The sequence below is a fragment of the Oncorhynchus kisutch genome, linkage group LG21 (genome assembly GCF_002021735.2).
Source record: "Oncorhynchus kisutch isolate 150728-3 linkage group LG21, Okis_V2, whole genome shotgun sequence".
Taxonomy (NCBI): Eukaryota; Metazoa; Chordata; class Actinopteri; order Salmoniformes; family Salmonidae; genus Oncorhynchus; species Oncorhynchus kisutch.
The window spans coordinates 7113932-7177673 of NC_034194.2; the positions used below are offsets into that span (position 1 = coordinate 7113932).

General features: G+C 41.6%; 1 protein-coding gene across 3 annotated transcripts; it reads left to right on the forward strand.

The window, feature by feature from the left end:
* The first annotated feature begins 17818 nt into the window (after positions 1–17818).
* On the forward strand, positions 17819–38448 carry prkacba (protein kinase, cAMP-dependent, catalytic, beta a). Of its 3 annotated transcripts, XM_020455225.2 has the most exons (11): positions 17819–18180; positions 29649–29657; positions 30281–30342; positions 32701–32829; positions 34067–34165; positions 35934–36016; positions 36195–36321; positions 36528–36623; positions 36765–36887; positions 37201–37365; positions 37700–38448. In XM_020455225.2, exons 1-11 carry the CDS (start codon positions 18135–18137, stop codon positions 37823–37825), a joined length of 1065 nt encoding a protein of 354 aa, XP_020310814.1. In that variant the 5' UTR covers positions 17819–18134; the 3' UTR covers positions 37826–38448. The 3 variants fall into 3 exon arrangements, with proteins under 3 accessions (XP_020310814.1, XP_020310815.1, XP_020310813.1); XM_020455226.2 differs by lacking the exon at positions 29649–29657; XM_020455224.2 differs by lacking the exons at positions 17819–18180; positions 29649–29657 and adding an exon at positions 27708–28019.
* Positions 38449–63742: the final 25294 nt, after the last annotated feature.

Sequence of the window (63742 nt, forward strand, 5' to 3'; positions counted from 1 at the left end):
GGTTCTGTTACGCCCTGGTCGAAGTATTTTGTGTTTATCTTCATTTATTTGGTCAGGCCAGGGTGTGGCATGGGTTTTTGTATGTGGTGTGTATGTATTGGGATTGTAGCTTAGTGGGGTGTTCTAGTTAAGTCTATGGCTGTCTGAAGTGGTTCTCATTCAGAGGCAGGTGTTTATCGTTGTCTCTGATTGGGAACCAATCTTTGAGTGTGTCGTGGGTGATTGTCCTTAGTGTCCTTGTTCCTGTCTCTGTGTTAGTTTACACAAATATAGGCTGTTTCGGGTTTCGTTACGTTCTTTGTTTTGTAGTGTTTATAATTGATTCGTGTTTTACGTCTGTTGATTAAACATGGATCGCAATCTACACGCTGCATTTTGGTCCGACTCTCCTTCACCACAAGAGAACCGTTACACGTTACAGCGCCTTATACTGTAGAGAAGGAGAAAAACCAGGGAAAGAGGTTAACACATACATATGACTGACAGGGTGAGTCTGGTGCTGACTTACCTGGGGTGATCGAGTAGTGCTCCGCCTGCCCTCCCGACTCCCAGACGAGATCCTCCAGCACCGGTTGGCCGTGTGTCCTCGCCAACCACAACTGGTGCAGGAGGACACTCCTCCTCCGGTCCCCCTCGAAGCCGCCCCCTAACTCCATAGGGATAGGGGCAGGAGGGCTGGGAGGTGGAAACGACAGGACCTGTTCCGAACGCCCGCAGGCAGCCAGCAGGTTGTCGAGACGGATGGCCATGTCGATGAGCTCATCCAGCGTGAGGGTGGTGTCCCAACACGCTAGCTCCCTGGGGACGTCCTCCCTGAGGCTGCATCGGAAATGGTCTATCAAGGCCCTGTCGTTCCACCAAACTCCTGCAGCCAAGGTCCTGAACTCCAGGGCAAAGTCCTGCACGCTCTTCGTCTCCTGACGCAGGTGGAACAGCCATTCAACCCGCCGCACGACCCTCTGGTGGGTGGTCAAATAGCTAGTGTCTGAAAGAATGATATGGATTTAATACTGTATATTTCAAATGATTGAGCATGTCCTCAATACTCAAATAAACATCTCACGATATCTAATGAGTCAATATCCGGCCATACCATGTGTGATATCCTGAGGGAATCCAAAATTGATTTGTGCTTGAAAGATAAATATGGATTTCATATTTGTTAAATTACTGACCATGTGCTGAAAACTCAGAAATGCATCAGAAATTGTCCTTATATTCAGCATATCAAAAGCATATCAAGATCCGAATATGGACCTCAGCCAAGACAACCTTCATATCTTGAATGTGCTGAGAAAACACAGATATGCGATTTATGCAGTGAGTATTTGTCAACATGAAGAGATTTAAAACAAATTGATGTCACATATCTCTGGATATTGAATAACTCCATATCCGGCCATAGTGTGTGTGATATGTGGAGTAATCCCAATATCATATATGTCTAAAAGACACCTCTGCATTCAGAATTTGTGTGGTCGTGCAATTCCACAAATATGGTGCATAGCCACAAAACTACACATTTGGATTGGAAATGGTCTGAATTCTCCAGAATATCAAAAGCGTTTAATGTAAAGATATCCCTTAATATGGACCTTTTTCGCCCAGTGTGTCATAAGTGCAAAATATTTGGTCATGTGGCAAATATATGCAGACGGGAATAGTATCAAAAGCCAGTGGAGGTTATGCGTACAGTGGCAAGAGAAAGTATGTGAACCCTTTGGAAATACCTGGATTTCTGCATAAATTGGTCATGAAATTTGGTCTGAACTTCATCTAGGTCACAACAATAGACATAGTCTGCTTAAACTAATAACACACAAACAATTATACGTTTTCATGTCTTAATTGAACACACCGTGTAAACATTCACAATGCAGGGTGGGAAAAGTATGTTAACCCTTGGATTTAACTCTTTGACCCTCTTTTGGCAGCAATAACCTCAACCAAACGTTTTCTGTAGTTACGGATCAGACCTGCACAATGGTCAGGAGGGATTTTGGACCATTCCTCTTTGCAAAACTGGTTTAGCTCAGCAATATTCTTGGGATGTCTGGTGTGAACCGCTCTTGAGGTCATGCCACAGCGTCTCAATCAGGTTGAGGTCAGAAGGCACATTTTCTTCTGTTTATGCCATTCTGTTGTTGATTTACTTCTGTGTTTTGGGTCGTTGTCCTGTTGCATCACCCAGCTTCTGTTGAGCTTCAATTTGTGGACAGATAGCTTAACATTCTCCTGCAAAATGTCTTGATACATTTTGGAATTCATTTTTCCATCGATGATAGGAAGATATCCAGGTCCTGAGGAAGCAAAGCAGCCCCAAACCATGATGCTCCCTCCACCATACTTTATAGTGTGGATGAGGTTGTCATGTTGGTGTGCTGTGCCTTTTTTTTCTTCACACATAGTCTTGTGTGTTCCTTCCAAACAACTCAACTGTAGTTTCATCTGGCCACAGAATATTTTGCCAGTAGCGCTGTGGAACATCCAGGTGCACTTGCAAACTTCAGACATGCAGCAATGTTTGTTATTTTGGACAGCAGTGGCTTCTTTCATGGTGTCCTCCCATGAACACCATTCTGTTTAGTGTTTTACGTATCGTAGACTCGTCAACAGAGATGTTAGCATGTTCCAGAGATTTCTGTAAGTCTTTAGCTGACACTCTAGGATTCTTTTTGACTTCATTGAGCATTCTGCACTGTGCTCTTGCAGTCATCTTTGCAGGATGGCCACTCCTATGGAGAATAGCAACAAGGTTGAACTTTCTGAATGTATAGACAATTTGTCTTACCATGGACTGATGAACATCAAGGCTTTTAGAGATACTTTTGTTAACCTTTCCAGCTTTATGCAAGTCAACCATTCTTAATCTTCGGACTTCTGAGATCTCTTTTGTTCGAGGCTTGGTTCACATCAGGCAATGCTTCTTGTGAATAGCAAACTTACATTTTGTGAGGGTTTTTTATAGGGCAAGGCAGCTCTAACCAACATCTCCAATCTCATCTCATTGATTGGGCTACAGGTTAGCTGACTCCTAACTCCAATTAGCTTTTGGAGAAGTCATTAGCCTAGGGGTTCACATAATTTTTCCAACCTACACTGTGAATGTTTAAATTATGTTTTCAATATAGACAAGAAAAACACAATGCTTTGTGTGCTATTAGTTGAAGCACACTATGTTTGTCAATGATTGTGACTTGAAGATGAGATCAAATTTGATGACCAATTTATGCAGAAATCCAGGTAATTCCAATTCTTTCCACTGTATGTTGCAATTGTGGTGGCAAATATGCACCCAAAATCCCGGATTGCCCTGTTGGTGAAGGATACAGAGGTGGCAAGAGTAATGGCTGGCCAGCAAGTCTCCTATCCGAAGGCGGTGAGAAGCGTCAAAGGACTGAGCTGCGTTGAAGATGCAATGGTAGTAGAGCCTGCACCAGTTTATGTTTCTCGGCAACCAATGGATCCTGATATAATGCATGTTAAAAAGGTGGACTCGTGGACTCGTTTATTGCAATTGTGGGAGTTCAGTTATCAGCCGGAGGATGACGACACAACAGCACCCTCCTCAGGGGAAAGGTACTCAGTGTAAAACCAATTAGTACACAGCTGGGACCACTAATTGCTTTGTCTCTTCCTCTATACAGGTGTGTCAGGAGAGGAGCTGGGGGAGGATTGGGAGTAGAGGACCTGTGAGGATGTCAGTTTTTTCCTACCTCTGAGAAAGCGTCTGTGACCGGGCACCTTGTCTCTCTGTTAACCTAGACAGGCTTTAGGCAGAGAGAAGTGTTCCTCCTGTTACCCTTATGGGTAGATGATTGTCTAAGACAGGAGTAGCCTTTGTTGTTTTGCTTTCCATTTCTGGCCATGGCCTTTAGGTCAATGGCTTAGTTTAGGTTTATTAGTTTTGTTACGCTGGTCTTTCAGCATTGGCTGTTCCCTGTACTGGAGTTACTTGTCGGGTGAAAGAAGATCCGTTTAGTAAACGATACAAAAGAAAAGGAACCACAACCACTGCCTCTGGTCTGTTCATGTTAGGGTGCTTTGGACAAGCTGATCCATTCACACAATGGTCATAAAATGCACAGCACAAACAGAAGAAATCTGAGAATGTTGCTATTATTGTAAGTGCAGTGCCACATTTTTTGGGACTCAATGATTTTTACAGCTGAGGCCTTGCAAGGAACCCTGTCGAAGAATGTTCCGTCCTCACAGGTACCTGCGCCTGTAGGGATGTGATTTGAATTGGACTGTGACTGAAGGATTCCTATTTTTGTATTTTGTATGTTGTTTTCCCCCCTTTTCCTGCAATAAATGTTTTTCTAGCTTTACCCTGTAAAGTAGGTGTCGGCAATACACCTTGTCGGTTGCAATCTTCCATAAAACCTCAAAGAAGAAGCCGGGTAGAAGTTTTTGAGTGGACGTGACATGGTGTAATATTCAAGATACAATGACCATTTTAACAGTTTGCTGTTACTGTGGATAAAGGAGCGGAAAGAGCATGGAGATGTGGAAATGGACAGAGTGGAAGAAGGAAAGGAGCTGAGTGTAGAGGGAAGCGGTGTGGTGAGGAAGATTCGTTTTTTTGATTTTTGTACTTGAAACCATACTCCGGTAGTTCAGAAATTTAACCTGACAAGTGTGACGATGAATTACCTGCGGTGGCAGGTGCAGTGAAGGTTGCCGTGTTTGGGCCTCACCCCAATGATGACAAGGATGATTCTAACCCAGTGGGAGTGAGAATTTTTTGGAGAGAATGGATCCTTGCCTTCTGGCTGATCCATATGTGGTGTCTGGATTGGTGTAGAAGCGGTTGGGGGCTGTTGAATCGGTGAAAGTAACTCAAAGTGGACTCAATACATTTTTGTTGTTTTTCATCTAGAGGGAGCAGGTGCTCCGCACCGCACACCTTGGGGGGGACCTGTGGCTTGCTTTGCTCTCCAGAGCAGGGCGCCATTGAAAGCAGTGATGACTGGCGTGGCGTTAAGTGTTGAGGAGGACTGAAATGGAAGATTCCCAGTGTCTGACGCCCGCCATTTGGTGTGATGGAGACCTGGTGGAGAGAGTTGGTGAAACAGAGAAGACACTCACTATCCTGTTGAGTTTTGATGCAGAGTCTTTACCCAACAGATTTAAGTCAGTTATCCCATGAGAGCTTTTGTCCCAAACCCATTACGGTGTTTAAGGTGTCAAACTTATGGCCATGTTGCAACAGTGTGTAGGAGGGAGATTCCTAGATGTGAGAAATGTGCATGAGGGCAAGAGACAAAGGAATGTGTAGTATTGGTGCGAAAACTGTAGGGGTACCCATGGTGTTGGAGATCAGGAGCATCTGGTGAGAGAAAGGCAGGTTGAAGTTGCCAGGATCAAAGTAGTACAGAAGGTGTTGTATGCTGAGGCAGTGAAGAGAGTAGTAGAGGAAGATGGGTCCAGGGTGAGGGATCCTAAGAGGCTCCCTGTGAGTAGGCTGCGTAAAGTTGGCTTCTTAGCGTTCATGGTTATCAACTCTACTGCAGAAATGGAATGTAAATAACAGAAAAAAAGGTGCTGTGGTGGCAGCTGCAGAGAAGTACTTGGGTGTAGGAGATGTAATTGCAGAAGAGTTACAAGGTGTGTTGAACGACAGTGTCCCATCCTCGTAGGCTGCTGGCCTAAAGTAGGATCAGATAGGGTCAAGTAGTGGAATAGTGGTGAGGTTTTAATTGGTGTAGGGTTAATTGGTAGAGCAAATTTTCTTTCCTTTTCCCCATCCTTCCCTTTTGTGTTAAAAAGTATAATGAGTTCACACGCCAGAACAGTATGTGGAAACACCGGGCTTGATAAATAGATGAATAGGGACCGGCCTCACACTTCAGTACAGTAGGTGGTGGTGTATGCACCTTTCATTTTGTTGCCATCCACCTGTACGAAAGTAAAGCGAAAGAAGAGCCTTTGAAAGCCTTTGTGCTAAACCCATCTAATACCTGACTCCAACGATCAACAGATCTAGTGCTCCAACATAATCAGAAGGTAAAGTGTGGTTAGTGCAGAAGTTAGCAGAGTATATAAACAAGTGAAAACTTAGCCTGGCTTCATTCACTATCTTAATTTAAAAATAATAATAATAATTAAAAAAAAAACATTTTATTAAACAGTGACATACAAAAGACAAGAGACAGAGGGATTACATAAAGAATAAATTACAAAGAGGACAAATAAAATAAAAAAAAATCCACATATCAAATCAAAAACAGCCATGGGGTGGCAGGTAGCCTAGTGGTTAGAGCATTGGGCCAGTAACCAAAAGGTTGCTAGATCAAATCCCTGAGCTGACAAGGTAAAAATCTGTCCATCTGCTCCTGAACAAGGCAGTTAACCCACTCTTCCTAGGCTGTCGTTGTAAATAAGAATTTGTTCATAATTCACTTGCCTAGTTAAATAAAGTGAAGAGACATTTAATTATAATTTTTCAAATCAGTTAAAAATATTAAAATTGTATTTTTCTTTATACATTTATTTGTGAATGAACATGTTCAATTGTAGAACCAATAATATGTCAAACTTAGATATTTCAATGGTTGTTTGCATCTTATTGCCAAGATATATCTTTACATCAGTCCAGAACACATCACTATGTAAACAATTTCAAAATAAGTGTTAGATCCAGTTTAGTTCAGATGCGATGCAGAAGGAAAAAACATGCTTGCTCTGAAGACATCGACATATATATCGTCCGCTAATACAGGACTAGTAAAGTCCCAGTGAACAACTTTTGTGAAGAAAAATGTACTAAGTGTATTTGTATTTCAGTGTTTACCAGCATTTGTAATTTGAGCCTGATAATTATCTGTACAAAACAGTTAATCTGAATAATAAAACATCTAGGTTTAAATACTTGCTTGATATGTTTTCCAGTTTATTGAAATACTTTGCAAATGCAACTTATTTCTATGTGAAAACTGAAATGGTCTATTCATTCCTTACACATTTTAGTAGATGCTCTTATCCAGAGCAACTTGCATTACTGTGTGCATACATTTTCAAACTTCTTTGTATTGGTCCCCCATGGGAATCAAACCCACAACCCTAGTGTTGTAAGCGCCATTCTCTACCAAATGAGCGACATCGTCACATCACAAACCACTTGATGTCTCAATGTACTCAATTACTGAATTGTCATTGTTTTTCTCCATGGTGATGGAAAGTCTAGAGGTACAAACCTAGATGACCATCCTATGTACAATACAGTCATTTACATTAAGTGGTTTGTAAGGATGGTGAATTAATACTGCACAAAAAGTGGTTGTTTTCCATCTTATTTGACCAAGAAAAATATTTAATTTGATGTGGATGTTTTGGGTCTTTGCCCATAACTTTGCACCTTTTGATGTAAATGTTTGAGGACAGGGTTTTGTTCTTTCTGGATTCCATTAGAATGATGATCGCAGAGAAAGGGACAGAGCAACAACTCTTACAATTCCAACTATTGAACCCAGCAAGATACTGTTCTTAATTATACAACTACCTTTTTTGCCAAAGCTGAGATGCTGAATTTTTTTTGTAACGATCTATAACGGTCTGCAAATACAGGACTGATAAAGGCCCAATCCACTACTTTTGTGCAAAACATCTTTTTTTTACGTTTGTATTTTTCAGGGGTTGCAGCAACACTCTCAGCACCCCTACTTACGTGGCTATGCCTGTTGGTGATAACATCTCTTTTTTATCTTATGTAGCTTGTTTTTCCATATGAAGTGGTACAATAGCCTAAGGTAGGGCAAGTGTATTTGGGAATGTCAATAGATGAAAGCCCCTCAGACTTAAAAGCACCATCCATTGAATCCCTCCGTAACCATGAGGAGAATTCATTTTTGATAGAATCAGTTACAGGATTACAAATACAATGGTGCTGTTTTACGGGCTCCTAACCAACTGTGCTATTTTGTGTGTTTTTCACATTGTAACTTATTTTGTACATAATGTTGCTGCTACAGTCTCTTATGACCGAAAAAAGCTTCTGGATATCAGTACAGCGATTACTCACCTCGAACTGGACAAATATTTTTTTCTTTAATGAGTCCAATGAGATGGATATACTGCTTCTCCGAGATCAAATCCCTGTTATTTGCGTGAAGAAAATTGGGCAGAGATTGGGTGCCTTTTAGAATTTGTCGGTGATTGGGTAACCCACCTCTACCATTTGCTCTATTGGCCAACCTGCAATCACTGGAAAATCAACTGGATGATCTCCGTTCGAGACTATTCTACCAACGGGACATTAATAACTGTAATATCACATGTTTCACTGAGTCGTGGCTGAACGACGTCACAGATAATATATATTTGGCTGGGTTTTCCATGCATCGGCAGGACAGAACAGCTACGTCTGGTAAGACGAGGAGTGGGGGTGTGGGTCTATTTGTCAATAACAGCTGGTGCACGATGTCTAATATTAAGGAAGTCTTGAGGTATTGCTCGCCTGTGGTAGAGTACCTCATGATAAACTGTACCAAGAGAGTTTTCATCTATAGCCATCTATTTACAAAGCAAACTGATGCTGGCACTAAGACCGCACTAATAGAGCTGTATAAAACCATAAGGAAACAAGAAAATGCTAATGCAGAAGCAGCGCTCCTAGTGGCCGGGGACATTAATGCAGGCAAACTTAAATCGGTTTTACCTAATTTCTACCAGCACTCTAGACCACCTTCACTCCACACACAGAGACTCATACAAAGCCCTCGTTCGCCCTCCATTTGGCAAATCTGACCATAATTCTATCCTCCTGAATCCTGCTTAAAAGCAAAACTAAAGCAGGAAGTACCAGGGACTTGCTCAATACGGAAGTGGTCAGATGACGTGAATGATACGCTACAGGACTGTTTTGCTAACACAAACTGGAATATGTTCCGGGATTCATCCAATGGCATTTAAACTTTATTTAACTAGGCAAGTCAGTTAAGAACAAATTATTATTTTCAATGATGGCCTACCGGGGAATAGTGGGTTAACTTCATTGTTCAGGGGCAGAACGGCAGATTTTTCTCTTGTCAGTTTAGGGATTCAATCCAGCAACCTTTCGGTTACTGGCCCAACGCTCTAACCACTAGGCTACCTGCTGCAGCATTGAGGAGTATACCACCTCAGTCACCGGCTTCATCAATAAGTGCACCGACGATATCGTCCCCACAGTGACCATACGTACATATCCCAACCAGAAGCCATGGAATACAGGCAACATCTGCACCGAGCTAAAGCCTAGAGCTGGAACGCTAATCCGGACGCTTATAAGGAATCCCGCTATGGCCTCAGACGAACCATCAAACAGGCAAAGCATCAATACAGGATTAAGATTGAATCCTACTACACCGGCTCTGACACTCGTTGGATGTTGCAGAGCTTACAAACTATTTCGGACCACAAAAGGCAAACCCAGCCGCAAGCTGCCCAGTGACACGAGCCTACCATACAAGTCAAATGCCTTTTATGCTCACTTTGAGGCAAGCAACACTGAAGCATGCATGAGAGCACCAGCTGTTCTGTACGACTGTGTGATCACACTCTCCGTAGCCGATATGAGCAAGACCTTTGAACAGGTTAGCATTCACAAGGGCGCGGGGCCAGACGGACTACCAGGACATGTACTCAGACCAACTGGCAAGTGTCTTCACTGACATTTTCAACCTCTCCCTGACCAAGTCTGCAATACCTACATGTTTCATGTAAACCATGCAAGAGCCACACCCGATGCTTTGGGGCTGTGCTTTGCCTCTTGAGTGTTCTGACTACTGAGAAATGGTTTACGATTTTTATCGTCACTAGAACTCACTACTGTCAATGTGGGTTGAAGAAGCTAGCTAGCTAACCAAGAACAACTGGAATGCCACACCCAGCTTTCAGGTGCCTTTAGCAGCACTGCAGTCAAGTAAATATACTCACAAATGGCTTCCTGATGTCTACAATAGGTGGACAAGAGGGCATTGAACCGATCATTGCTCTATTGACTACTATTACATACAAAACTAAAGACTATAGCTATTATTACCATCATGACACAAGGTGAGACCCAGATGCAGATGGTTGTAGTCACACAATGTTTATTAATCCAAAGGGGTAGGCAAGAGAATGGTCGTGGACAGGAAAAAGGTAAAAACGAGATCAGAGCCCAGGAGGTACAGAGTGGCAGACAGATTTGTGATGATTCTCATGCATGTTTCAGTGTTATTTGCCTCGAAGCAAGCATAGAAGTAGTTTAGCTCATCTGGTAGGCTCGTGTCACTAGGCAGCTCTTGGGTGTGCTTCACTTTGTAGTCTGTAATGGTTTGCAAGCCCTGCCACATCCGATGAGCGTCAGATGTCAGAGTCCCACTCCCCTGAAAAGCGGCAGCTCTAGCCTTTAGCTCAGTGCGGATAATGCCTGTGGGGGGGGTGTCATCGATGCAGGTCAAATCAAATCAAATCAAATGTTATTTGTCACATACACATGGTTAGCAGATGTTAATGCGAGTGTAGCGAAATGCTTGTGCTTCTAGTTCCGACAATGCAGTAATAACCAACAAGTAATCTAGCTAACAATTCCAAAACTACTACCTTATAGACACAAGTGTAAGGGGATAAAGAATATGTACATAAAGATATATGAATGAGTGATGGTACAGAGCGGCATAGACAAGATACAGTAGATGGTATTGAGTGCAGTATATACATATGAGATGAGTATGTAAACAAAGTGGCATAGTTAAAGTGGCTAGTGATACATGTAAAACATAAAGATGCAGTAGATGATATAGAGTACAGTATATACGTATACATATGAGAGGAATAATGTAGGGTATGTAAACATTATATTAGGTAGCATTGTTTAAAGTGGCTAGTGATATATTTTACATCATTTCCCATCAATTCCCATTATTAAAGTGGCTGGAGTTTAGTCAGTGTGTTGGTAGCAGCCACTCAATGTTAGTGGTGGCTGTTTAACAGTCTGATGGCCTTGAGATAGAAGCCGTTTTTCAGTCTCTCGGTCCCAGCTTTGATGAGAGACGCAAACTCGGTCTCAACCTTTAAGTCTTTACTGAAGACTCATCTCTTCAGTGGGTCATATGATTGAGTGTAGTCTGGCCCAGGAGTGGGAAGGTGAACGGAAAGGCTCTGGAGAAACGAACCGCCCTTGCTGTCTCTGCCTGGCCGGTTCCCCTCTTTCCACTGGGATTCTCTGCCTCTAACCCTATTACAAGGGTTGAGTCACTGGCTTACTGGGGCCCTCTCATGCCGTCCCTGGAAGGGGTGCGTCACCTGAGTGGGTTGATTCACTGATGTGGTCATCCTGTCTGGGTTGGCGCCCCCCCTTGGGTTGTGCCATGGCGGAGATCTTTGTGGGCTATACTCGGCCCTGTCTCAGGATGGTAAGTTGGTGGTTGAAGATATCCCTCTAGTGGTGTGGGGGCTGTGCTTTGGCAAAGTAGGTGGGGTTATATCCTTCCTGTTTGGCCCTGTCCGGGGGTGTCCTCGGATGGGTCCACAGTGTCTCCTGACCCCTCCTGTCTCAGCCTCCAGTATTTATGCTGCAGTAGTTTATGTGTCAGGGGGCTAGGGTCAGTTTGTTATATCTGGAGTACTTCTCCTGCCCTGTTCGGTGTCCTATGTGAATCTAAGTGTGCGTTCTCTAATTCTCTCCTTCTCTCTCTCGGAGGACCTGAGCCCTAGGACCATGACCCAGGATTACCTGACATGATGACTCCTTGCTGTCCCCAGTCCACCTGGCCGTGCTGCTGCTCCAGTTTCAACTGTCTGCCTTCTTATTATTCGAAAATGCTGATCATTTATGAACATTTGAACATCTTGGCCATGTTCTGTTTTAATCTCCACCCGGCACAGCCAGAAGAGGACTGGCCACCCCACATAGCCTGGTTCCTCTCTAGGTCTCTTCCTAGGTTTTGGCCTTTCTAGGGAGTTTTTCCTAGCCACCGTGCTTCTACACCTGTATTGCTTGCTGTTTGGGGTTTTAGGCTGGGTTTCTGCACAGCACTTTGAGATATCAGCTGATGTACGAAGGGCTATATAAATACATTTGATTTGATTTGATACACCTGTACTGACCTCGCCTTGTGGATGATAGCGGGGTGAACAGGCAGTGGCTCGGGTGGTTGTTGTCCTTGATGATCTTTATGGCCTTCCTGTGACATCGGGTGGTGTAGGTGTCCTGGAGGGCAGGTAGTTTGCCCCCGGTGATGCGTTGTGCAGACCTCACTACCCTCTGGAGAGCCTTACGGTTGTGGGCGGAGCAGTTGCCGTACCAGGTGGTGATACAGCCCGACAGGATGCTCTCAATTGTGCATCTGTAGATGTTTGTGAGTGCTTTTGGTGACAAGCCTAATTTCTTCAGCCTCCTGAGGTTGAAGAGGCGCTGCTGTGCCTTCTTCACGATGCTGTCTGTGTGGGTGGACCAATTCAGTTTGTCTGTGATGTGTACGCCGAGGAACTTAAAACCTACTACCCTCTCCACTACTGTTCCATCGATGTGGATAGGGGGGTGTTCCCTCTGCTGTTTCCCGAAGTCCATAATCATCTCCTTAGTTTTGTTGATGTTGAGTGTGAGGTTATTTTCCTGACACCACACTCCGAGGGCCCTCACTTCCTCCCTGTAGGCCGTCTCGTCGTTGTTGGTAATCAAGCCTACCACTGTTGTGTCGTCCGCAAACTTGATGATTGAGTTGGAGGCGTGCGTGGCCACGCAGTCGTGGGTGAACAGGGAGTACAGGAGAGGGCTCAGAACGCACCCTTGTGGGGCCCCAGTGTTGAGGATCAGCGGGGTGGAGATGTTGTTGTCTACCCTCACCACCTGGGGATGGCCCGTCAGGAAGTCCAGTACCCAGTTGCACAGGGCGGGGTCGAGACCCAGGGTCTCGAGCTTGATGACGAGCTTGGAGGGCACTATGGTGTTAAATGCCGAGCTGTAGTCGATGAACAGCATTCTCACATAGGTATTCCTCTTGTCCAGATGGGTTAGGGCAGTGTGCAGTGTGGTTGAGATTGCATCGTCTGTGGACCTATTTGGGCGGTAAGCAAATTGGAGTGGGTCTAGGGTGTCAGGTAGGGTGGAGGTGATATGGTCCTTGACTAGTCTCTCAAAGCACTTCATGATGACGGAAGTGAGTGCTACGGGGCGGTAGTCGTTTAGCTCAGTTACCTTAGCTTTCTTGGGAACAGGAACAATGGTGGCCCTCTTGAAGCATGTGGGAACAACAGACTGGGATAGGGATTGATTGAATATGTCCGTAAACACACCAGCCAGCTGGTCTGCGCATGCTCTGAGGGCACGGCTGGGGATGCCGTCTGGGCCTGCAGCCCAGAGTTTTAAGTTCCTCGGCGTACACATCACAGACAAACTGATTTGGTCCACCCACACAGACAGCATCGTGAAGAAGGCGCAGCAGCGCCTCTTCAACCTCAGGAGGCTGAAGAAATTGGGCTTGTCACCAAAAGCACTCACAAACTTCTACAGATGCACAATCGAGAGCATCCTGATGGGCTGTATCACCGCCTGGTACGGCAACTGCTCCGCCCACAACCGTAAGGCTCTCCAGAGGGTAGTGAGGTCTGCACAACGCATCACCGGGGGCAAACTACCTGCCCTCCAGGACACCTACACCACCCGATGTCACAGGAAGGCCATAAAGATCATCAAGGACAGCAACCACCTGAGCCACTGCCTGTTCACCCCGCTATCATCCAGAAGGCGAGTTCAGTACAGGTGCATCAAAGCTGGGACTGAGAGACTGAAAAACAGCTTCTATCTCAAGGCCATCAGACTGTTAAACAGCCACCACTAACATTGAGTGGCTGCTGCCAACACACTGACTCAACTCCAGCCACTTTAATAATGGGAATTGATGGGAATTTATGTAAAATATATCCCTAACCACTTTAAACAATGCTACCTAATATAATGTTTACATACCCTACATTATTCATCTCATATGTATACGTATATACTGTACTCTATATCATCTACTGCATCCTTATGTAATACATGTATCACTAGCCACTTTAAATATGCCACTTTGTTTACATACTCATCTCATATGTATATACTGCACTCAATACCATCTACTGTATCTTGCCTATGCCGCTCTGTACCATCACTCATTCATATATCTTTATGTACATATTCTTTATCCCCTTACACTTGTGTCTATAAGGTAGTAGTTTTGGAATTGTTAGCTAGATTACTTGTTGGTTATTACTGCATTGTCGGAACTAGAAGCACAAGCATTTCGCTACACTCACACTAACATCTGCTAACCATGTGTATGTGACAAATAAAATGTGATTTGATTTGATTTGAATTCATCATTCCAGCGTGGTGATCGTCACCTCCACATTGAAATTTGTCCCTTTAAATGTTAGGACAGTAGTCTTAACATTTCTGGAACTAAACGTTAAATATGTTAAGTTGTAGTTGAAATTAGCCCTTTTACACATATGGACACCAGTCCTCACGTCATCGGGAACTGAGTTTGACTTCCGTCAATGAGCTTTTGTACTGGGGTAGAGAAGGGCGTGTTTCATAGTTCTCAACCAATGTCTGTTCACTTGGGCGTGGCCACTGAGTGGGCCTATGTTTTACTATGAAACAATTATCTTATTTAGGAGGCTAAAATTACATTACATTTTAATTACAAATAGTTTTAAATTTAAACATTTAAATTAGAACAATTCCATGTGAATCTGATAACTAGAATGTGTAGACTTTCCAAGATACAATTTATGTCATCCTATCATCAGATATAATGTCCCAGACAACAACTGATCTGACATCACATTCTTGAAGTACCAACGGACACTTTTAACTGGTTGAGAAAGGGAAATATTGTTCCATTCCCCTAACATTTGATGGTACCATACTTTCTCGGTGGTAACACAGGTAAGGGGATAAGGGGGAAAGGTATTCATGGGGGGGCCATAAACCTCACCCAACAGGGTAACGTCTTGAGAGTATTAACATAATATTCTGATTTTGCTTTTTTATCTAGTTTTATGCATAGATTTCTCAACAGCCTAAAAGACTGCCAGTCTGGGCCCATTGTGTATGACTTCAGATAGCTCTGGACTGAACCAAGGGCAAGACCAATTTTTAATTCACAGTTTTTTAAAGGGAGCATGTTTATCTACAATACAATTGAAAACATTTGTGAAATGGTTCAGAGCCAACTCTGGGTCAGGTATAGTTGCAATACAATCAAAGTCACATTAATAAAGGTCACAAAAAAGGCCTGTTCATTGACATTTTTTTAATTCCTCTTGTTGATTAAAACAAGGTTTGGATTGAGACGTCTGTTTTTCCCTGACACATACAATAGGACAGTGGTCACTAATATCCAAAGCAAATACCCCACTCCCAGCATATTTCTATGGAGTATTTGTAAATATGAGGTCAATCAAAGTCGATTTCGTAGGGTCCTTTAAGTTTGGACGAGTGGGCTTTGTGATCAGCTGGGTCAAATTTAGATTAGTACAAAAATCATTTAAACAGTCAGCATCCTGCGTTCCCTATGCAAGATTAAAATCTCAAGTGATAAAAATGGCAATTAAATCAATGAGTTTGTTTAGTACACACTTCTTGGCGGAGGGTGGATGACAGATTCCTATAACTGTTATTTTTGAGTTTGAACCCAACTGAAGACTTAAAGCCAACAATTAAAATGGTTTAGGATTGGAGGTAGCCTTTAACAGAGACACAGGAAGAATATTCCTTGTGTAAATAGCAACACCACCACCTTTGCCTTTCCTATCCACCCTAAACACATTGTAACCATCCATAGAAACATCATCGCCCAGGGTTTTATCATTTAACCATGTCTCAAAATCAATAAAAATATCAGTGTCTGCCTGAGAGAACCAGATCTTGACATGATCTATTTTAGGTAACAAACTACAAATATTAAGATGTAAAAATGTCAAACTATTTCCGCATTTAAAATCATACTGAGTTTCAATACAAGTCAGATTACTTTGAGATTTCAGCACAGCATGAGACTCAAAGATTGGATTATACCTATTAGGGAAATAAAACAAAGTAGGAATAACAATTACATTTATCCAGTTAGCACCATTTGGCATGTCACCACTTTCAGATACAACATGTGGAACTCTCATAGAAACCAAAGAGGAGATGGTAAAAACTGACTTACATGTAATGCTAATATTGTCATCGCATCAATTTAGTTGACCAACAACCTATCCAATGTTTGATGACAACAGCCGGGAGCCATTTTCACCCAGGTGAATTCAGTCTTCCACAAAGTAGCCAGGCCTATTCCAGAAGGAGTCAAAATTGTCGACGTAGGACATGCCCAAGTCCTTGGTCAGACGCATTAACCACTGGTGAAGAGACCAAAGTGAGTGATATAGGGGAACCGGTTAATAATTACATTGGTAGAAGCTTTTATAGTTTACAGATTTTTACAGATGGCTCCAAGGACCCAGATAGTGGTCATACAGGAGCAGGCATTTACATTACACAAGTTGATGTGGAGTTATGCTGAAGACTAACAGATGAACTGTCAGTATACTCTGTTGAACTGTTGGCGATAGTAGTAGCTGCCCTCCAGGACATTTAACCTATCAGAATTGTAGTATGCTCAGATTCTGTATTGAATAGTTTGTCATCTGCTGCCTGTGACTGGAACGAATTGCAAAAATCGCTGAAGTTGGAGACTTTTATCTCCCTTACCAACTTTAAACATCTGCTATCTGAGCAGCTAACCAATCGCTGCAGCTGTACATAGTCCATCGGTAAATTGCCAACCCAATTTACCTACCTCATCCCCATACTGTTTTTATTTATTTACTTTTCTGCTCTTTTGCACACCAGTATCTCTACCTGCACATGACCATCTGATCATTTATCACTCCAGTGTTAATCTGCTAGATTGTAATTATTTGCCTACCTCCTCATTCCTTTTGCACACAATGTATATATACTTTTTTTTCTTTTTTCTACTGTGTTATTGACTTGTTTATTGTTTACTCCATGTGTAACTCTGTGTTGTTGTCTGTTCACACTGCTATGCTTTATCTTGGCCAGGTCTCAGTTGTAAATGAGAACTTGTTCTCAACTAGCCTACCTGGTTAAATAAAGGTGAAATAAAAAATAAAAAATAAATACATTTAATAGAAGTGAGCCATTATTGTTATTATGGAGAATCGAGAGACAAGGTGTAGTGAATTCGGGAGTGGGCCAAATGACCTTTAAAAAGATATACAATTTATATTCATGCTCCACTGTGTAGAAGTGAAATCAAATGTAAGATTAGAGCCATTATAATAGATGTATGGCAACAGAGGTAGGAATCAGAGCCCAAGGGCGGCATTTTTATGCCTTCCAAAGAAAGGTTGGTGGACTAAGATTCAAGGGTCAGATTAGGAAGGAAGTGGTAGTGTTTGCTCGGAAATTGTACATTGAATTTATTATACCCTTATATCTGGTTGGCAAGCATGCAAATGGTTTGTGTATGGTTGATGAAACAATAAAGCATGTGTTGATGTATTGTTGTAAGTACCGGTATGAGGAAGAGAGTGAAAGATAGATGTGTAGGGATTTGGTGGATGAGGAAGGGTTTGAAGTTCTTTTTTATTTTCTTTGTAGTACAGGATTAGATAGTAGGGTTTAGTTTATCTTAATGTTTCTTTATTAATTTAGTCTAAACTGTGATTGACTACACACTCCAGTACAGTAGGTGGCGGAATTCACATCTAACGTTTGTTTTCGGACCGCCATAATATTATAGAAGAAGAGTAAGTTTTTCGTAATTTCCGGTGTTAGCAAAAATATTGTTGTTGTTTTTTTTTTGCGCTGGTGGAACCACAGGCTGAGGTGAAAAGCCTGACTATGTCTTTATGTCAGTGACATAGAGGTGTTACACTAATAGGCATCTAACGATAAAGTAAACGGCAAGAAAGGTCAAAGGGGGTCGGCAGAGTCCCATTCGGTAGTGCAACTAACGGAATACATGTTAGTTAGCCATCCAGCTACAGTAACGTTGGCTAATAAGCAGAACATTAAGTATCTGTCAGAAGACTAATAGCTTGTTAGCTACGGACCCATCAACACCACCATCGTTTCAAATATATCGCCGTGTCTTCATTTTAGTACGATGGGAAACGCCGCTACAGCTAAGAAAGGCAACGAACAAGAGAGCGGTAAGTGATTATTGCTATCTTCCCTGAAAAGCTAGCTAACTAATGATGTTCGTTATTTCAAGAGCCAAGTTGATAAAGGATTGCAGGCTAACGTTAGGGGACGAACTGGCTTAGCTAACTAACGTAACAAACGTTAGTAACAGTGCGCTAACGTTAACGAGCTAACTAGCTAGCTACACTGACAGTTGGGTAGACGATGCGGTCTACCACTACCAGTGGTGCAACAGGGTGGGGGAGGGAGGGTATACTAATTCATTTGTGTTTGAGTAACGTTAGCTAGCTAAACATTTTGGAAAGTGTCAGACAGTAAATACCAATGTACATGTTTTATGTTGATATTCCCGAAGACACTGGCTGTCCAGTTACTGTAGTTAGCTAGCCAGCTACCTAATTTAGCAGCTACGTAAGTAAAATAGTTAACGTTACTATAACGTGGTAACTTGAACCGTTCGCTAACGTTTTTTATTTCAGAAAACCGCTGACATTAAAGTGGAACTGGCAGCGTTTTAACTACTTTGCAGGCAGATATGAAACAGACAATCGTCAGTTAATAATTTCAGTAAAAAATATAACTTTCCCAGTTTATAATACAAAACCAACTTTGAAATTTTAAAAATGTAAAACTCAACATTCCATGATGTAAGTTACTGCTACACTAAGGCATGAGTCTAGTGGCAGAATAAATGGATGCAATTCAATGCATGATTCATATTCACCTATACATTTTCAGGTTGTTAAAGTTTCAATGACTCATTAGCATGGACAAAGGTAACTAAGGCAAGGAATGTCAATTAATCAAACTAGAAAGGGAAGGGCAATGATCCCAAGTCAGTCATAACTAATATGCTAGTATGTTTTTATGTAGCAAGCTAAAAACAGAGCCTAATGTTAGCTAGCTATCTAGCTGGCTGCTAGCGGGGCGTAATGTCATTGGAGGAGTGGATGACTGACTGACTGACTTTTTTCCCCCTTGTATCGTTTTTCAGTAGCTACACAGCTAGAGATGCACGTAATCATGTTGTTAACTAGCAAGAAATGTGAATAACTTTGCTCGCTAGCTATACTGGACGACTGTTGTCCAGTTAGCATATCGCTCGTGTTCGCAAAGTCACTCTGGCAAGCTATGTACTCCGATTTCACAGCACTCTTGTCTGAAGGTGCCAGAGCGCAGAATAAGAGAGCCTACCTTGCCATGGTTGTTTGATCTATAGGACTGTAAAGTTCCCAAATATAAGAGGACTCCCAGGGCGTTGACGCATGTGACCGAATGCCTCAAATTCGGTCTTATGTAGCAACACTAGAAATTGTTATAAAAGTAGAGACTCGGAGCTAGAAAATGGTTTATCATACATTGCATGCTTTGAAAGTTGATTAACTTTTAACCCCACTTTTGAGAAAATGGCCCTTGAATGTTTTGGTACACCAACTGGAGAGCTCTTCTTTGTCTACACTAGTGGTTCCCAAACTTGTTATAGTCCCGTGCCACTTCAAACATTCACCCTCCAGTTGCTTACCCCCTCTAGCACCAGGGTCAGCGCACTCTCAAATTTAGTTTTGTGCCGTCATTGTAAGCCTGCCACACACACACTATACAATATATTTATTTAACATAAGAATGAGTGAGTTTTTATCACAACCCGGCTCTTGGGAAGTGACAAAGAGCTCTTGTAGGACCAGGGCACAAATAATAAGAATCAATAATGTTGCTCTTTATTTAGCCATCGTACATATAAAACTTTATTTGTTCATAAAAAAATTGTGAATAACTCACCACAGGTTAATAAGAAGGGTATGCTTGAAAGAATGCACATAACTCTGCTATGTTGTATTGGAGAGTCTCGGCCTTAAATAATTTCCCACACAGTCTGTGCCTGTATTTAGTTTTCATGCTAGTGAGGGCTGAGAATCCACTCTCACATAGGTATGTGGTTGCAAAGGGCATCAGTGTCTTAATAGCGCGATTTGCCAAGGCAAGAAACTCTGAACGCAGCCCTATTCTGATTAAATTCAATTTTCACAGAACCGCCTGTTGCAATTTCGATGAGGCTCTTTTGTTCAGATATCGTTAAGTGGACTGAATCCAGTTGTTTGTGTCGTCTATTTCGGGAAATTACCTGCGTAATTGCGCACCCAGCTCACTCAGGTGCTTCGCTATATCACATTTGACATTGTCCATAAGCGGTCATTTACACCAAGAAAATCATACAATGATGGAAAGACCTGTGTGTTGTCCTTGTTAATGCAGACAGAAAAGAGCTCCAACTTCTTAATCATAGCCTCAATTTTTTTCCTGCATATTTAATATAGATGTGACCCTGTAATCCTTCAAGATTCAAATTATTCAGGCGAAAAAAAACATCACCCAGATAGGTCAGTCATGTGAGAAACTTGTAATGACGCAAGCGGTCAGACAAGTGAAAATTATGGTCAGTAAAGAAAGCTTGTCTCTCAATTAAAAAAAACATGTCAATACTTTGCCCCTTGATAACCAGCGCACTTCTGTGTGTTGTAAATGCATTACATGGTCACTGCCCACATCATTGCATAGTGCAGAAAATACCTGAGAGTTCAGGGGCCTTGCTTTAAGTTAACTATTTTCACTGTAGTGTCCAAAACATATTTCAAGCTGTCAGGCACTCCCTTGGCAGCAAAGAGCCTCTCTGTGGATGCTGTAGTTGTACCCAAGTGGCATCGGGAGCAACTGCTTGCACGCGCATTACCACTCCACTATGTTTCCCTGTCATGGCTTTTGCATCATCAGTACATATACCAACGTGAGCAGCAGCTACATACAGACCTTTAGTGGAATTCCTGCGAGAGAGTAACGGGTAATGTGATTGGATTTGTTTCACTCGGCTACCTGTATTTGTCATTCTGTTATTTCGCTGAACACTAGATGGTGTAACTTTTATTTTTGGCAGTGAAACTACATTGCAAAATATAAATGGACTGTTAGAAAATGTGAAGGGAAAAAATGTAAAAAATAACTTTTGTATTTAAAAAAAAGAAAAAAGTAAAACATTTTTATTTGGCGTACCCCCAACGGCATTGGTCTAAACTCATACAGCATTGTTTACCCTCTCTTAAGCCTTACCCCCACCCATTTCTTTAAGGATTCACATTGTGAGGCGATGTGGTAAACAGGCTATAACAGGCTATATAAACAGGCTATATCATTTGTCACAGGATACAGAATGTGTAAACGGTAGAGATAGTACTTGCATAGTAGCAATATCAAAAACAAAAAGTGTCCAGATGATACAAATATTTTATAATTATTAGATGACACTTACCCGACACACTTGTCTAAATTGATGGGTCATGTGAAGGAAATGCAATTACCAAACCCCAGCCACATCGAGCTAAGTGGATGGGACACTATTGTCTAGACATGTACACATCTTAATGAAATACAATAGATGGCTGTAATCACTCCCAGAAACACCTGGCTAATTTGGTGGGTGATGTAATAATCTGGCCGAAGTGGGGTCTTGTTTAGACATGTAGATAGGTAGCTTGTTAAACAATGAACAGGCATAATCTCAACTCTTACTGCTACCAATACCAACATTGTCATAGCTGTAGTATGAATCTGCAGGTAGAAACTACGTTCAATGTTAGCTAGCTAAGATTAGGCTGTAACTAGCAATGCAAATAGATTTCTGATTTGAATAATATTACTACGCAGATCATACACGTAACGTAAGCTAGTGAGCCAGCAAGCTAACGTTCGCTTGCTAACTAGCAGTATGCGTTAACTTGCAATATCACGGCAGACTGGAACCATTTAACTCCGTTTTGTTTGTAGCTACATCTTGTTTGGCCAGCGTTTTGCAGAAAGTAGCCCATCACTTTTTCCAACTGATATATCGATAGCGCCTGCTAAATTCAGGGCATCAATGTTGTTAAGAAAAGTAGCAAAACTTTTGTAGTTCTCGATGTCTAACGTTATATCTTTAAAAAATGGCACGGTAGAAAGGAGTAGCAACACATACTGATCAGCTCACATAACAGACAGAAGCACACTACATGGCAGACCAATCCAAACTCATCTCCCGGCATGTCCAGCTCATCCATTTTCTCAGCCAATCATGGCTAGTGGAACAGGTTCCGGTCTTTTTCCGTGACTAAACTAAGGAGGCTCGTAATTAAACAAATGTATTCGTGTTTATGGATTGAGTACAAGTTTAAAGCACATGAAAGTTCACATGTTTCAGAAGACATGTTTACATTCAAATGCCTCCAGTGAAATGCGTCATATGCCTTGTTTCCTGAAACAAGTCACGTATTAGCATTAATCCATTCAGGTGTATTTTGTGGCTTTCGCAAATGCGTTCTCATGATCTGAAGTTGCGCTGTTGCAACTGCCTGTAAATACACAGTCCAGTTCAAAATGAATGATGACATGCCTGTGGCAATGGCTTGTTTGCAAAAATAACTACTACAGCTCTGATTGGCTATGGTGCACCGGTCTGCGTAGACTCCGGTCCTGGACGTGGCGGATGTTTAATTTACTGCATTGTCTATTAATTGTCCAAATCAATCATATCACCTCCACCTTACCTGCCACCCTAGACCCACTTCAATTTGCTTACTGCCCCAATACATCCACAGACAATGCAATCGCCTGCACACTGCCCTGTCCATCTGGACTAGAGGCATACCTATGTAAGAATGCTGTTCATTGATGATAGCTCAGCATTTAACACCATAGTACCTTCAAAGCTCATCAAGCTTGAGCCCCTGGGTCTGAACCCCACCCTGTGAAACTGGGTCCTGGACTTCCTGAGGGGTCGCCCCCAGGTGGTGAGGGTAGGAAACACCTCTTCGCTGATCCTCAACACTGGGGCCCCGCAAGGGTGTGTGCTCATCCCCCTACTATACTCCCTGTTCAACCATGACTGCATGGCCAACCACGCCTCCAACTCAATCATCAAGTTTGCAGATGACATAACAGTAGTAGGCTTGATTACCAACAACAATGAGACAAGGAGGTGAGGAGGAGGTGAGGCCTCTGGGAGTGTGGTGCCAGGAAAACAACCTCTCGTGCAACGTCAACAAAACTAAGGAGATGATCGTGGACTTCAGGAAACAGCAGTGGGACCGCAGTGGAGAAGGTGGAAAGCTTCTGTGTATACCAAGTTCCTTGGTGTACACATCACTGACAAACTGAAATGGTCCACCCACAAAGACAGTGTGGTGAAGAAGGAACCACAGCGCCTCTTCAATCTCAGGAGGCTGAAGAAATTTGGCTTAACACCTAAAACGCTCACAAACTTTTACAGATGCACAATTGAGAGCATCCTGTAAGGCTGTATCACAGACTGTTATGGCAACTGCACTGCCCACAAAGGTTCGTCAAAGCTGGGTCTAAGAGACTGAAAAACAGCTCCTATCTCAAGGTCATCAGACTGCTAAACAGCCATCATTAGCACATCAGAGGTGGCTGCATATAGACATCGATTAGGAATCACTGGCCACTTTTAGAAATGGATCACTAGCCACTTTAATAACGTTTCCGTATCTAGCATTACTCATCTGATATGTATAAACTGCACTCCACACTATTTTACTGTATCTTAGTCACTTTAATTGTGTGTACATTTTGCATCACCCATATCATATGTATATACTGTACTCTATACTATGCCACAGTATCTTAGTCCAATGCTGCTCTGACAGATGTATATAGTCTTAATCCATTCCTTATTTAGATGTACTTGTATTTTGGGTAAATGTTGTGAAACTGTTAGATATTACTGCACTGTCGGAGCTAGGAGCACAAGCATTTCGCTACACCCGCAATAACACCTGCTAAACACGTGTATTTGACCAATAAAATTGTGATTGTGCTTTTTTCGCAAATGCGCTTTTGTTAAATCTTCCCGTGTTTGGTGAAGTTGGCTGTCTTTGTTAGGAAGAAATAGTCTTCACACAGTTCGCAACGAGCCAGGCGGCCCAAACTGTCCTGACTCTGTTGCACAGAACTCAAGAGAAGTGACACAATTTCCCTAGTTAAAGAAATTAATGTTAGCAGGCAATATTAAGTAAATATGCAGGTTTAAAAATATATACTTGTGTATTTATTTTAAGAAAGGCATTGATGTTTATGGTTAGGTAATCATTGGTACTACAGTGCTTTTTTCGCTAATGCGCTTGTTAAATCACTGGTTTGGCGAAGTAGGCTATGATTCAATGATAAATTAACAGGCACCGCATCGATTATATGCAACGCAGGACTAGCTCGATAAACTAGTAATATCATCAACCATGTGTAGTTAACTAGTGGTGTATGTTAAGATTGTTTTCTATACGATATGTTTAATGCTAGCCAGCACCTTACCATGGCTCCTTGCTGCACTCGCATAACAGGTTGTCAGCCTGCCACGCAGTCTCCTCGTGGAGTGCAATGTAATCGGCCATGATCTGTGTCCAAAAATGCAGATTTACCGATTATTATGAAATTTGAAATCGTCCCTAATTAATCGGTCGATCTTTGCACAAACCTGCACAAAATCTGTGGAATTTGTTCAGTTTGTCTCGTGTTGAATCTTGTTATGTTCATACAAATATTTACACTTGTTAAGTTTGCTAAATATTAACGCAGTTGACAGTGAGCGGATATTTCTTTTTTTTGCTGAGTTTATTTAGAAACCCATTTATCGCATTTTCAACTCTAGGTCTACTGGTGGTTTTGTCACAAAAAATGTTGAGTAGATATGTCAAATATTTCCACTCTGGCACATGCATTCTAGCCAACAGCTCGCAGATACAGTGTGGGTATAGCCTCCTACATGAGATTTATTATGGACAAAAGAGCAAGATTATTTAGGTTTGTCAAACGGCAGCCAAGCACCAATCGTGTCACCAGAGTAAGTTCATCCCCGGGCGCTTTCACCACCTTGTGAAGTTCATAATATTGTTTTTTCATTTGTAGCCTAATAAACGTCATGCTTTCCCATGATGGCGTGACTTTAAAAAAAATCCAATATGTACTTTACTCTCATAAAAAGGTTAGATGGAAACCTGGTTAATGTCAATCCATTTTGAGGATGCTGGAATTTATTTTTTGGATTAATGTGCACATGCCTACAAGATACTTTTGAAGTATCCTAATCTGAATAAAACATTGACTTGTGTTCATGCCACATATAACAGGTAATACATTTAAAAAAGTTTTTAATTATACACATTTTGGCAATTTTGAAGCATTATGGTGTAGGTGCGCAAGGAATAGCCACTGATTGGAGAGGAGGCAGAGCATGTGTTAAGCTTTCCTGAATAACTGGACCTGCCGGGAGCATATGTGGCCACATTTATTATAGGACGACTTGTGAGAATGATGATCTGAAAGAGACGGCACATCTCAATATCAGAAGTAAAAATATAAAAAGTAATGCATTTGAAGTTAGCCTGAACATGATAAAGTTGGTTTGGTGTCTCTAGCTTGAAACGGTTCAAGAGTTACTGTTGGTGTTACAATTCTTAACTTTTTACAACTATTATTATATGTTAGGATAGCCTGAAAGGTTTTAAGTTGGTTTTGTAACTTAACTGACCAAGGAGCAGGGCTATTTTAAATAACTACCACTATATTACTGTGGTTCTACTTCAAACCATGTTCATTTATGCAAATGTAAAATTAAGTATAAGTGGTATCAAATCTGAATGCATTTTAAGTTGGGTCAGTCTGAACATCTCAACATTAGTTTAGCGTTGACAGCTTTATTGTGACTCGTTTCAGGAAACTAGGCATATGTTGCACGTCACTACTTCACAGGTGAGCCATTTGAACTTTTTTGGGCAGAAATGCCTTCTGGAACATATGAACTTACAAACTTGTATTCCATATGTAAATACGAATGCAATTGTTAAATTACGAGCCTAGTTGGTTGAGCCTTGGAAAACAACAGCAACCGTCCCGCTAGCCATGATTGGCTGAGATAATGAGTGGGCTGGACATGCCGAGAGATGAGTTCGGATTAGTCTGCCATGTTGCACGCTTCTGTCTATAATATGAGTTGGTCATGTGTAGGTAATCCTTTCTAATGCTTCTTTTACATTTTTTTATATATCACGTAGTATAACTGAATAAGTGTTGCTCTCCACTTTCTGGAAGACAGAGTTTTGAAATCAGTGGAATTAGTAGAGTATGATAGCTAAGGAGAGGGATACAATTCTGGCATTTGATTGCAACTATTCAGACTGAGTCGAAAAGAGAACCCAGAATGCTCTGGATTACATCTTCAAACTAAGGGCAACCATGGCATCCGTGACAGAGGGGGAGATTTGTCAGAAAATGTACCTCAATGAAGGGGTTGGATATGCCACTGTACTCCATTACCCATCTATCGTGCCGGGTCCACAGTGTCTTAACGTACCCATGATTGCAGGTCAGTGTGAACAAGCATAACAGTAGGGTTTGAATCTGCCCAAAAGCGTAGGAACTGCTCTGTTTTCTGTAAGTGCCGGTCACTGGTCAAGTAGCCTGTAAGACAAATTTTCAGCCGGAAACTTTTTCCACAGTCAAACTGTGTTCCTTCCTAGTGCAGCCTGAGTGCCATAGATAAAAACTGGGCACAGCTTCGTTACTGTCATGGCTTCACTATTACTTTACTGAAAACCATGTGTCTCTAGCCCAAATGGTTAAAAAGGTATGAATGTGCCCACATGGCGGTACGCGCAAATGTTCCAAAATGTAATTTGTGGGAAAGTGCCATTCTAAAATGCACATGCCATTGGTTTCATGGACGAAGATGGAAATATCTGTTAGAAATGTAGAAAGAGGGGAGATCTAAAGATGCAAAAAGCTATCATTGCTTGGTTATATGACTAGGATATTGCCTTTGACTGCATGACAATAAAATAAATTGATTTTGAAAACCAAGTTCCACACAAAAGCGTTATGACTGGGGGACAGTGCCAAAAGTGTGGAAAGCTGTCATCAAGGGAAAGGCTGGCTACTTTTGAAGAATCTCAAATATAAAATATATTTAGATTTTTAACACTTTTGGTTACTACATGATTTCATGTGTTTTATTTCTTAGTTTTGATGTCTTCACTATTATTCCACAATGTACAAGATAAACACTGGAATGATTCGGTATGCCCAAACTTTTGACTGGTACTGTATATATATTTTTTTACAGGTACCAGATGTATTATTTGTCCATTCTACATTGTAATCTAATAAAAATAAGGTTATCAAGTTGTAGTGATGGGCATGCAACAGACTATAAAACTCTGGAGAACCTTTATGCATTACCACTAGAGAGCAATATCACCTTTGTTAGAATAGCCTATATCATAGACCTAGATGTATTGTTTACATAATATTAAACGTTCTTGAACACAGTGCATTGTTTTGCGATGCAATGTTTGTGTACTTTTTTTAAACTCATTTTTAAAAAGCACGAGTGCTGTTAATGTCTAGTATGAAAGTGAAAATAGTTTAGACAGTGGTCTAGAGTTCTGAAGCGGCTTTCTTTTACAAGAACTGAAGTACACTTGAACAGGAAGCCCATACCATGTTAGTGTGTGGTTAGTCAAACATCGCAGTTTGCAATTCATCACAAACAGGAAGTGTATATCACTCTGTATGGCCTCCAGTTGAAAAACGGTTTGGCTACCTTTTAGCTGTAAGTTTGATCTAGTCGTTGGGAAGGGAAAAACGGCATTTAAATTCTAAATGGCCCAGGGAAAGGATCATTCCTTCCTAAAGCTGGACGACCTTGCCAGCCGATTCTTCAACAGGTATCGCAAAGGCAACCAAGAGCAAAAAGCCCAGGAGAGTGAGGGGCCTCATGTCTCAGAGTTCACCATCATTTGGGATAAGTTGAGTAAGTTACTGTGTGCTCTTCATGCTGTAGCTATCGAAATAGGCAGGTGTGACCAAGTGGGTCTAATTATTAGACGAGCTCAAACTTTTATTTGATAATTGCTGATGTCAACGTTGGCAAAACCCTAACCAGTAAATATTACGTTTCTAGTGAATACACCCCTGGTATCTTTATGGCTACATGGACACAGTAACACTTGACTTTTTGGTGCTTTTTCTAAATGAGTCTATACGCTTTAACTGAGCCTTGTGTTTCCTTCAAACTTGTCAGGGCTGATAATTAAACCAGAGTGAGACCAGACTGGTGCTTTAGGCTAAACTAAAGGGACACAGGGTCTGAAAAACCAAGAGATGAATCTTAAAACACACTAAAGTTTTAACAGAAGCAAATGGTATGAAACCAGGAGTGACCTACTGAAACTTGTTTTCATTGTTTTTTTTTCTTGTCATATGACAACCATGGAACTTGCTTGATTCCTCAATGTTACTAACTTTAGAAGCTTTCGGTTGATCTTCATCATGGATCTCAAATTGCATGGAGAGTTAGGCTAGTTCTTACACTGAGTCAGTCCTATAAAACACTACCTAGTGCTACGTGCCCTGGAATCCAGTGCCCAAAGTCATGAAGTTATTAGATAATGTATTGAATTCACCAGGAAGAAAACACCAGTAACTAGGTCTATGCAGCTATTTGTTCTTCTTAAAACCTCCTTTGTAACTTCGAAGATGCATCGTACACAAACTGCACTGTCATCAACAGCGTGTAATGTATATTGTAAATGCGCAGCAACATTGTTGCAGTCAGTCTCTGTTGCCTCGTCTGAATGAGATCTCTCTGTCCTGTCATTTTCTTTGTGCCACTTCTTGGCTGGGGAGGGTGGATGGTTTGTATTCTATTCTGATTTTTATTTGATTTTTTATTGCTTTTTCTCTTTCTAATGATCTGTCCTTAACAGTCCTATGTTACGTTCAATGTCAGTTAGAGGGGTCAGTGAGCTTTCGAACAGCTAGTGAGAGACGTAGTCTCCCTTACCAGTTAGGCCTACTATCATGTCAGATATGAGAGGCCCATGGAAATAGATGCCCCTATTATCGTGTAGTTACAGCAGTGAGCTACAACTCCTGCTACAGATAGACAGGAAGTTCTTCAGCGACCAATGACATGGCTTAGGCTGCATGCAGAAACCCTGTCAGCTCAACAGCTAGCTCAGTCTTAACGTTTTGACTTTTAGAGACATAATTGAGATTAGGCATATCTGTTATGTAGACATAGTTGGGCTCAAATCCAGTCAAGTTAGGGAATGAACTGAAGTTACATTCATGTATTGAGAGTTGATTTTGTGAAGATTGTGGACTTTCAATTCATGAATTAAATCCATGTTTATTTATTAAACTGAGATTCCCCCCAACTCGAGTGGTTTCAGGCTAATCCATTTGAGTTAGGCTATTTGAAATTGCACAGTCTTATGTTGTCTTCTCCAATGTACTTTTGTTGTTACATCTAACCCACTTAAGTATCTAGCATCTAGCTAATGTTCTTGTTTTTACATAAACATTTCTTCCCTCTTTCTCCTCTTCATCATTTCCATCCATGTGGGTGAATGTTCCTGAAAAACCCTTGGTGAACTAGAGACTTTTGGTATGCGCATTCTCTTCCATAAGCTGTCCTAAGTCACAGAGAGAGCAGACTGCCAATAGCCTAGATATCATTCAACAAATAGACTAGGACTACAACCTGGCTGCTGCTAAAACAGTAGAAAATGTGTGGCTTTTCTTCAATTAGTAACATCATGACTAACTCATGGATTTAGCCAATTACTTTGTCATTCCTCGGTGACTATGGACTGCTCATGTCTGCTGTGGTTTCCGCAAAGCACTTTCTATGCCTGCACTGTAGTTAGTTTGCTGTGGCTTTTAAAACTTTTGCTGAATTTTAATACATTTCCCCCCCCCCCTTGAATAGTGTTAACCCTCTGAAAGGAATGCACTGTTGTTACTCTTTGAATTGGCTATCTATAAAGCCTGTGAGTGCTCTTTGCATCTCTTCATTGTAAATTCCTAGCTAATAAAGATGTTTTAAGTACAGTACCTCTACCTGATACTTTACTTTGGCCTGACCTTACTAACGGTTTATGTAGTTAGTGTGATCCCCTGAACATGTTGACTGTTAGATAGCCAGCAACTCTGATCTAAGTAGAAATGCAATAGGTCTATAGACCTGTGTTTATTCTGTGCTAATTGTCTTCTTTCTTCACCTTTCAGTGAAAGAGTTCTTAGCCAAAGCCAAAGAAGATTTTTTACGAAAATGGGAGTGCCCACCACAGGTAAGAGATCAATAACAAAATACTTCTTTCCCATAGGTAACAAAATACTACACTGAACAAAAATATAAAACGCAATATGCAACAACTTCAAAGATTTTATGGAGTTACAGTTCATATAAGGAAGTCAGTCAATTTAAATAAATACATTAGGCCCTAGTCTGTGAATTTTTACATGACTGGGAATACAGATGTTCAGATGCCTTTAAAAAAAATAAAAAATAATTAGGGGCGTTATCATAAAACCAGTCAGTATCCGGTGTGACCTCCATTTGCATCATGCAGCGCGACACATCTCCTTCGCATAGAGTTGATATGGCTGTTGATTGTGGCCTGTGAAATGTTGTCCCACTCCGCTTCAATGGCTGTGTGAAGTTGCTGGATATTGGCAGGAACTGGAACACGTCGATCCAGAGCATCCCATAAGTTCTCAATGGGTAACATGTCTGGTGAGTATGCAGGCCATGGAAGAACTGGGACATTTTCAGCTTCCAGAAATTGTGTACAGATCAATATATCCACATAATTTCCCTCCCTCATGATTCCATCTATTTTGTGAAGTGCACCAGTCCCCCACAAAGCACCCCCACAACATGATGCTGCATCCCCCGTGCTTCCCGGTTGGGATGGTGTTCTTTGGCTTGTAAACCTCTCCCTTTTTCCTCCAAGCATAATGATGGTCATTATGGCCAAACAGTTCTATTTTTGTTTAATCAGAACAGAGAACATTTCTCCAAAAAGTATGATCTTTGTCAACATGTGCAGTTGCAAACCGTAGTCTGGCTTTTCTATGGCGGTTTTGAGCAGTGGCTTCTTCCTTGCTGAGCTGCCTTTCGTGTTATGTCAATATAGGACTCGTTTTACTGTGGATGTAGATACTTTTGTACCTGTTTCCTCCAGCATCTTCACAAGGTCCTTTTGCTGCTGTTCTGGGATTGATTTGCGCTTTTCGCACCAAAGTACATTCATCTCTAGGAGACAGAACGCGTCTTCTTCCTGAGCGGTATGACGACTGCGTGGTCCCATGGTGTTTATACTTGCGTATTATTGTTTGTACAGATGAATGTGGTACCTTCAGGTGTTTGGAAATTGCTCCCAAGGATGAACCAGACTTGTGGAGGTCTACAATTATTTTTCTGAGGTCTTGGCTGATTTCTTTTGATTTTCCCATGATATCAAGCAAAGATACACTGAGTTTGAAGGTATGCCTTGAAATACGTCCACAGCTACACCTCCAATTGACTCAAATTATGTCAATTAGCCTATCAGAAGCTTCTAAAGCCATGACATCATTTTCTGGAATTTTCCAAGCTAAGACACAGTCAACTTAGTGTATGTAAACGTCTGACCCACTGGATTTGTGATACAGTGAATTATAAGTGAAATAATCTTGTCTGTTAATAATTGTTGGAAAAATTACTTGTCGTGCACAAAGTAGATGTCCTAACCGACTTGCCAAAACTATAGTTTGTTAACAAGAAATTTGTGGAGTGGTTGAAAAACACATTTTAATGACTCCAACCTAAGTGTATATAAACTTCCGACTTCAACTGTATCTCTGGCAACTGTACAATGCAATGCACCCTGGACTAAAGAGGCAGACAAATAGGAAAAATGTGCTAGACCCTCCATTAAAAGACACATTTCTCAAGGTAGGAATATCGTAAAAATATGTTAAATGGCTCATTCGAGAGAAGAGATCCTCCAGAGTTATGACATCGGCCAGCATTCAAATCTGACATGTACGATAGACGTTTTCACAATCTAAAAGTCGTATTCTTAACTTACAATGCTGTGAGAGCGACTTACTTACGGTGCTACGTAATACCGGCTGTATTTCTGCCTGCTCGAACACCAATAACTCACAAACATAAAATGACCCAGAGAATCGACATTCAAAATGGCTGAACCTTAACTTTACTGGGGTTTAAAAATTCAAAAATCTCTGGCCCTTGTACTCAGCAGCACCACCTTGTTAAAAAAATCCTTGGAAGAACACTGAACATCACTTCCTAGAGTAGCTCAAACTGTGCATGCAATGTTCCAAAAACTCTTTCATGACACATGATGGCAACACGCTAAAAAGACACTTCCTGATCTTCAAATGTGCCACTGAGATGTCACAAAGTAAACGATGGGGTGACCACATCGATGGTTCCGTCTATTCTTTCTACAGTCTATGAGCAGCCTACAATGTGCCTTTTTAATTAAAGGCATATTACCCGTTCTTTGAGGAGATCGCATAGACAGTAAACGCTGCACAATTACCTTCATTAAAGTGTGCTGCCCTGTATTGAATTTCAACTTTAATGTCGGCTCACTGTTTGCTGTCACATTTTAAGGATGTGTTTTCCTCCTCAGAGCACAACTGGACTGGATGACTTTGACAGGCTGAAGACTCTGGGCACAGGCTCGTTCGGTAGAGTGATGTTGGTGAAACATAAAGGAACAGAACAGTTCTACGCCATGAAGATCCTGGACAAACAGAAAGTGGGTACCATGCATTAACATGCACTGGGTTGTGTTCATTAGGTTAGATAACGGAAAAAGAAAATGAGCGTTCCTTATTGGGTAAGTCCAGGTAGTCCTTCCCTGTTTCAGTTTGCTTTCTTCCGTTTAGTGCCTAATGAACATGACCCTGTTTTGTTTGTTGAACAATACCTAGGCCGGTTAAATCACCTAGCACACTAAAGTTGGCTGGTGTCAGAGAAAGCCTGGCTTTATCTAGCATGGGTTTACACTAGTTCAAAAGGAAATGGAAATACATCTTCTCAGGTGCTGTGAGGCTTGGTTAACCACAAAATACATCTTGTATTTTTTTGCCTGACATTTTTAAAGTGAAACTTAATGAGACACAGTATGATAGATCCTGTACCTTGTTATAGCACTGGTATATTTTTTTGGTTAACTTGATCTTACATCAAGGCACATGATGGTCAGAACTAAACGGTTTTCACTGTTTCAGTTCAAATTAATGTGTTTGTACCTTTTTAATGTGTTTGCTAGGCCCAGTGAGAGCAGGGGGAAAAAAGTTGAAAATCTGAATAAAAAATGTAAACCAGTCATTGAGGCAACAATATTTTGTTAGCTACAAAGTAACTGTTTTGCCTCTCCCTTTTTTCAGCTGCCTGCTTTGGGTCTGTTAACTTGAAGGATATTTTATGACATGTCAGTCCCATGCAGGTTTCAAACGGTGACTGTAGTATGGGTGTTCCCTTGATATTGTCACTTACATTATTATTTTGCTGTGTATCAAATGAATTTATGTGGAAAGGCAAACACTTTGTTCTCTTTATTCTCGTGTGTAGATTTATAAGCATCACACGTTCCCACTACTAGCATTCTGATAACAAATATGCTACATAGGTCCAGTTTATTTATTTTAGTTGACTGAGAACACATTCTCATTTACAGCAACGACCTGGGGAATAGTTACAGGGGAGAGGAGGGGGATGAATGAGCCAATTGTAAGTTGCACGTTCAATGCATGTAAAACAAAATAAAAAAAATTGACTAAAGTACTACAAACGTTGCCTATTGCCCAGGCACTCATTCCTTGATCTCCAAAGTTAGCCACCACCATAAATTCTTCTTTGGGATGTGGTCACATGTTCTTCATTAGTGGTACGCTCACATGCATTAGTTTTATCAGATGACTGGTGACTTTTCTCTGTACTATTGTGCTCCTCTCCTCATCGTTATGCCTCCTCTCTCATTGTTCTCACAGGTGGTGAAGCTGAAGCAGATAGAACACACGCTAAACGAAAAGAGAATACTGCAGGCGGTGTCCTTCCCCTTTCTCGTGAGACTAGAGTATTCCTTCAAGGTATGTCAGCAGCAGTAGGATGTCCTAAAATGTGCACCATACAATTGGTGAAAAAGATGAGCAGTGTTATCCTGGTACCCCAGTCATTTTCTGTGATTTTGCTACACAATGTTACTGTAAATATGGAGTCTCAAAGAAAACCTGCAGATACCCGGCCCTCCGTGGAATGATTTGGACTCGTGCTGTAGATTGTTCTAAAACCGTTATTTGGTTGACAGTAATAGCCTATGCATTATGTTGGTTCCTGTATTTTTTTGGGGTACTTTTTACCCCTTTTTCTCCCAAATTTCATGACATCCAATTCGTAGTTAGTCTTGTCCCATCGCTGCAACTCCTGTATGGGATAGGCGAAGGTCGAGAGCCATTCTTCCTCTGAAACATGACCCTGCCAAGCCGCACTGCTTCTTAACACACTGCTCGCTTAACCCGGATGCCAGCCGCACCAATGTGTCGGAGGAAACGCTGTACAACTGGCGACCAAGACAGCTCGCAGGCGCCTGGCCCTGCCACATGGAGTCGCTAGAGCACAATGTGACAAGGAAATCCTGGCCGGCCAAATCCTCTCCTAACCCGGACGATGCTGGGCCGATTGCTCCGCCTCATGGGTCTCCCAGTCTCCCTGTGACACAGAGTATGTTGATTCCTGCTGTAAAAGTATCTGCTTGTCCCTGTTTTCCTGTCGGCTGCTGTGTTAGCGAGCCTCTCTAACTCCCCACTGTGCGCCTGGAGGAGGGAGAGATGCATTCTGAGAAACACAAGCATATGACCGTTGTTCAAAATGCAATTGCGGGAAAATTACAGTTTTCAAAGCAACTGCTGTTACATTTAGAGAGGAGAGTCACAGCTTTCTGTGAGTATATTTTATTTCTCACCTCTTAATATTGAATTCATGGCACCACTTCACAACTGGAGTAAGTTGTTGTATGGTTTGGTTTTGATGTGGCTGCGGAGCGCACCATTTGCAGTGGATAGGCCTACATCAAGTAGCCTAAGCCTAGCGCTGGAATTTTTTTGTATGATAGATGAATCAATTAGCCTACATGGCTATATAGCAACAATATCATGTTTAGAGTTAGCAGTCTAGCTAAGTGTTTTGACTTCCCACTTCCTCAGGTGGTGAATAGTATAGCCTATAAGCCAATATTCACAAAGAGCCCAAATTAATCTGATAATAATGGATTCTATTTTAACCAGTTGCACAATCATGCTTTCCCTGGAAATGTTAGATGAAAGGGCTTACTTTTTAATCATAGGCTACCATCTCACCTGTCTTACTTGGCACTGGAAAATTATCTATAGCCCTGATGCGAATTTAAAGTAACTGTCTATTGAAATCAATACATATATTGTTGTGTTTATTGTTATCCAGCAAAATAGTTACATTGATCACAATATTACTTTTTGTCCATAACGCAACTCCCCCCAAAATAATTTCTCGTAAAAAAGTTGGTGACCTTTCAGAGGGGGGTTTACAGGTCCAAAAACAATCAAATAAATGCATACAAAGATAACCCTGACCCACCTCCCAAAAGAAAGGATTCCTCCCATCCCACCCAGCAACAGAGGTTGCTTATCTGCTGCAGTAACATCTTTCCTTTGTGAACGGCTGTGTTAATTATTTATAGAGATATCTAATTCCAATATCTATTGTAATTTATCGTTCTACTTGCAAATATGTTGGAATAGTCCTTGTAGATTTTGACAAAAAATATCGTATCAATTTCAACCCAAGGTAAGTGTGTGTGTTCTAACTTTATTTGAACCATAGGATAACTCCAACCTCTACATGGTGATGGAGTACGTTCCAGGAGGAGAAATGTTCTCGCATCTGAGACGCATCGGGAGGTTCAGGTGAATCGATAAAGTTTTGACACCATGTTCATAGCCTGTTATGTCTATATTACTTGAGATGCCAAATAATTGGCACAATCTATGAATTATAAGGTATTGTGCTCTGTTGTCTTTGGTTTCATTTTTTTTCACCTGTTTGTCATCACGTCAACTTACATTTTTCTTCTTCTGTCTTCAGTGAACATCACGCACGATTTTATGCAGCTCAGATAGTACTCACTTTTGAGTACCTCCACTCGCTAGACCTTATCTACAGAGACCTGAAGCCTGAAAACCTTCTCATTGATCACCAAGGGTACATCCAGGTACAGATGCAGCGATATCCAAACCAAAGCATATCCACATCTGTTGTCTTTGAACTCTCATCTAAGACTTCTGTCTTGAGATTGTGAGTAGCAAATAATGAGAGGTTAGACATCACATTACCGTTGACAGTCCATGCAAATTTGCCCTATGCAAATGTGGACTGCTATTATTACATGGTTCTAATGCCCTTGTTGGTCCGTTTCAGGTCACAGACTTTGGCTTTGCCAAAAGAGTAAAAGGCAGGACCTGGACATTGTGTGGAACTCCTGAGTACCTGGCTCCAGAGATCATCCTCAGCAAGGTGGGCCATCGTGTCCAATATAGCGTGCTGTACATAGCGTGTTTGACTGTTTGCAACCTACCTGTAGATATGAATTAGTTGTTTGCACAGTATGTGCAAAGAAAGTCGCTGAAGATTGTTTTCTCTGCTGTACTCTGCTAGGGCTACAACAAAGCTGTGGACTGGTGGGCACTGGGAGTCCTGATCTACGAGATGGCTGCCGGGTACCCTCCGTTCTTCGCTGATCAGCCAATCCAGATCTACGAGAAGATTGTGTCTGGCAAGGTATGCAGGAATTGATGTTATGTGTAGTCTGGACTGACATGTTACCGGACACCATGCGTTCTTGAATGTTATGCAAAACTATTGCATACGTATTAGTGTCCTATAAAACTTTCTTCACAGGGGTGATTTGCCTATATATTTTGCAGCGGCCCCTACTGTCAAAAATGACAGAGCTATTAGCCTATATGGTGTCCCTTGATGTTCTGGTTATTTGCCAACATTGCTGTGCGTGTTTCTATCGTCCCAGTGACTTTTATCCATATTTTAACAATAAGCTCCACAGTTAAAGCCCAACTCCTCTCCTGTGTTCCAGGTACGATTCCCCTCCCATTTTAGCTCAGACTTGAAAGACCTGCTGAGGAACCTGCTCCAGGTGGACCTGACGAAGCGCTACGGCAACCTGAAGAATGGGGTGAATGACATCAAGAACCACAAGTGGTTTGCCACAACGGACTGGATCACAATCTATGAGAGGAAGGTATGTCCCGATCGTTAGTTTTTTAAGTGTGAAATAACCACGGTTAGTTTGGAACAGTATAACAGGTAACACATTATGTATCCCCAGAAAGATTGACATTCCAGGTGTAATTAAATATGAGCTTTACCGTCATGAAAACACTGCCAGATATAACACATTTGCACTATAAAGGCCTTGCACGGCTTGTAGGCAAGGATGTTGGGAGTTCAGTGCTTTCCCCTCTAACCCTCATTACCAACATAGATTGATTGCCTTTGCCACATAAACAATGTGTAGCTGTTGTGATTGTATTGTGGTCTTTAGAGCCACTCACACTTTTCCTGTTGCCTTTCAGGTGGAAGCTCCCTTCATACCAAAGTGCAGAGGACCAGGAGACACAAGCAACTTTGACGACTACGAAGAGGAGGATGTCCGTGTGTCCGACACAGAAAAGTGTGCGAAGGAGTTTTCCGAATTCTAGCAAGGGGAGGCAGGCGTTCCATAAGGTCTCACATGTATTGGGATTTTTGCAGTCTGTTGAGGGTGGAGCTGAGACATGACGCATTCAAAACAATTGCCTAGTTCCTTCATTCCACAAGGTTGAATGAGGTCCTTCTTGCCATGATCCTCCTCGCGTGCAGTTAGCACTAAACGTATACACAGGCACATTATGCAGACACCCCTCGTGCTGCGACACAAAAATACTAGGTAGACCACGTTTTTTGTCTTTTGTTTCCTGTTTTGTTTTTAAAACATTTGTTGCTTTAAAGAATCCTTCCCTCCATTTTAAACTAAGTGATTATTTGCAAAGAAAGACAAAAACCAATGAAATGCCCATTTTACAGTGGCACAAAGAGTTACTGTCTATAGTAGGAGGTATTACAGATTTGAGTGATTTTTAAGTTGCTCCTAGTTCTAGTTCTTGCTAGTGACTCTTGCCAGTTCTTGTGTGTTAGGCCTACACGCCAGTGTTTATTTTAGGTTTAATTCAACTTTCTTGGCCCAGTCTATAATCCTAAACATTTTGCTGTCCTTAGGAAGTAGACTGTGTCTTTCTGCATAATATAAAGATACAGTATCTTTTTTACAAAGAAATGGATATCAGAAAAGGAAAATACTCAATACAATACTACAGTCACATGGACATGCAGTCCTTGATGAGGGGTACAGTAGTAGCAAAGCAAACCTAATTACAAAGCAAAAACCTGTGAAATGTTTCATTTAATCATTTGTAGCAATGTTTTACTTGTCAGGTCATGGGGCATTTTCATTTTTATTTTTTTAACCTCCGAGTAGGTATTGTATTCAAATTAAGATGAAGTGAGATGATATATTTTAAGGTACAACAACCCCAAGAGGGGTAGGAAACTTATGGGCTTTAACTACACTGAACAAAATTATAAATGAAACCATGCAACAATTTCAAAGATTTTACCAAGTTACAGTTCATATAAGGAAATCAGTCAATTGAAATAAATTCATTAGGCTCTAATCTATTGATTGCACATGACTGGGAATACAGATATGCATCTGTTGGTCACAGATACCATTAAAAAAAAAATGTGTGGATCCGAAAACCAGTCTGGTGTATCTGGTGTGACCACCATATGCCTCATGCAGTGCAACGGACGCATCTCCTTCGCATAGAGTTGATCAGGCTGTTGGTTGTGGCTTGTGGAATTTGTCCCACTCCTCTTCAATGGCTGTGCAAAGTTGATGGCTATTGGCAGGAACTGGAACATGCTCTCGTACACATCGATCCAGTGCATCCCAAACATGCTCAATGAGTGACATGTCTGGAGAGTATGCAGGCCATGGAAGAACTGGGATATTTCAAGCTTCCAGGAATTGTGTACAGATCCTTGCGACATGGGAGTCATGCATTATCATGCTGAAACATGAGGTGATGGCAGCGGATGAATGGCACTATAATGGATCTTGTCATGATATCTCTGCATTCAAATTGCCATCGATAAATGTAATTGTGTTTGTTGTTCGTAGCTTATGCCTTCCCATACATAACCCCACCGCCAGCAAACCACTCGCCCACAAGACACCATACACGCTGTCTGCCATCTGCCCGGTATAGTTGAAACCTGGATTTAGCTGTGAAGAGTGCACTTCTCCAGCGTGCCAGTGGCTATCTAAGGTGAGCATTTGACCACTGAAGTCGGTTACGACGCCGAACTGCAGTCAGGTCAAGACCCTGGTGAGGACGACGAGCATGCAGATGAGCTTCTCTAAAACGGTTTCTGACAGTTGGTGCAGAAAGTATTTGGGTGTGCAAACCCAGTTTCATCAACTGTCTTGGTGGTTGGTCTCAGACGATCCCGCATGTGAAGAAGCCGGATGTGGAGGTCCTGGGCTGGTGTGGTTAAACGTGGTCTGCGGGTGTGAGGCCGGTTGGACGCACTGCCAACTTCTATAAAACGACGTTGGAGGCAGCTTATGATAGGGAAATTATTATTCAAATTATTATTATTCAAATTCTCTAGCAACAACTGATGGACATTCCTGCAGACAGTATGCCAATTGCACTCTCCCTCAACCTGAGACATCTGTGGCATTGTGTTGTGTGACACGAGTAGCCTTTTATTGTCCCCCGCACAAGGTGCACTTTTGTAATGATCATGCTGTTTAATCGGCTTCTTGATATGCCACACCTGTCAGGTGGATGGATTATCTTGGCAAAGGAGAAATGCTCACTAAAAGGGATGTAAACAAATTTCTGCACAAAATTTGAAATACACTTTTTGTGCGTTTGGAAAACTTCTGGGAACTTTTATTTCAACACATAAAACATGTGACAAACACTTTACATGTTGCGTTTATCTTTTTGTTCAGTATAGAATTACTGTATACCATGGGTTCTCAAAGTGGGGAACTGCAGGGGGCCCGTAACCAGATTTTATACACATACAGTACCAGTCAAAAGTTTGTAGACACCTCATTCAAGAATTTTTCTTTATAATTACTATTTTCTACATCGTAGAATAACAGTGAAGACATCAACTATGGAATCATGTACAGTAGTAGCCCAAAAAAAAGTGTTAAACAAGTATATTTTATATTTGAGGTTCTTCAAAGTAGCCACCCTTTGCTTTGATGACAGCTTTGCACACTATTGGCATTCTCTCAACCAGCTTCATGAGGAATGTTTTTCAAACAGTCTTGAAGGAGTTCCTATATATGCTGGGCTGTTTTTCCTTCATTCTGCAGTCCAACTCATCCCAAACCATCTCAATTGTGTTGATGTCAGGTGATTGTGGAGGCCAGGTCATCTGATGCTGCACTCCATCACTCTCCTTCTTGGTCAAATAGGCCTTACACAGCCTGTAGGCGTGTTGGGTCATTGTCCTGTTGAAAAACAAATGATAGTCCCACTAAGCGCAAATCAGATGGGATGGCTTATCACTGCATAATGCTCTGGTAGCTATGCTGGTTAATTTTGCCTTGAATTATAAATAAAACCGTGTCATCAGCAAAGCACCATCACACCTCCTCCATGCTTCACGGAGGGAACCACACATGCGGAGATCATCCATTCAACATCTCTGTGTCTCACAAGAATTTTAACATTTGGACTCATCAGACCAAATGACAGATTTCCACCGGTCTAATGTTCATTGCTTGTGATTCTTGGCTCAAGCAAGTCTCTTCTTCCTATTGATATCCTTTAGTAGTGGTTTCTTTGCAGCAATTCGACCATGAACAGTGGATGTTGTGTTTACAGCCCAAATAAATGCTTCACAATTCAACAATCTGAGGTGCAGTTAACTCTAATGAATTTATCCTCTGCAGTAGAGTTAACTCTGGGTCTTCCTTTCCTGTGGCGGTCCTCATGAGCCAATTTAATCATTGCACTTGATAAAAATCAGTTTTTGAAATGTTCCGCATTGACTTCCTTTCATGTCTTACAGTAATGGACTGTTGTTTCTCTTTGCTTATTTGAGCTGTTCTTGTACTTTGTCTTTTACCAAATATGGCTATCTTCTGTATACCACCCCTACCTTATCACAACACAACTGATAGGATCAAACACATTAAGAAGGAAGGAAATTCCACAAATTAACTTTTAACAAGGCACACCTGTTAATGGAAATCCATTCCAGCTGACGACCTCATGAAGCTGGTCGAGAAAATGGCTAGATTGTGCAAAGCTGTCAAGGCAAAGGGTGACTACTTTGAATAATCTCAAATATAAAATATATTTTGATTGAACATTTCTTGGTTACATGATTCCATGTGTGTTATTTTATAGTTTGATGTCTTCACTATTATTTTACAATGTAGAAAATAGTAAAAATAAGAGAAATCCTGGAATGGGTAAGTGTGTCCAAACTTTTGACTGGTAGTGTGTGGATATATAGATATATATATATATATCCACACACACTGCATTTGAAAAGTATTCAAATCCCTTGACTTTTTCCACATTTTGTTACGTTACAGCCTTATTCTAAAATGTATTCAATTGTTTTTCCCTCATCAATCTACACACAATACCCCATGACAAAGCAAAAACAGGTTGACATTTGTGAAAATGTATTAAATGTAAAAAAAAACTATCACATTTACAGAATTATTCCGACCCTTTACTCAGTACTTTGTTGAATCACCTTTTGCAGCAATTAAATCCTTGAGTCGTCTTGGGTGTGACGCCACAAGCTTGGGACACCTGTATTTGGTGAGGGGTAGTGTTGCTGCACAGCTACTTTCAAGTCTCTCCAGAGAAGTTTGATCGGTTTCAAATCCAGGCTCAGCCTGGGCCACTCAAGGACATTCAGAAGCTTGTCCCAATGCCACTCCTGTGTTGTCCTGGCTGTGTGCTTAGGGTCGTAGTCCTGTTGGAAGGTGAACCTTCGCCCTAGTCTGAGGTCCTGAGTGCTCTGGAGCTAGTTTTCATCAAGGATCAATGTACTTTGCTCCTGACTAGTCTTTTCAGTCCCTGCCGCTGAAAAACATCCCCACAGCATGATGCTCCCACCTCTGCTTCACCGTAGGAATGGTGCCAGGTTTCCTCCAGACGTGATGCTTGGCATTCAGGCCAAGGAGTTCCATCTTGGTTTCATCAGACCAGAGAATCTTGCTTCTCATGGTCTGAATCCTTTAGGTGGATTTTGGCAAACTCCAAGCTGGCTGTCGTGAGGAGTGACTTCCGTCTGGCCACTCTACCATAAAGGACGGATTGGTTTAGTGCTGCAGAAATGGTTGCCCTTCTGGAAGGTTCTCACATCCCCACAGAGGATCTCTGGAGCTCAGAGTGACCTTCGGGATCTTGGTCACCTCCCTGACCAAGGCCCTTCTCCCCCGATTGCTCAGTTTGGCCTGGCTGCCAGCTCTAGCAAAATTCTTGGTGGTTCCAAACGTCTTCCATTTAAGAATTATGGAGGCCACTGTGTTCTTGGGGACCTTCAATTCTTTTGGTACCCTTCCCCAGATCTTTGCCTCGACACAATCCTGTCTCTGAGCTCTACAGACAATTCCTTCGACTTAATGGCTTGGTTTTTGCTCTAACATGCACTGTCAACTATGAGACCTTATATAAACAGGTGTGTGCCTTTCCAAATCATGTCCAATCAATTGAATTTACCTCAGGTGGACTCCAATCAAGTTGTAGAAACATCTGAAGGATGATCAATGGAAACAGGATGCACCTGTGCTCAATTTTGTGTCTCATAGCAAAGGGTCTGAATACTTACTTATGTTAATACATTTGCTAAAATTTCTTAACCTGTTTTTACGGGGTATTGTGTGTAGATTTATAATTCAAATTTGTATTTAATACATTTTAGAATAAGGCTGTAACGTAACAATGTGGAAAAAGTAGTCTGAATACTTTCCGAATGCACTGTACACACTACATATTTGAAAGTATGTGGACACCCCAAATTAGTTGCTGACAGGTGTTTTAAAATCGAGTCGTAGGATGCCACCTTTCTAAAAAGCCAGTTTGTAAAATGTCTGCATTGCTGGAGCTGCCCCGGTCAACTGTAAGTGGTAGGCCACACAAGCTCACAGAACGGGACCACCAAGTGCTGAAGCGTGTAAAAATGGTCTGTTCTCGGTTGCAACACTCACTACCTGGGTTTGGCAGATGCCAGGAGAACACTACCTGCCGAATGCATAGTGCCAACTGTAAAGTTTGGTGGAAGAGCAATAATGGTCTGGGGCTGTTTTTCATGGTTCTGGCTAGACCCCTTATTTCCAGTAGAGTGAAATGCTTAATGCTACAGCATCAATGACATTCTAGAAGATTCTGTTTGGGGAAGGCCCTTTCCTGTTTCTGCACGACAATGCCCCCGTGCACAAAGCAAGAGCCGTACAGAAATGGGTTGTCGAGATCAGTGTGGAAGAATTTGACTGACCTGCACAGAGCCCTGACCTCAACTCCATTGAACACCTTTGAGATTAATTGGAATGCTGACTGTGAGCCAGGCCTAATCGCCCAACATCAGTTCCCTACCTTACTACTGCAATGCTCTTGTGGCTGAATGGAAGCAAGTCTCCGCAGCAATGTTCCAACATTTAGTGGAAAGCCTTCCCAGAAAAGTGAAGGCTGTTGTAGCTTTAAAACTGCAACATTTTCTCTTTGCCTCATGGTGAAATGTGTAAAATTGCAGAATATTAGATTTAAAGCTGTGGCAAAATGTGTGGAATGGCAAGAAATTAGCCTAAACGGATCATTTTCTTTCCAATTGCAAGAGGCGGACCTTTTTTAAATATTAGTTCCCCGGGCTGAGACGGTTCGTCCACTGCAGACATCATTGAGCACGGTTACATGCACACAATAATCAGATTATTGTGAATAGTGAGGTTAATATAATAATTTGTTTATAACGTTTACGTACTTTGCAAGAACGATTTTGCTGTTGACATGGACACATCTGGACTTGGATAAATGCAGAAAATCGCCATTCACAAACGTTCTACCACACTGACCATGTTATTTTTGCAAAGACATTTTGATTCTGAGTACGGACATGTGTATGGTAAATTTGAATGTGAAAACTTTAAGATGCATACTTTCAGTTTTTCCGAACTCACTTCACACGTGCATAAGAGGGAATCTTACGCTACCCAGTACTTGCTCATGTCAGATCAAATACACCTCTGGAACGTCAATTAAGATTTTTAAATGTCCTAATTATTTGAAAGATTGCTCTGAAAGCCAGGTGTTTTATTCTGCGTGTGCTGACTTCGATTATGACCTTACACAGATAAGCAGAGTAGTGTTTATTTACAAGACTAATGCCATACTCTGCCTTCTGTCATAAGCATTTTAATTTCAAATTATTAGTGTGCATGTAAACATACGCCAAGTAAAACTCATTTTAGGCCATTTTTATCACACTCAAGTTGTTCTGATTTATGAGGTTGATTTAATTTGATGTCACAAAACGGGTCCCTGGACCCAAAAAGCTTGAGAATCCCTGCTCTATACAATAGGTTGTCTTTTTGGTAGAACATCCGAAAACTGCAGAAGCTTAGTTGTTTTGAATTAAAGGAAAAAATATTTTGGTATTTGTTTCATTAGTCCGTTAATACAGTCCCAATATGTTTTCCATGTAAGCAGAAATATAGCCGGTATGATGATGATGATGATCATATGATGCAAAATGCAGCAGTATTTCTGTATTTTGAAAGTGACTTATTTTGAAAACTTCATTGCTGACATGCAAAACATTTTGGGACTATATTAACAATGGAATTTTCCTTTAATACATGTTTTCCTTTAACTGTTCAAATGTAAATGTAGTTGCTTTAATTTTGTCAGATGTTACATAGCTGTGTCTGGGAAGCAGTGTTGGGTACATGGGCAGGTTCTGTCTCACCTTTTGTTTGAAATGATCATTTAGCAAAGCACTCAGAAGACATTGTGTAACTGCCATTTCAATTTATTTATTTTACTCCTGCATGTCTGTTTCCATTTGTTACCTCCCTCCATACAACAGTGTACTGTAGCGACTCCCTTGAATGGGTATTGAAGATGTTGTATTCTCACAAACTAAAACATGATTTCACATGCAATTTTTTTCCTTGAGTTTCAGCTCCTTTCATATGGCATTTTGTTCAGCTCATTTCAGAGGAACAATTGCTATTTTTTTTATATATACTTATTAGAGATACATTTATTATATATTTTTATGTTTAAACTTGCATAGTTCCCGGTATGTTTGATTTAAAAAAAAAATATATATATATATGGGTAAATAATATTTCATGAAATAGGCTACTTTGCAATCTTATGCCTTGTTAACATCCTGGGTTTTAAGCATGTGTCAATCCAATCTCAAGGCACTATTTCCTGAGCTACCTGACACTCCTTGCAGATGAAAATTGTTTCAATGTATAACTAATTTATAGTCGCACGCATACCAGTATAGGCCATAATATGAAAAATCACTGTATTTAGTTTTTTGGATATGTTGCACAATGTCATTTAGAAGGACACTTTTTCCCACCCATATTTACTTGTTTGCTAGAGAAGTATAACATAATTTGCTGTAACAGAGTTTATGGAACAAAAGATGTCACTGTATACATTTATTTCTTAAAATATTATATTTTGTATATAATTTGACTGAAGAGATGCTGTATGCAATAAATGCTGCAGTGACATTCATGGTTTTAATAAAGGCTGGATGTCATGTTTTTTGTTGTTGTTGAATATCACATTAACATTACTCTTATATGCTTGGAAATAACATTCATTATGTGAAATGTCTTTGTTTTTTTGGTTTCACCTTGAAGTTGTGCACAACTTTGAGATTATTTTCTTGTTTTAATATGAAACCAGATTTTATGCAAGTAATTCATGTTAAGGTTGTATAGATAATTCACAGGCTACCTGTTTTCTTCCAATCTTTCACCAAAAGTATGCTATAAGGAATTGTTCACTGATTTGACGTTTGAGGTGTATTTTCATGAAAATCCTGACATTTATGAACCTTTAATTTAAAAGTGTAAGGGTCATATGTGATTGTTACAAATTGTTAACAAAAATATAAACGCCACATGTAAAATGTTGGTCCCATGTTTCATGAATTGAAACAAAAGATATGTTACATATACACAAAGATTGTTTCTTTCATTTTGTGCACACATTTGTTTATATCCCTGTTAGTGAGCATTTCTCCTTTTCCAAAATAATCCATCCACCTGACAGGTGTGGCATATCAAGAAGCTGATTAAACCGCATTACACAAATGCACTTTGTGCTGGGGACAATAAAAGGCCACTAAAATGTGCAGTTTAGTCACGCAACACAATGCCACAGATGTAAAGTTTTGAGGGTGCCTGAAATTGGCATGCTGAATGAAGGAATGTCCACCAGAGCTATTACCAGAGAATTTAATGTTCATTGCTCTACCATAAGCCAATTTGAACATTTTAGAGAATTTGGCAGTATGTCCGACCGGCCTCACAACCATATGTAACCACGCTAACCCGGGACCTCCACATTCGGCTTCTTGACCTGTGGGATTGTCTGAGACCAGCTACCAGGACAGTTGATGAAATTGTGGGTTTGCACAACCAAAGAATTTCTGCACAAACTGCCGGAAACGGTCTCAGGAAAGCTCCTCTGGGTGCTCGTTGTCCTCATCAGGGTCTTGACCTGACTGCAGTTTGGCGTCGTTTTTTAAATGTAACCTTTATTTAACTAGGAAAGTCAGTTATGAACAAACTCTTATTTACAATGACGGCCTACCCCGTCCAAACCCTAACCGGGACGACGCTGGGCCATTTGTGCGCTGCCCTATAGGACTCCCAATCGTGACCGGCTGTGATACAGCCTGGAATCGAACCAGGGTCTGTAGTGATGCCTCTAGCACTGAGATGCAGTGCCTTCAGTGGGCAAAGGCTCACCTTCGATGGCCACTGGCATGCTGGAGAAGTGTGCTCTTCACTGATGAATCCTGGTTTCAACTGTACCAGGCAGATGGCAGACAGCGTGTATGGTGTCGTGTGGGCGAGCGGTTTGCTGATGTCAACGTTGTGAACAGAGTGCCCCATGGTGGGGTTATGTTATGGGCAGGCGTAAGTTAAGGATAATGAACACCATTGCATTTATTGACGACCCTTTGTAGTGCCTTTCATCCGCCGCCATCACCTCATGTTTCAGCATAATAATGCACAGCCCCATGTCACAAGGATCTGTACACAGTTCCTGGAAGCTAAATATGTCCTAGTTATTTTATGGTCTGCATACTCACCGGACATGTCAGCCATTAAGCATGTTTGGGATGCTCTGGGTCGACGTGTACGACAACGTGTTCCAGTTCCTGCCAATATCCAGCAACTTCGTACAGCCATTGAAGAGGAGTGGGACAACATTCCACAGGCCACAACCAACAGCCTGATCAACTCTATGTGAAGGAGATGTCTGTTGCACCTCATGAGGCAAATGGCGGTCACACCAGATACTGACTGGTTTTCTGATCCACACACCTACCTGTAGAAAAAAAACGGTGTCTGTTATCATCAAATCCATATCTGTATTCCCAGTCGTAAAATCCATCGATTAGGGTCTAATGAAATTTGTTTCAATTAACTTTTTTTAAGTTTTTGTTCAGTGTTTCTCAAAATAGAGGGAGACATCTTCCCCAATTAAATTTCCTTAGGTTTTTCTCTAGGGTCAGCAGTTGTCCAGGTTGTGACACTTGACATCACAGGTTGAGACATCTCTAACATTAAATCATTGTCCCTGTCCATTTTGTTTCTATGTTACAACCTGTGTTTACACTTTGCTACTTACAACCGTGTCATCCTTACATGATGACCGAACCGGCTCCATGTGTTCACCCATGACTGCGTGGCCAAGCACGCCTCCAACTCAATTGCAGACAACACAACAGTAGTAGGCTTGATTACCAACGATGTTGAGACAGCCTACAGGGAGGAGGTGAGGGCTCTGGGAGTGTGGTGCCTGGAAAACAACCTCTCACTCAACATCAACAAAACCTAGGGGATGATTGTGGACTAAAGGAAACAGTAGAGGGTGCACCCCCTACATACATGGACAGGAAAGCTGGAAAGCTTTAAGTTCCTTGGCATACACATCACTGACAAACTGAAATGGACCACCCACACAGACAGTGTTGTGAAGAAGACACAACAGAGCCTCTTCAACCTCAGGAGGTTAAAGAAATGTGGCTTGACACCTTAAACCCTCAATTTTTATTTTACAGATACACAAGTAAAAGCATCCTGTCGGGCTGTATCACCGCCTGATAAGGCGACTGCACTATAGTTTTGGCAAGTCGGTTAGGATATCTACTTGGTGCATGACACAAGTATTTTTTTCCAACAATTTTTTACAGACAGATTATTTCACTTTGTGGATTTCACCCACAAATCCAGTGGGTCAGAAGTTTACATACACTAAGTTGACTGTGCCTTTAAACAGCTTGGAAAATTCCAGAAGAGTATGTCTTTGGCTTTAGAAGCTTCTGATAGGCTAATTGACATAATTGGAGGTGAGCCTGTGGATGTATTTCGAAACCGGTACAAAAGTATCTATATCCACAGTAAAATGAGTCCTATATTGACATAACCTGAAAGGACTCTCAGCAAGGAAGAAGCCTCATCTCCAAAACCGCCATAAAAAAGCCAGACTACGGTTTGCAACTGCACATGGGGACAAAGATCGTACTATTTGGAGAAATGTCCTCTGGTCAGATAAAACAAAAATAGAACTGTTTGGCCATAATGCCAGGGCGACAGGTAGCCTAGTGGTTAGAGCATTGGACTTGTAACCGGAAGGTTAAAAATATGTCGTTCTGCTCCTGAACAAGGCAGTTAACCCACTGTTCCTTTGCCGTCATTGAAAATAAGAATTTGTTCTTAACTGACTTGCCTAGTTAAATAAAGGTTAAAAAAAATTATGACCATCGTTATGTTTGGAGGACGGACGTGAAGGATGGGGTTGGCAGCATCATGTTGTGGGGGTGCTTTGCTGCAGGAGGGACTGGTGCACTTCACAAAATAGATGGCATCATGAGAGAGGAAAATATGTGGATATATTGAAGCAACATCTCAAGACATCAGTCAGGAAGTTAAAGCTTGGTCGCAAATGGGTCTTCCAAATGGACAATGACCCCAAGCATACTTCCAAAGTTATGACAAAATGGCTTAAGGACAACAAAGTCAAGGTATTGGAGTGGTCATCACAAAGCCCTAACCTCAATCTCATAGAACATTGTGCTTGTGGAAGGCTACCCGAAACATTTGACCCAAGTTAAACAATTTAAAGGCAATGCTACCAAATACTAATTGAGTGTATGTAAACTTCTGACCCACTGGGAATGTGATGAAAGAAATAAAATGTGAAATAAATCATTCTCTCTACTATTATTCTGACATTTCACATTCTTAAAATAAAGTAGTGATCCGAACTGACCTAAGACAGCAAATTTTTACTAGGATTAAATGTCAGCAATATATTTGGCTAATTTGTATGTAAACTTCCGACTTCAACTGCCTCACCCAATGTGGGATGGATCTGCTATTTTCTATACTTTAGAACCGGAATCCCCAGCAGAAGCTAGCCAGCTAATTAGCTAGTTGTCAGTTAGCCACTGCTAGTGGTCATCAGCTAGCCTTAGCCCAGTCAACTCCTGCCAGTCTGCACAGTGCGATTCAACCCAGAGTATACGGACTGCTTTTTCTTCACATCTCCAGACTCCTACTGCAAGCTCTGAACCTTTTCACCTGGATCATCGCAGCTTGCTAGCTGCTATCCGAGTGGCTACTCCTTGCCAACATCTCTGTCCTGAAACAAGCACCAGTTCGCCTGAAACTAGCCTCATGCTAGGTTTATCTCCCGGCTCGCTGAAGAGGTCCATCAGACAATTTCTTGGGCTGCAATACCTATTTTGCCAATTGGCCTGGACCCTTTTACTGCCTACACGGAGCCCTGCCGATCCATCATGACTGGTCTGCCGACATAACCGTCCGAGGGGGCTACAACACTCTTCCATCGCGACGTCCCCCTAAGGCCCTTCTGCTAGCCTGCTATCCCCAGCCCGCTAGCTGTCTGATTCACCGTGTCTCCAGCTCGCCTAGCTACTCACTGGTCCCTATGATCACTTGGATTCGCATGCCTCTCCGTAATGTCAATATGCCTTGTCCATTGCTGTTTTGGTTAGTGATTGTCGTATTTCACTGTAGAGCCTCCAGCCGGGCTCAATATGCCTTAGCTAGCCCTTTTGTTCCACCTCCAACACATGCGGTGACCTCACCTGGTTTAAATGGTGTCTCTAGAGACATAACCTCTATCATTGTCACTCAATGCCTAGGTTTACCGCCACTGTTTTCACATCCTACCATACCCTTGCCTGTACATTATGCCTTGAATCTGTTTTTCCGCGCCCAGAAACCTGCTCCTTTTACTCTCTGTTCCGAACGCACTAGACGGCCAGTTCTTATAGCATTTAGCCATAAGCTTATCCTACACCTCTGGTGTTGTAGAGATGAATCCAGGCCCTGCAGTACCGAGCTCCACTCCCATTCCGCAGGAGCTCTCATTTGTTGACTTCTGTAACCGTAAAAGCCTTGGTTTCATGAAGCCTCCTCCCTAAGTTTGTTTTATTCACTGCTTTAGCACACTCTGCCAACCCGGATGTCCTAGCCATGTCTAACTCCCGGCTTAGGAAGGCCACCAAACATTTGGACATTTCCATCCCTAAAATAACATTTTCAGACAAGATAGAACTGCCAAAGGGGGCGGAGTTGCAATCTACTGCAGAGATAGCCTGCAGAGTTCTGTCATACTATCCAGGTCTGTGCGCAAACAATTCGAGCTTCTACTTTTAAAAATCCACCTTTCCAAAAACAAGTCTCTCACCATTGCCGCTTGTTATAGACAACTTTCAGCACCCAGTTGTGCCCTGGACACCATTTGTGAATTGATTGCCCCCCATCTGTCTTCAGAGCTCGTACTGTTAGGCGACCTAAACTGGGACATGCTTAACACCCCGGCCATCCTACAATCTAAGCTAGATGCCCTCAATCTCACACAAATTATTAATGAACCTACCAGGTACAACCCCAAATCCGTAAACACGGGTACTCTCGTAAATATCATCCTGACCAACCTGCCCTCTAAATACACCTCTGCTGTCTTCAACCAGGATCTCAGCGATCACTGTCTCGTTGCCTGCGTCCGTAATGGGTTCGCGGTCAAACGACTACCCCTCATCACTGTCAAACGCTCCCTAAAACACTTCAGCGAGCAGGCCTTTCTAACCAACCTGGCCCGGGTATCCTGGAAGGATATTGTCCTCATTCTGTCAGTAGAGGATGCCTGGTTATTCTTTAAAAGTACTTTCCTCACCATCTTAAATAAGCATGCCCCATTCAAAAAATGTAGAACCAGGAACAGATATAGCCCTTGGTTCACTCCAGACCTGACTGTCCTTGACCAAAACAAAAACATCCTGCATTAGCATAGAATATCCCCCGCGATATGCAACTTTTCAGTGAAGTTAGGAACCAACATACACAGGCAGTTAGGAAAGAAAAAGCTAGCTTTTTCAAGCAGAAATTTGGAGAATAAGAGCACCTCCTCCCAGCTGCCCACTGCACTGAGGCTAGGAAACATTGTCACCACCGATAAATCCACGATATTTGAGAATTTCAATAAGCCTTTTTCTACGGCTGGCCATGCTTTCCACCTGGCTACCCCTACCCCGGTCAACAGCCCTGTACCCCACACAGCAACTTGCCCAAGCCTCTCCCGTTTCTCCTTCACCCAAATCCAGACAGCTGATGTTCTGAAAGAGTTGCAAAATCTGGACCCCTACAAATCAGCTGGCCTAGACAATCGGGACCCCCTCTTTCTAAAATGATTGTCCACAATTGTTGAAACCCCTAGTACTAGCCTGTTCAGCCTCTCTTTCATATTGTCTTAGAACGTCAAAGATTAGAAAGCTGCCGCGGTCATCCGGACCCAAACCGTCACAGACCTATATCTATCCTACCCTGTCTTTCTTAGGTCTTCGAAAGCCAACTTAACAAACAGATCACCGACCATTTTGAGTCCCACCAAACCTTCTCCGCTATGCAATCTGGTTTCCGAGCTGGTCATGGGTGCACCTCAGCCACGCTCAAGGTCCTAAACGATATCATAACCGCCATCGATAAAAGACAATACTGTGCAGCCGTATTCAGCGACCTGGCCAAGCCTTTCGACTCTGTCAATCACCGCATTCTTATCGGCAGACTCAACAGCCTTGGTTTCTCAAATGATTGCCTTGCCTGGTTCACCAACTATTTCTCAGACAGAGTTCAGTGTGTCAAATCTGAGAGCCTGTTGTCCGGACCTCTGGCAGTCTCTATGGTTGTGCCACAGGGTTCAATTCTCAGACCGACTCTTTTCTCTGTATACATCAATGATGTCGCTCTTGCTGCTGGTGATTCTCTGATACACCTCTACGCAGATGACACCATTCTGTATTCTTCTGGTCCTTCTTTGGACACTGTGTTAACTAACCTCCAGACGAGCTTCAATGCCAAACAACTCTCCTTCTGTGGCCTTCAACTGCTCTTAAATGCAAGTAAAACTAAATGCATGCTCTTCAACCGATCGCTGCCAGCCCGTCCGGCATCACTACTCTGGACGGTTCTGACTTAGAATATGTGGACAACTACAAATACCTAGGTGTTTGGTTAGACTGTTAACTCTCCTTCCAGACTCACATTAAGCATCTCCAATCCAAAATTAAATCTAGAATCGGCTTCCTATTTCGCAACAAATTATCCTTCACTCATGCTGCCAAACATACCCTCGGAATACTGACTATCCTACCGATCCTTGACTTCGGCAATGTCATTTACAAAATAGCCTCCAACACTCTACTCAGCAAATTGGATGCAGTCTATCACAGTGCCATCCATTTTGTCACCAAAGCCCTGTATACAACCCACCACTGCGACCTGAATGCTCTCGTTGGTTGGCCCTCGCTTCATATTTGTCCCCAAACCCACTGGCTCCAGGTCATCTATAAGTCTTTGCTAGGTAAAGCCCAGCCTTATTTTAGCTCACTGGTCACCATAGCAGCACCCACCCATAGCACGCACTCCAGAAGGTATATTTCACTGGTCACCCCAAAGCCAATTCCTCTTTAGTCGCCTTTCCTTCCAGTTCTCTGCTGCCAATGACTGGAACAAATTGCCAAATTCACTGAAGCTGGAGACTCATATCTCCCTCACTGACTTTAAGCATCAGCTGTCAGAGCAGCTCACAGATCATTGCACCTGTACATAGCCCATCTGTTAATAGCCCATCCAACTACCTCATCCCCATATTGTTATTTATTTTTTTGCTCCCTTGCACCCCAGTATCTCTACTTGCTCAATCTTCTGCACATCTATCACTCCAGTGTTTAATTGCTAAATTGTAATTACTTCGCCACTGTGGCCTATTTATTGCCTTACCTCCCTAATCTTACCTTAATTGCACACACTGTATATAGATTTGTTCAATTGCGTTATTGACTACATTTGTTAATTCCATGTGTAACTCTGTGTTGTTGTATGTGTTGAACTGCTTTGCTTTATCTTGGTCAGGTCGCAGTTGTAAATGAGAACTTGTTCTCAACTGGCTTACCTGGTTAAATAAAGGTGAAATAAAATAAAAATTGTCTAAATTCATTCCTACTTAGATTTGTGTGTATTGGGTATATGTTGTGTAATTTGTTAGATATTACTGAAGCACAAGCATTTCGCTACACCCGCAATAACATCTGCTAATCACGTGTGTGTGTGACCAATTAAAATTGAATTTGATTTGTCATTGTGCACATGTTGATTTTGTCTATCCCGACCAGATTTTGTCAATCACCCACTTGGGTATATGCTCGTAAAAACCAACGGGTGGAGGTGAACCAAGTTCTATTTTAGTCCCTGGCTGCCCGTGAGCAGTTTGGATGAAATTATTGAATAACATGTATGTGTACATTTATTTTGCAACGCTCGCCAACGCAACATGACTGGTTTGGTCATTTTAGGTCTATTTTGGTCTATTTTAGATGCTTGGCGTGCTGCAAGTCCCACCTCTCCCATGTACTAGTTGTTTTTTTTACCAAAGATTGTGTTTGTGCCTATGTTTGTGTTGCTTCACAGTCCCCGCTCTTCAATAAGGTATATTTTGTATCTGTTTTTTAAATCTAATTTTTCTACTTGCATGAGTTACTTGATGTGGAATAGAGTTCCATGTTTTCATGGATCTATGTAGTACTGTGCACCTCCCATAGTCTGTTTGGGGTATGCATGGGTGTCCAAGCTGTGTGTCAGTAGTTCAAACAGAGAGCTCGTGCATTCAACATGTCAATACCTCTCTCAAATACAAGTAGTGATGATGTCAATCTCTCCTCCACTTTGAACCAGGAGGGATTGACATGCATATTATTAATGTAAGCTCTCTGTGTACATCCAAGGGCTAGCCGTGCTGCCCTGTTCTGGGCCAATTGCAATTTTCCTAAGTCCCTCTTTGTGGCACCTGACCACACGACTGAATAGTAGTCCAGGTGTGACAAAACTAGGGCCTGTAGGACCTGCCTTGTTGATAGTGCTGTTAAGAAGGTAGAGAAGCACTTTATTATGGACAGAATTGCCCCCATCCTAGCTACTGTTGTATCTATATGTTTTGACGATGACCATTTACAATCCAGAGTTAGTCTCCTCAACTTGCTCAATTGCCAAATTATTAGATTTAGTTGAGGTTTAGTGAATGATTTGTCCCAAATACAATGCTTTTAGTTTTTTTTATATTTAGGACTAACTTATTCCTTGCCACCCATTCTGAATCTAACTGCAGCTCTGTGTTAAGTGTTGCAGTCATTTCAGTTGTTGTGGTAGCTGACCTGTATAGTGTTGAGTCATCCGCATACATAGACACACAGACTTTACTCAAAGCCAGTGGCATGTCGTTAGTAAAGATGGAAAAAAGTGCCCTGGGGAATTCCTGATTCTGCCTGGATTTTGTTGTAAAGGCTTCCACCCTCTGTGTTCTGTCAGACAGGTAACTCTTTATCCACAATATAGCAAGGGGTGTAAAGCCATAAGACATACGTTTTTCCAGCAACAGACTATCACCGGTAATGTCAAAAGACGCACTGAAACAGCCCCCACAATCTTTTTATCATTATTTTCTCTCAACCAATCATCAGTTATTTGTGTGCTGTGCTTGTTGAATGTCCTTCCCTATAAGCATGCTGAAACTCTGTAGTCAATTTCTTTGCTGTAAAAAAGCATTGTATCTGGTCAAACACCATATTTTTTTTAAAGTTTACAAAGGGTTGGTAAAAGGCTGATTGGCGGCTATTTGAGCCAGTAAAGGGGACTTTACTATCCTTAGGTAGGGGAATAACTTTTGCTTCCTTTTGCACACACTTTCTAGTAGGCGTGAAATACAATATTATTTGTCAACAACATAGGAATCGCTATGAAACTTATTTGGATGACCTCTTATACACTATATTAGGTCCAGCCTTTGGTTTTCATAGATATGGCTACTATATTGTGAACACTGCATCCAATGGATTTGGATACTGCTTTCAAACATTTCTGCAGCATTAAAGATGTGATCAATACATGTTGCTGTTTGTAGCTACCCTGGTAGTTTGAAGCCTTCTCTTGAGTGGGCAGCCTGATGAAAGTCAATATTTCAGTCAATATTTAAAATCACCCAGAAATACTAATAATATACCTCTATTGATATCACATCCACTATCAAACATGTTAGCCAGATACTGACTGTTAGCACTCGTGGTCTATAGTTCCCACTATAATGGACTTTAGGTGAGGCAGATGAACATGTAACCATATTACTTCAACAGTATTTAACATGAGATATTCTCTAATCTTTACAGGAATGTGGTTCTGAATATGAACAGCAACACCTCCACCATTGGCATTTCTGTATATCTTATAACCATGTATTGCTATCACTGTACCATCAAAGGTATTATCTAAGTGCGTTTCAGAGATTGTCAGAATATGAATGTCATCCGTTGTAACGGTTCTCTTGCGGTGAAGGAGAGGAGGACCAAAATGCAGCGTGGTTACTATTCATGGTTCTTTAATAAAGCAACTACACATGAACAAACTAACAAAACAAGAACCGTGAAAACCCAAAACAGCCCTATCTGGTGCAAACACAGAGACAGGAACAATCACCCACAAAACCCAACACCAAACAGGCTACCAAAATATGGTTCCCAATCAGAGACAATGACTAACACCTACCTCTGATTGAGAACCATATCAGGCCAAACACAGAAACAGACAAACTAGACACAACATAGAATGCCCACTCAGATCACACCCTGACCAAACAAAACATAGAAACATACAAAGCAAACTATGGTCAGGGTGTGACAAACGTGGGCTATTTTTAACACTTTTCTGGGGATGTTGATTGTTTTTCTTGCTTCACTGGGAAGCTAAGCAAGGGTAGACATGCTTGGGTTATTTATGTTAGTGTAGGGTTGGCTGCACACAGTGGACTTCCTGCTAGGGTACACCATCTTAGTGCCAACAGTAAAACTCTGGTTCATAGGCATATGATTACTGCACACAATAGCTGTAGGATCAGCAGTCATCCAGGGCAGTAAGGGGGACATCAATTAGCTTACCTACATTGTGTCTTCTGTCGTGAAGTGACTATCATTAATGTGATGACTGCTATAATTACCTATGTTTATTACTCAATTAAATTATTAATGTCACAATTAACTCATTAGGAACTTGGGGCACCACGGGAACAGTTGTTTACTAAATATCTCTTGCATCAATAACAGTCAATTATTAATTATTACCTCATCAGTCTCGTTCTGAATATTGCATAATCCTTGGATATCTGCACGAACCCTAACCTAAGTGATTAATTAGCAATACACAAATTGGCTTAATTGTTTCTTTACTAACTAACTAAATCATCACATAGAATACGTAAACACATACAGCATAGGTTATTGATTACATACAATGAAAACAGGTCCCTAGTGGACTAACAAAAGCATGACCATTTGGTTACACAATGGAAACAGGAGTGGTATGTAAAGAGAGGGAGAGACAGTCAAATTCTCGTACATACATTTGGAAGCTACGCTCACGGGAATATGAATACTTTGCACATAAACGACCGCTCATTCGGAAAAGAAATGGAACATATTTACGCATAGATGTCTTTGTCGTCTCCCTGTTGAACTCGACACCCCCAGGGGTATGCGGAATACCGTTGGGGGTACGCCAAATAAAAATGTGATTCACATTTTATATATATATTATATTATTATATTATTATTATATTATATATTATATATATTTTATAAACGTCATTAGATTGCGCTGGAGAGAACCTGTCAGGCTCAGAGGTTTGTATTTCCATGCAGAAGATGGCAGGGACACAGTGGTAAGTAAGGCTGCATTCAATATGTGTTCCTCCTGCATTTATGATTTTCAACTGAAACACTTTTCCATTCATCAGAAGAGTTAGATAATTGTGTGTCTCTTTCTGCAGGGTTGGTGACTGAGGTGCTGGCCCCTGGCTTCTCCACCTGCACCCGCTCAGACATGGTGTGGCAGAGGGTGTGCTGAAAGCTATTGGAAAATGTCCCGGAGTGCTGGCTGGAGAATGTGCTCACTGTGCTAGTGCAGGCTGTCAACAGGGAAGGAGAGATGGCTAGAGGTTATTTTTTAAATTTATTTAACCTTTATTTAACCAGGTAGGCCAGTTGAGAACAAGTTCTCATTTACAACTGCGACCCAGCCAAGATAAAGCAAAGCAGTGCGACAAAGAAAGCAACACAGAGTTACAGATGGGATAAACAAACGTACAGTCAATAACACAATAGAAAATCTGTATACAGTTTGTGCAAACTAAGTAAGGAGGTAAGGCAATAAATAGGCAATAGTGGCGAAGTGATTACAATTTAGCAATTAACACTGGAGTGATAGTAGAAATACTGGTGTGCAGAAGAGCAGAAAAAACAAATATGGAGATAAGGGAGGTAGTAGGTTGGATGGGCTATTTACAGATGGCTGTGTACAGCTGCAGCGATCTGTAAGCTGCTCTGACAGCCGATGCTTGAAGTTAGTGAGGGAGATATACTGTAAGTCTCCAACTTCAGTGATTTTTGCAATTCGTTCCAGTCATTGGCAGCAGAGAGCAGGAAGGAAAGGTGGCCAAAGTAGGTGTTGGCCTTGGGGATGAACAGTGAAATATACCTGCTGGAGCAGTGCTACGGGTAGGTGTTGCTGTGGTGACCAGTGAGCTGAGATAAGGCAGAGCTTTACCTAGCAAAGACTTATAGATGACCTGGAACCTGTAGGTTTGGCGGCGAATATGTAGCGAGGACCAGCCAACGAGAGCTTTCAGGTCGCAATGGTGGGTAGTATATGGGGCTTTGGTGACAAAACAGATGGCATTGTGATAGACTGCATCCAATTTGCTGAGTAGAGTGTTGGAGGCTATTTTGTAAATGACATCGCCGAGGTCAAGGATCGGTAGGATAGTCAGTTTTACGAAGGTGTGTTTAGCAGCATGCGTGAAGGAGACTTTGTTGCAAAATAGGAAGTCAATTCTAGATGTCATTTTGGATTGGAGATGCTTAATTTGAGTCTGGAAGGAGAGTTTACAGTCTAGCCAGACACCTACGTATTATAGTTGTCGACATATTCTAATTCAGAACCGTCCAGAGTTAGTGATGCTAGGCGGGCGGGTGCGGGCAGCGATCGGTTGAAGAGCCTGCATTTAGTTTTACTAGCGTTTAAGAGCAGTTTAAATGGTGTCAAACTGTCTGCGTCTTTGTTTCATATCTTTCCCTCGTAATGTACGTGTTATTTTTCCTTTAGGCCTGACAGAGGTCCAGGATCATGGGGAACCTGGTGTTGAAGGAGAAAAACGCCCAGTTTGTCATCCCCCATAAACTGCTGCTGCTCCAATACAAGTATGGGATGAACTGTGAACTGATGGTGAACTGATGTTGAACTGGGGAATCAGTCATTCAATCTGTGCTATGCGTCTATTCAATCTAACATTGTTGGAATTGAAAAAGGCTCTGTCATAGCTCTGTTACATACAGTTGAAGTTGGATGTTTAAATACACAATTCCCGAGTTTAAATACAGCTAAATACATTTAAACTCAGTTCTTCACAATTCCTGAGATTTAATCCCAGTAAAAACTCCCTGTTTTAGGTCAGTTAGGATCACCACTTTATTTTAAGAATGTGAAATGTCAGAATAATAGTAGAGAGAATGATTTATTTCAGCTTTTATTTCTTTCATTATATTCCCAGTGTTTACATAAACTCAATTAGTATTTGGTAGCATTGCCTTTCAATTGTTTAACTTGGGTCAAACATTTTCAGTAGCCTTCCACAAGCTTCCCACAATAAGTTGGGTGAATGTTGGCCCATTCCTCCTGACAGAGCTGGTGTAACTGACTCAGGTTTGTAGGCCTCCTTGCTCGCATATGCTTTTTCAGTTCTGCCCACAAATGTTCTATAGAATTGAGGTCAGGGCTTTGTGATGGCCACTCCAATAACTTGACTTTGTTGTCCTTAAGCCATTTTGCCACAACTTTGGAAGTATGCTTGGGGTCATTGTCCATTTGGAAGACCCATTTGCGACCAAGCTTGAACTTTTTGACTGATGTCTTGAGATGTTGCTTCAATATACCACATATTTTCCTCTCTGATGATGCCATCTATTTTGTGAAGTGCACCAGTCCCTCCTGCAGCAAAGCACCCCCACAACATGATGCTGCCAACCTCGTGCTTCATGGTTGGGATGGTGTTCTTCGGCTTGCAAGCCTTTTTCCTCCAAACATAACGATGGTCATTATGGGCAAACAGTTCTATTTTTGTTTCATCAGACCAGAGGACATTTCTCCAAAAAGTACAATCTTTGTCCCCATGTGTTGTTGCAAACTGTAGTCTGTTTTTTTATGGCGAATTTGGAGCATTGGCTTCTTCCTTGCTGAGCGACCATTCAGGTTATGCGATATGGGACTCGTTTTACTGTGGATGTAGATACTTTTGTACCTGTTTCCTCCAGCATCTTCACAAGGTACTGCTGTTGCTGTTGTTCTGGGATTGATTTACACTTTTCGCACCAAAGTACGTTCATCTCTAGGAGACAGAAGTCATCTTTTTCCTGAGCGGTATGACGGCTGCGCTGTCCCATGGTGTTTATACTTGCGTACTATTGTTTGTACAGATGAACGTAGTTTTCACCTACCTCACTAACGACGCCTTTGGCCTATTCCCTGCCTGTACTTTAGCCTATCGGATTGCCTGTTATCAACCTACTGCCTGACCTCCCTTTTTCTTGCCTGTATTGTTGCCTTTTTGGACCCCCTGTGTTTGAACTTCTTCCTGCCCCTGGACCCAGCTACCTGCCTCCTCCTGTGGTCCTTTACAAATAAACACCTGCTGCGCCCTGCTCTCTGTCTCCCATCGTGCTCATTACAGTTGTACTAAGCAGCCATACAACAAGAGCATGTAGGCCCACTACAGTATCAGCATGTCTTGACTTCCTTATCTAAATAGTGCAGATAAAACAGCAAAAACTGTTCTCCTTGACAAGTGTTTAGCTAGTAACAAACACATTTGAAAATTATAGACAGGCCTTTAGACTGGTTGATGACCGTTACCAGGTTTCCAATCCAATGTTTATGAGTATAAAGTACATGTCACCGAAAAATGTACAGGCCTGATGGAAACAGAAACATTTGTCCTGCAATATGTGATACCTTTGATATTACTGAAACCGACACCTTTATATCAATCACTATTGTGACAATCTTTCAAGAAAATGTGAGAATAAAATCAAAATAAGGGGGAAAATGCATACAGTTACATGTTTGGAACATCAAATCGCAATACAATCGCAGTATCGAATCGCAATATATATAGAATCGTGAGAATAGCAGTACATATTGTATGATCCCAATTTCCAGCCCTAATACTGAGATCCCATAGAATTAAACAGTTCTTCCATTTTTTCAGAATATTCTGTTACTGTACATTTTTTAACTGCAGCTATCAAAATGGATTAGTAATATATAATGTATAATCAAAATTAGATAGTAATGTGTAAAGCAGGGTTGGGATCAGTTCCATTTAAATTCAAGTCAATTCAGGAAGTACACTGGCATTCCAATTATCCTCAATGTTTTTAAATAAGGACAATTTGGAATTGGAATGTGGTTTACTTTTTTAATTGACTGGAATTTAAATGGAATTGACCCTGGTGTAAAGACACAAATTCAACTTTCAAGCCTTTTGCAAATGCAGTCATTGTCGATTTCTTACCAATGGCGCTTAGAGGAATTGACATAGTATCTGACCAATTTGAGATTACATTGGAATTTGGATACATTTGCAATGCTTCTCTCTCACCACAAACACATTTCAGCATTTTATCTTCAGCAATTCCTCAACGCAAAATCAACTAGACTGATCGAGCGAGCACAGCAGGAATATAAGACCACGGACAAAGTAGAAAAAAGCGCTCTGAGGGATAAGAAAGCCTTTGTCCAGGAACTGGCCAGCAAAACAGAACAAGCTGCACCAAGAGGAGAACTGTATAACAGGTAACAACCACACAATGCCAGTCAAAGACAAACAAGGTGAAATGATAAGAACTAAAAAGGAACACGCTACAAGATGAGTCCAGCACTTTGAAGAGGTCCTCAACTGTCCAAAGAATAATGATCCAGCAGATCCACCACCATTGGATGACATCAATGGCATTAATACCAGTGCACTAGATTAAGCAGAGGTCAAAGCAGCCATAAAGGCTATGAAGAGGGGCAAAGCTCCAGGGATTAACTCTGCAGGCTGTATAACACTCCTCTCCATCCAAAGCAGAATCTTCTGCAGGATACTCCTCAAAAAGGATTGATACGGCTGTCAATGATAAACTCAGGCAAGAACAAGCAGGGTTCCGCAAAGGAAGAGGATCTTCGACCTAGGCAAAATCATTGAGCAGTGCCTTGGGAGCAGTGCCCCTTTACATCAGATGTATTGATTTTAAGAAGCCATTCAGTCGTGTTCACCGTGAGAACTTGTGGAAAATCCTCGGGGCCTTCGGAATACATCCCAATTATTGGTCGACTATACTGGGAAGTTCTATGAAAACTTCGAGCATAGTGTCGTCCTTGATGATTCTCTTAAAGAGTAACTTCAGGTTAAGTCTGGTGTAAGACAAGGCTGCATCCTCTCTCCAATCCTTGTTTTGTTACCATCAACATGAAATAACATCGGACCATGCCTGAGGAATCCAGTAGAACCTCTTTTCACATCTAGAGGACATCCACCTCCAGGAACAGTATAACAGATGCAGCATGTACGCTAAATAGATTGGTGTCCATATCAACATACAGGGGACCCAAGTCATGTGCATTAATACACCACCAACACCTCCAATTATCATCAATGGAGAGGCACTTGACATGTCGACAGCTTCACCTACCTTGGAAGCCTCATCAGCATCGACACAGAGCCAAAAAAAAGAGATCAACACCCTACTGAACAAAGCCAGAGGTGCATTCAGTAGACTCTGTCCCATCTTGAGCTCAAAAGTATGTAGCCTCAAAACAAATATCTGCCTCTACAATAGCAGCGTAAAGTCACTGCTTCTGCATGGTTACAAGTGCTAGAGGGTAGTCAAAACGGAGATGAGCAAGTTTGAGGCCTTTCATAATGGCTGCCTCCGCAAGATCTCAAACATTTTGGCCAAATAAGATCTCCAACGAGAACCTGTATTGGACGTCGGGCGGCAAGAACATTGCCCTGGATATCAACGTACACCGGTTCCATTGGCTTGGTCATGCGCTTAGGATGTCACCAGAAAGGATCCCCAAAGTTACCCTCAGATGGACACCAACTGGAAAGTGCAAGCAAGGCAGGCCAAAAACTACATGGCGAAGGACAGCGGTGGCTGAGGTGGAAGAGATCGGTCTCTCACGGGACAGGGGCCAAGCTGTGGCCAAAGACAGACTAAGTAGAAGAAGAATATTGCTGTCTTATGATCCGCCGGAACAAAGAGGACTAAGTAAATAAGTACAAACACATTTTGCCTTTGCATGTGTCACGTTATGACCTTTATTTCCTTTGTTTTGTCGTTATTTAGTATGGTCAGGGCGTGAGTTGGGGTGGGCAGTCTGTGTTTGTTTTTCTATGATTTGGGGATTTCTATGTTTCGGCCTAGTATGGTTCTCAATCAGGCAGGAGGCAGGTGTCATTAGTTGTCTCTGATTGAGAATCATACTTAGGTAGCCTGGGTTTCACTGTTTGTTTGTTGGTGATTGTCTATGTTAGTTGCTTGTGTCAGCACAGTTCTCATTATAGCGTCACGGTCGTTATTTGTTTATTGTTTTGTAT

Excerpts from the sequence above, each read along its gene's own strand:
- prkacba (XM_020455224.2), top strand. The coding sequence starts at position 27,869 with ATGGCCCAGGGAAAGGATCATTCCTTCCTAAAGCTGGACGACCTTGCC. Across the intron at positions 36,888-37,200 it reads AGAAGATTGTGTCTGGCAAG|GTACGATTCCCCTCCCATTT; the intron begins GTATGCAGGAAT and ends CCTGTGTTCCAG. Across the intron at positions 37,366-37,699 it reads TCACAATCTATGAGAGGAAG|GTGGAAGCTCCCTTCATACC; the intron begins GTATGTCCCGAT and ends GTTGCCTTTCAG.